This window comes from Castor canadensis, chromosome X, assembly GCF_047511655.1.
Source record: "Castor canadensis chromosome X, mCasCan1.hap1v2, whole genome shotgun sequence".
Classification (NCBI taxonomy): Eukaryota; Metazoa; Chordata; class Mammalia; order Rodentia; family Castoridae; genus Castor; species Castor canadensis.
This window is the reverse complement of record NC_133405.1, coordinates 96292930-96355861: the sequence shown is the minus strand read 5'-3', so window position 1 is coordinate 96355861 and position 62932 is coordinate 96292930. Positions and strand designations below refer to the sequence as shown.

Here is a 62932-nt window from a genome sequence, read left to right as displayed (position 1 = left end):
CTGAAGGTCTCAGGTATTTCATGGTTCTTTACCACCAGTGACCTCCGGAGGTAAAAGCTCTGAGGCAGGTGTCCCCTCTCACTGGGAAACTGCTCTGTCTGTTAGCAGTGCACCCCACTTACTATACAGAACTGGAAGGGCTGGTGCAACTTTGAGGAAGGCATCCACATGTATGTGCTTCTCATGCAGCCATCCCTTGTGGTAGACTTGGTGTGATCACAAGCATACACTATTCCACTTCACAATAAAAAATCCAATACATTCTGCTTTCTTTTTATTCATTCTGACCTTGGGCAAATAACTCAACATTTTATTTTATGGGAGCCAGGATCTCACTGTGTAGTCCATGTAGCCCAGGCTGGCCTTGAACTTGAGATCCTTCTGTTATAGCCTCCTAAGTGCTGGGATTATAAGCATACACCACTACACCTGGCCCCACTCAACCTCTTTGAATCAATTTTCTCATTTGCATGGTGGATTAAAATGTCACTGATCTCACAGTTTATGTCAATTTGTCCCAATATATACACACTTTATTATTAGTTCTTTTTTCAGCAATATCTTTCAAGTTCTAACTGTGAATAAAATGTATTGTTCTATGCACTAGGAATACAGCAGAAAATAAGAAAGACAGGTTTTTGAGCTCATCTAGCACACATTCTAAGAGAGAGAGAGAGTGAGAGAGACAGAGAGAGAGAGAGAGATCTCACAGAAATAAAGTATATATCAGAGGGTGTCACAGAAAGGAAAGTCCCATAATGACATAGAGTGTCAGAAGACATGGAACAGCTGCTTGAGACAGGATATTCCTAAAACACTTATCCAAGGAAATGACACCAAAAGATGAGGATACAGATGTGACATTTGGGAGATCTGTGTTTCATTCAGCAAGTGCAATGGTCTGAAGTGATTTGATTGGTGTGTTTTGGGGACTAAAATAATTTCAGGTGCTTGGATAACATTTTGTGAGACAAAGAGTTATTAGGGGTAGCGATGGAAAGGAAGCATTGTAAGAGAAGTTAGGAGATAGTGAGTGGCCAGTTCACTAAGAATTGTGTAGTCATTTGAATTTTGTTTATTTTTAGTGTTTTTGGGAATCATTGCAGGCTTTTAAATAACAGAAGGACATGAGTTTATTATCATTCTAAGGTTATAAGTGGATGAAAATGAAAGAATTTATCTGGCCTAAACTAGTTTCAGAAAATGCTAAAACATTTGGTCATTTCCACTGTGTTTTATTTATCTATCTATTTATTTGTTTGTTTATTTATCTATTTTTTCATGCCGTGGTTGAATTTATGGTCATGCACTTGATAGGCAAGTGCTATACCACTTGAGCCACTCAGCCAGCTCTCTGTTTAAAAGCTTTTATTAGCATAAATTAATTGTACAAAGGGTTTTCATTATGGCATTTGCATGCATGCATATAACATACTTTGATCAAATTTACCCTCTCTGTTACTCATTCCTAATCCCCTCCCTCCCTTTTTAAAAGCTTTTAGTGGATTTCATTATGCTAGATGCCCTGTTTGCATTATTGGTGCAAAGGAAAGGTGGGTAAAACCATTTTGTTTTTAATTTCATTCATTCCTCCATGGACATTAGGATTGCTTCCACATCTGGCTATTATAAGAACTGATGATATGAACACTGGTGCAGAGTTATCTGTGCAAGCCTGCACTTTCAGTCCTTTTGGGTATGTACTCAGGTGGAATAGCCAGGTCATATGGTAATTCTAGTTGAATTTTTGAAAAGCTGGTGTAGTATTTTCCATAATGGCCACACCACTTCACATTTCCAACAACAATGAAGCAGTGTCCCAACATCCACACACGTCCTCACCCACAATTCATATTCCCCGCCTTACCGCACTGCTTTTCATTGTGACATTAGCCATCTGAAGGGGTTTGAAGCAGACTCACTGAGATTTTGATCTGCAATTCCATAACTGCTACTGCGATTGGTTTATCTTCTTTGCAGAAATGCCTATTAAAGTCCTTTGGTCAATTTTAAATGGGATGTTTGATTTTATAAATTAACTTGTAGGAGTTCTTTATGTTATATGGGGATTGTAAATAACACATGTTATTTACAAATATTGCCACATTCTATGGATTTTATTTTCATTTTCTTCATAGTACTTTTGAGGACACCTGCTCATAACCTTGTGAGTCACTTGGGAGGCTGAGAAAAGTGCCTGGTGCCATGGGACTACTGGAGTAGCACTTCTCTCCTTCCCCTTTAGCTCTGCTCCTCAATCTTTGCCTCCGTCACCCTTGGGCATGTGGATGGCCAGTCCAGGAGAGGAGACAGTGACAGCAGGAGAGGTAAAAGCAACCTCCACCATGGCTACCTAAGGGGCATATTTAGAGAGAAAAGTTCCAGAGGGAAGGAGGCAGAGGCCAGAGGAGGGTAGGTTGTGCCCAGGGTTGTAACTGTGAAGCTCCATTGTTCTGCCTGTGTCTGTGAGTGAAGGAGCTGTGCAGGAGGCTGCATTGGCAGTTCTCAGTATAGGGAAGTAGCAGTGGCCACCTGTCAAGGTGCAATCTAAAACACTTGAATGTGCAGGCCTCCATCCTATAATAAGCCTGTGTTTAAAAACAGTAACAATAAAAAGATAAATCTGCTACCTGTCAGCTTCACCTTCATTCCTCCCAACTTACTGAAAAGAAGGGAGGAAGGAAGGAGGGGACAACGAGACTTGGCTGCTGGCACTGACTTCCATGTCTCTGCCTCTCCTCCCGCGCGCTAGCCCTCCCCTGTGTTCCTCTTAACCCTGGTCATGTGCCCACGTGGGACTCCATTCTGAGGTGCTGGTGTGGGTGCTTTCTGCTCCTGTGCGCGGCTGCTTCTCCCATCCCCATCACTAAGAATAAAAGAAGAACCGGGAGGCGTGGTCAGAAGACAGAGAACACCCCCCACCCCAAGATCCCCGCTTCCTCGTCCCCCCCAGACAGGAGTGCAGTTGGAGCAAGTTGGCGGGCTGGGCACAGCGGTGGTGGAGGATGCATGGAGAAGGCAGGAACTGTAAAGCCAGCTTGGAGCCCGGGCTCCAGACTCCAGCCCAGGGGTTTGCAGCCCCGAGGCTGCGTGGACTGTCTGCCCCGCGGGTCCTGTCTATCAAGGTGTGCAGTCGGAAGGACAGATGGACAAAGGAGGAGCTGTGCGTTGCTGTCGCCTGGAGGCTGGAGATGTCCCAGTCCAAGGCAAGTGGTCCCAAGTTGTCCATGACCTACAGGGGGTGAAAGTGTTAAAGCAGAAAGGACTTTGAAGATGAGGACGCCTCTGCATTTTAAAGATCATCAAACTGAGGTGACTGCCTTGTCCATGACCACACAGATGCTGAGTGACCAAGATGGGGCTTCATTTCAGCAACATGCCAGGCAGTGTTTCTGTCATAACCAAATTAATTAATTCAAATATTTACTCTAAATCTCGGCCTTTTTATAGAGAATGTATTCATTCTACTTATTTCTCTATTGTCATGTGTAACAAATATTTATAAATCTAAGTAGTCTCTCCAGTGAAATTGCTATCTAAACAACAACAAAAAAGAGTACCCTTACAGAAGCTGGGTGACTTTGCTCCTAGTTTTCTTTTATAACCTTAACTGAAATTTCTTCATTATTTGGGAGTTTTCTTTAATTTCATGTATGATTTATTTAAAAAATACTGCTTTTAGAGAGAAACGTTCCGAAGCTTTTCATACCTTGTGAGATTCATCTCCTGGCTGGCTTGACAAACTTCAGTTACCAGATGAGGGAGTTCCCTCAGATTCCCAGTTTCTATGCAAAATTACAGGTACTTGAACTCCACAAATGTGAAAAGAATTTCACAAGGAGTCTCACAAGACGCAAATTTTAGCAAGGATTTATTCTACTGTAGCAGGATAAAGAAGGGAAAAGTGAGGAAAAGCAGGAGAAACATTTCCTGCTCCCCGAGCAGGAAATGGGAGTAAAGACTCCAAATAGTGGGTTTTTATCTGTTGCCTTTATACTTTCTGAGCTGGGGAAATACACGTGGCCATGTCATCTAGAAACCCCCAATCATTAAACAACAGCTCTCAGTGCCCAGCATGGGTGCTAAGTCATAAAAACGGGATCTTGGTCTACCCAAAACACCAGAACAATAGGCACACCTTACAAGTTGTGACCACAAAGGGGCTATAGAATCCTCTCTCCTAAAAAAGCAGATGAAATATTCATTCAATGAACTCTCAGGTGATCCTGAATTTCCTTTATCATAGTCAGCACTTTTGTCACAATTTATTCTAGTTTCATGAGTTATTTTATGCCACTCCAGGAGACAAAGAGTTCCAAGACTAGGTGTCCACTTATGTTACTCATTCCTATATATCAGTCTAGTACCTGATACAACAGATATTGGGAAAGAAATGATCATTGCTAGATTTTTCAGTTGGTAGGACGGAAAATAATCTGTCAGTATCATCCAGTATTTGAGTAGATGGCAAAGCAAATGATTTTGAGTTTTTACTTTATGAAACATTACTTTTAAACAATTTCATTAAGCACAGTTGACATACAGTAAATTACATTTGTTTAAATAGTCAATTTGGTAAGTTTTGAAATTTGGATGCATCTGTGAAAACATCACCAACATAAAGGTAGTAAAGATAGCAGCCATCACCAGGGTTTACTCATGCCCATTTGTAACCCATTTCCTCAACTCTATCCTACTTGTGCCTGGCTCCAACACTGGCGATCACTTACTAGTTTTCTGTCTGTAGAAATTGGTTTGCATTTTCTAGAATTTTATATAAAATACATTTAGACAAATGGAATGAAACTGTAGAAATTCTTTTGTCTGACATCTTTCCTCATGATAATTAATTATGTTTCTTTTTGTATCAGAAGACCATCCATTTTATTTTGAAAAGAATTCAATTGTATGGATAGACTACATCTCTGTCATTCATTGCTAATGGACACCTAGGCTGTTTCCACTTTGGGGAACTCAAAATAAAGCTGGTTTGAATACTAATGTGAACATTCTTCTAGGAACTCTTAGATAAACACACAAGATTAGAAATATTAAACCATATGGCAGGTATATGTATAATTTTTAAAAATATGAAACAGTTTATCTATGTATTTGTACCATTTTCCAAATTTCAAAAGTAATGTATGAGAATTCCAGGTTCCTTACATTTTCAGAAACATTTCATGTGGTGAGGATATGAGATAATCTAATAAATGTGTAGTTGTAGCTAGTTCTGTTATAATTTGCATTTCCCTAACAATTAATAGTGCTAAGTAATTTTCAAGTGCTCACTTGCCATATATACACCATCTCAAGTAAGCATCTACTCATTTCCCCACTAAAATTGGACTTCTTGTCCTCTTATTATTGAGTTTTGAAAATTCTTGATTTATTCTGGATACAAATCCTTTATTAGGTGTATGATTTTCTAATATTTTCTCCCATTCTGTGGTTTGCACATTCTTTCATTCTTTTGAACAACAGAACTTTTTAGTTTTGATGGATTGTAACTTATCCCTTTTTCAGCATAAGTTAATTATACAAGGGGATTACATTGTAATATTTCCATACATGCACAGTATATTTTGATCAAGTTCACCCGTTTTTATTACTCTTTCTTATCCCCTCACTTTCCCCTGCTTTTTAATAGTGTTTAGTGGGTTTCATTATGCTACATTCATACATATGAGAAAACTGTCTCATATGAGAAAGTGTTGCCTACAATAACATCACACAGATTTTCCTGTATGGTTCTGCAAGTTTTACAGTTTTGCATTTTTTAATTTACATCTGTGGTCCACTTTTTTGCTTTGGATATTTAATTTCTTTTAAAGTTTATTTTAGAAGCATATCATTGATGTACTCGGGTACACTGTGACATGTACAAAAGTGTTTCTGATATATCATAACTAAATTCACTCCCTCCATCATTCTTCTTTATCTCCCTCCCTTCTTCTTAAAATGGTTTCCTCGGGTCTCATTTTTCCATTTTCACAGATGAGCAATAATGGTTCCACCAATGTTCATTCTCCTTCACCCTTTCCTTATTTCCTCCACCCTGCTCCTGGTATCAAACCTCAGACAAAACCTGTTTTGCCTTCTTTCATTTTTGAAGGAAGACATTTTGTTTTTTATTATAAGCTATACAGGGAGCTTTACTGTGACATTTGCAAGCATATGGGTATTATGACTAGAATTGGTTCATCCCCTCCATTTTTCTCCTTTCTACCTTAGTCCCCTTTCTGTGATCACTTCAATAGGTTTAAATATTCTATATTAATTCTTGTATAAAAAGTACATCCATTTTCACCTTCACTTCCCTTTTTTTACCTTCCCTCTACCATTTGTGTCTTCCTCTTAGCGTGACATGTTTTTGTAGTATTGTTATTTCAATATCTAACTGTTCTTTGTTATTCAATAGAAAGACCATTTGACTTTTGCAGATACAACATATTTTGCAGCTTCCAAAGTATTTTTTAACAACGTGATCATTTCTTAATAAAAAGTAAGTTTTCTTATAGTTTGCTGTGCTCTGTGTGTGTGTGTGTGTGTGAAAGAGAGAGAGAGAGAGGAGAGAGAGAGAGAGAGATTATTTTCATTCTTTCCTTGTACTGTTGCTTTATTAACATTCTTTCCTTGTATCGTTGCTCTTTTTAAGTCATCTACTACACGGTACCCATCTACTTGTTCCTCATTGTAAGGGGAAAGTATTCAGTCATCATGACTAGATATCAAGTTACCTGAATTTTAAATATATACTTTAAGAAGATCAATTCTGTTTCTAGTTATGCAAGAGAGTTATCAATAATGAATGCTGAGCTAGGCATAGTGGCATACACCTGTAATCCCAACATTCAGCAGGCCGTGGCAGGAGGATAATGAGTCCAAGACAAGCCTGGGTTACATATTGTATTCCAATCCAATCTGGATTAAGTAGCATAGCCCTGTTTCAAAGATTCTAGACAAATACCAAAAAATAATGAATGCTAAGTTTCATAATCTACTGAAATGACTAAAATTGCCTTCATTGATCATGATAAGGCACAGATAGATGATAGGAAACTATACATGTAGTTAGATTAAATTTACTAAAACATTAATACAAATTCTTGCATATGGTTCATGAGCATATTGTTATTCATTTCTTATAAAATGTTATTTTAATTTTAGGGTCAAGGTAATGCTGGCCCCATACATCGAGTTGAGAAATATTTCTACTTTTATTTTGTGGGAAAAAATTGTGTAGTTGGCATTATTTCCTCTTGTCTTGATTAACAAAATTCAAAGCAAATCCAACTGGGTGTGGAAATTCCTTTGTGGGACATTTGATACTATGCATTCAATTTATTGAATAGTGTTTTAATAGCTTCCCATTCACTGCATCTGAGAAAGAAGCATATTCACCTAGAGACCGTTTAAAGACAGATAGTTACACTATGTGAACACTAATCAAAAGAAAGCTGGAGGAACTCTATTCAATTTAGACAAAGTGAACTTCAGAGCACAAAAAAATTTGAATGATAAGAATGGGCATAGCATAATGATAAAAAGCTAATTTTTCTAAAACCTAATCCATTACTATGCACATAACAACACAACACCCAAATAATAAGACAAAAATTAGTAGATCTGGAAAGAGAAATAGATGAACCCACTACTATAACTGAACACTCGAATACTCCATTATCACTACTGGGCAGATCTAGCAGGCAGAAAATCACTAAGGACATAGTCGAACTGAACAGTACCAGTGATCAAATGCATATTATTGACAGGTTTAAAATACCTCACCCACCAACAGAAGAATACATGTTTCTACCAAGTTCACATGGAATATTCACCACCAAGATAGATTGCATTCTGATTCATAACACATATCTTATAGGATTCAAATCAACAGAAATAATACAGGCTATCTTCTCAAATCACAATAGAATTAAATCGTGAACATAAAGATAGATGGAAAACCAAAACTACTTTGATACTATCTCACAGTTCTAAGGGCACAAGGGTCAAAGAAGTTTAAAAAAATCAAATATGTTGAATTAGTAGTTAGGCATGGAGATGCACAGATATAATCCCAGTACTCAGGAGTTGAGATGGGAAGGATGCAAGTTTAGGACCAGCTTTGGCTACATAGTGAGTTCAAGGCCACTCTGGGCGATGTAGAAAGACCCTGTCTCAGAAAAACAAACAAAATGTTTGAGCTAAGTACAAATGAGAATACAATGAAGAAAATCTTCTGGGATGCAATGAAAGCCGTGCACACAGGAAATAAATACCATTGAGTGCATGTATTAGAAAAGAAGACAGACCTAAAGGCAGTAACTTCATATTCCACCTTAGGAAGCTTTTGACAAAAAAGAAAATGAAAACACTCTCAAGTATCAATTGAATTCTGTAAGGATTGACCAAAAAATAACTCTTTTGTTCTGTGGAGAACTAGATACGGTTTCAATAAAAGGGAGTTTCTAAAGAATGTCTGCCCTTCAAAAGAGTTTCTGCCGGGTTTCGAGGGGGTGGGGGGGGGAGATGGAGCGGGCAGAGGGTGTGGTAAGGGAGGGGGTGGGGGCAGGGGGGAGAAATTACCCAAGCATTGTATGCACATATGAATAATAAAAAAATAAAAATTAAAACAAAAAGAATGTCTGCCCTTCTGTGAGTGTGAAGATTTATAAAGCACATTATTGGTTTTTATGTAAGAAAAACAACAAAATTTTACCAACTTCTTTGGTTTATTAAACCCCTTCCATTACGCTTCCTTACCCCTTTACCTCCCACCCCCCATTTTCAACAACTATCAATACACATTCTTATATCCTCCACCTTCACAGATGTTATGCTTTACGATATTGTTGATGCTCTATCACTCTCTTCTCCTTTCCCTCCTTCCCTGAGTTACATGTTTGTAACTGAGAACAGTTACAAACATGTTCTACATTTGAGTTTGTATATGATCATGCTTATTTTTATGTATATATTTATCTTTTGGATCTATGTTCCATGTATGAGAGACAACGTGTAGCCTTTGTTTTTTTGAGCCTGGTTTACTTCACTTGACATGATGTCCTCCAGTTGCATCCATTTACATTCAAACCACTTTTCATTATTCCTTACGGCTGAGTAAAACTTCATTTTCAGGTAAGGGTATATGGTTGATGGATTTGGTATGCCTATATGAAATAGAACAATGAAATCTTTCATAATTTTTTTAAATGGGGCAGGGAGGAGGGAGGTGGGACACATCGTGGGGACAATCAAACTAATGCACAGTATAAGCCTAACCATAATTGTTATTATGAATCCCCTCCTGTATACTGAATATATCATAATAAAAAATTCTAAATAATTTACCAACTTCTGTAGAAGTGAAAAACAAAATTATACAGCTAATATCTCATGGCAAGAAACTCCAGGCTTTCCTCAAAGATAAGGAAAAAAGCAAGGCTGTCTTTTATTATTACTGTTATTCAACTTTGCACTACAAGATTCAGCTAATGCAGTAAGATAATGATTAAATAAAAGCTATACAGAGTGCAAAGGAAGAAATGAAACTTTGTTCACATATGATATGGTTTCCAATGTGGAAACTTCCAAAGAATCAGCCACAAAACTCCTGGTACCAATAACCAATTACAACAAGCTTGCAGGATACAAAGTTAATATACAAAACTCTATTCCTTATGTATACAAAATTAAAAATTAAAAAAACAATAAAATGTCATTTACATTAGTACTAAAAGTGAAAAAGTACAAATATCATGAGCAACTTCCAAGATACATATGAAGCAATCTCAAACATTCCAAGAAAGAAAAAAAAAGCTGTAATATGTGAAGAGATATCCATGCATATAGATAGGCTGTCTCAAAATTATCAATATTTCAGTCATTCCCAAATTTATCTATTGAATAAGGTTGAATGTCTCTAAAGTTTATGTAGAAAAGCAAAAGACTCAGAAGAGAAAACACAATATTGACAAAGAACAAAGTTGGAGGACTAGTTCATGATTAGATCTAGGGCAAATGCAGCTATGTCATTGGACTTGGGTCGCATGATAAGGGGAGAGCACATATGGGAGGAATGGGGATAGGTAGAGAACCCAAAACATGAAAGTGTTTTATGCCCCACTGCAGAGGAACTATACAGAAATTTTAAAGCAACAGAGGTCAATATGGGAAGGGGATCAGGAAGTTGTGAAAAGGTCAGGTAGAGATGAATAAGCTTGGGTTGTAACACACTTGTGCATGGAAGCAATGCTAGGAATCTCTCTGTATAGCTATCCTTATCTCAACTAGCAAAAATGCGTTGTCTTTCTTATTATGCTTATGTCTTCTCTTCAACAAAATTAGAGATAAGAGCAGAAAAAGTTCTGCCTGGAAGCAAGGGGGTGGGAGGGGACAGCAGGGGAGCAGGGGGCAGGGGGGAGGAATGGCTCAAATAATGTGTGCACATGTGAATAAGTGAAAACAAAAATTAAAAAAAATACAGTAATGGAAAATGGCATGGTGACACATGTCTCCAATCACAGCACTCAGGATATAGAGGAAGGAGAACCACAAGTTCAAGGCCATCCTGGGATACACAAAAAAAGACCTTTCTCAAAAAACAACAAGCAAACAAAAAAGTACACTACTCAGAACAGAGAGGTTTTCCAAGATGGCGACTAGAGGGAGGAAGCAGATAGCATGTGTTCCTTAAAGTAAAGATTTTCCTGAGATGCTGGAGACACACCAGACAGGAAAATCCACCAAGAAGAGGCAAAACTTTGACACCTCTGCACCCCCAGCCCACACATAGCACCCCATAAAACAGTATATGGAGAAACAAGGAGGGCTCCTGTGCTGCCAGGCACCAGCTCCTAACCTGCTTGGCAGACCCACAGGTGAGCAATAAGTGGCACGTGTTTCTCCCACAGCCACCTCCAAGAAAAAACAGCATAGCCCCCTGGACAGACTGACCACCACCCAGTTAAAAAAAAACACATAAGAAACAATCAACTCAAAAAAAGGACACCTAGCAAAGAGGGTAGGGCGCCCTGAACTCAGGAGTAAGGGGGAGGGGCGTTTCCCCGTGTGGCACACTCTGCCTGAGAGTGGGGGAGGGGCACTTCCCCACACAAACTATAAATAAACAGCCAGTCCGAGAAGGCAGATGTGGCATAATCCCCCCAGCATGCTTAGGGAGGGGAAGGCTCCAACAGCGACTGAGGTGAGGCACACTATGCGGGAGAGTGAGGGAGGGGCACTTCCCCATGTCAACTGTATATAAACAAGGAGTGCAATTGCAACAGGCTGGTAGGGCCATACACTGGAGTAAAGAAAAGGGGCAGGCATCCAGAAGAACAAAGCCAGCTGTACTAGGTGAGTGTGATGACTCATCCCTGAGAACTTTAATCAATAAAGCCTGCAGCAGCAGTCAGCTGACAGTAGGTGCCAGGTGAGCCGCACCCTAAAACAGAGCAGATAAAGGTTCACCAAGCAGTCTCCAGATCCAGTCACCTGGCGAGATAACCACAGGCTTACCGATTAAATACCAACATCAACACTGCATGCTGAAGGACCAACACCACAACTACTAAGACCGAGACAGCATGGTTTCTGGACCTGAAACTTTTATTCTTTTATAGTTTAAGATACCTTTTCTATTTTTTTCCTTTGATGCAACAATGACAGAACTACTACTCAAAACCAACTAGATGCTGAAGAAGTACGCCAGAAACAGAACTATTAAGGCTGAAACACTATTGCATTTGAACCCAGGTTTTTTTTTCCTCTTTCTCTTTGTCTCTAATGCCTGTTTAGCTCACTGCTGATTATTACACTATCTCTCCCTGTTTATTTCTTTGGCTCTGTATCTTTTTTTCTTCTCCTTTCTTTTTTCCTTACCTTTTTTGCTTTCTTTCTCCTCTTACTCTTCCACCCTAGAAACCATCATTTTTGCTATCACTAGCTAGACAATACTAAATTGCACACAGTACAAGGACAGTAACAGCAACAAGTGGAATGATGGGAAGATGGAAAAAGATGGAAACAATTTTCCCCCCAATAATAAATTAGTACAGGAACCAGAGGGAAATGAAAAAAACAGAAGCCCAGATCCAAACTCCAATGAAACAAAGATAAACTATGACAGAAAATCCAACAAAGCCCACAAGAACACTGTGAAGGAAGAAATCCTTCAACTAATCAATGAGAATTTTGTAGAGATGATACTGGATATGGTTAACCAAAATGTACAGGAGACACTGAAGAATTTCCAAGACAAAAAAATAGAGAATTTGAGAAAGCACAAGAACAAATAAAACAAACTATAGAATAAGTATACCAAAGTGAAACAGAGAACATGATAAATAAAGAGATAAATGAACTCAGGCTGAAAATTGAAAATATTAAAGAGGAAATGACTCGTGATATGGAAAACCTCGGAAAAAAACAACAAAACAGAAATGCAAAACAAAATGGAAGGCCAATCCAGCAGACTAGAACAAGCAGAAGACAGAATCTCAGAACTCAAAGATGAAATGGTAATTAAAGGAAAAACTGAAGAACTACTAGTTAGACAACTCAAGACCTGTGAAAGGAACATGCAAGAATTCAATGAATCCATCAAAAGACCAAACCTGAGAATCATGGGCATTGAAGAAGGAGAAGAGGTGCAAACAAAAGGAATTCATAATATATTTAACAAAATAATAACAGAAAATTTCCCAAATCTAGAGAAAACTATGTCCATTCAGGTAGAGGAAGCCTCCAGGACACCACACAGACTTGACCAAAATAGAACTACACCACGACATATTATCATTAAAACAACAAGCACAGAGGCTAGAGAAAGAATATTGAAGGCTGTAAGAGAGAAAAAACAAATAACACACAAAGGTAAACCCATCAAAATCACAGCAGATTTCTCAACAGAAACATTAAAAGCAAGAAGAGCATGGGGTGAGGTCTTCTGGGCACTGAATGAAAATAACTTCAACCCTAGGATACTCTACCCAGCAAAACTATCATTCAGAATAGATGGAGCAATAAAGTCTTCCAAGATAAGCAGAAACTAAGACAATATATGACCACAAAGCCACCACTACAAAAGATTCTTCAAGAGATTCAACACACAGAAAGTGAAAGCCAACATAACCATGAAAGGACAGGCAGTACCAATCCAAAGGAGGAGAAAAGGCAAGAGAGCAGAGAGTAACATCGATTTAGCTACACACACTCAAACCCTTACACAACTGAGACAACTAAATGATAGGAATCACCACATGCCTATCAATACTAATATCAATTGTAAGGGACTTTATTCCCCCATCAAAAGGCACCATTTGACAAACTGGATTAAAAAGTAAGATCCAACAATTTGTGGCTTCAAGGAGACCTACCTCATTGATAAAAATAAGGATAGGTTTAGGGTAAAAGGCTGTAAGAAGATTTATCAATCAGTGGTCCCCAAAAACAAGCAGGAGTAGCAATACTTGTCTCTGACAAACTAGACTTCCAAAATACATTGCTCAAACAAGATAAAGAAGGACATTCCATACTGATAAAAGGGAAATACATCAAAAGGAAATAATAATTTTCAACTTATATGCACACAATGTCAGTGCACCCAGTTTCATCAAAAATAACCCGAAAGACTTAAAAACATACATAAACTCCAACACAGTGGTAGTGGGAGACTTTCAAACTCACCTATCACCAATAGATAGGTCATCCAAACAAAAAGTCAATAAAGAAATCGGGGACCTAAAACATACTATAAAGCAAATGGTCCTAGTTGATGTATTAAGAACATTTCATCCAACTTCTACACAATACACATTTTTCTCAGCAGCCCATGGAACCTTCTCCAAAATTGATTATATCCTAGGGCACTAAGCTAGTCTCAGCAAATATAAAAAAATGGAAATAATAGCATGCATTCTATCTGATAATAATGCATTAAAACTACAACTCAACAACAAAAATAGTAACAAAAATCGTTCAAGCAGCTGGAAACTGAACAACACACTGCTCAATGACCAATTGGTCATTGATGAACTAAAAGAGGAAATTAAAAGGTTCCTGGAAGTTAATGAAAATGAAAACACAACCTACCAGAACCTATGGGACTCAGCAAAGGCAGTACTGAGAGGAAAGTTTATAGCCATGAGTGCATATATTAAAAAGACTGAAAGATCTCAAATCAATGACCTAATGTTACATCTCAAACTCCTAGAAAAACAAGAACAAGCAAATCCCAAAAAAGGAGAAAAATAATAAAAACAAGAGCTGAAATCAATGAAATAGAAACAAAAAAAACATACAAAGAATTAATGAAACAAAAACTTGGTTCTTTGAAAAAATAAACAAGATCGATAGACCCCTGGCAAACTTGACTAAAATGAGGAGAGAAAAAACTCAAATCAGTAAAATCAGGAATGCCAAAGGGGAGATAATAACAAACACCATGGAAGTTTAAGAAATCATTAGAGACTACTTTGACAATCTATATTGAAATAAATTTGAAAATCTTGAAGAAATGGACAGATTTCTAGATACATATGATCATCCAAAACTGAACCAAGAGGACATTAATCACCTGAATAGATCTATAACACAAAATGAAATTGAAGCACCAATCAAGAGTCTCCCTAAAAAGAATAGTCCAGGACCTGATGGATTCTCTGCTGAATTCTATCATACTTTTAAAGAAGAACTAATACCAACCCTCCTTAAACTGGTCCATGAAATAGAAATAGAAGGAAAACTGCCTAATACATTTTATGAAGCCAGTATTACACTCATCCCAAAACCAGGCAAACACACCTCCAAAAAGGAGAACTATAGGCCAATCTCCTTAATGAACATTGATGCAAAAATACTCAATAAAATAATGGCAAGCCGAATCCAACCACACATCAGAAAAATCATTCACCACGACCAAGTTGGCTTCATTCCAGGAATGCATGGCTGGTTCAACATATGGAAATCAATAAATGTAATACAGCACATTAATAGAAGCAAAGACAAAAACCACTTGATCATCTCAATAGATGTAGAAAAAGCCTTTGATAAAATCCAACACCATTTTATGATAAAAGCTCTAAGAAAACTAGGAATAGAAAGAATGTACCTCAACATTATAAAAGCTATATATGACAAACCTACAGCCAACTTTATACTCTATGGGGAAATACTGAAACCATTCCCTCTAAAATCAGGAATAAGACAAGGGTGCCCACTATCCCCACTCCTATTCAACAAGTACTGGAAATGCTAGCCAGAGCAATTAGGCAAAAAGAAGGAATAAAAGGAATACAAATAGGTAAAGAAACTGTCAAAATATTCCTATTTGCAGAGGATATGATCTTATTTCTTAAAGACCCAAAAACTCAACCCCAAAACTCCTAGACACCATCAAGAGCTATAGCAAAGTGGCAGGATACAAAATCAACTTACAAAAATCATTAGCTTTTCTATACACTAACAGTGAACAAAATGAGAAAGAATATATGAAACAATTCCATTTACAATAGCTTCAAAAAAATCAAATATCTATCAATAAACTTAACAAAAAATGTGAATGACCTCTAGAAGGAAAACTATAAACCACTGAAGAAAGAGACTAAGGTAGACTATAGAATGTGGAGAGATCTCCCATATTCATGGTAGGTAGAATCAGCATAGTAAAAATGGATATACTACCAAAAGCAATTTACATATTTAATGCGATTCCCATCAAAATCCCAATGACATTCATCAAAGAGATTGAAAAATCTACCATAAAATTCATTTGGAAACATAAGAGACCACGATTAGCCAAGGCAATACTCAGCTAAAAGAACAATGCTGGAGGTATCACAATACCCGACTTCAAACTATATTACAAAGCAATAGCAACAAAAAAACAGCATGGTACTGGCACAAAAACAGACATGAAGACCAGTGGAACAGAATAGAGGACCTGGATATGAATCCACACAACTATACTCACCTCATTTTTGATAAAGGTGCCAAAAATATACGATGAAGAAAAGACAGCCTCTTCAACAAACACTGTTGGGAAAACTGAATAGCAGTCTGTCAAAAACTGAAAATAGATCTATGTTTATCACCCTGTACTAGTATTAACTCAAAATGGATCAAGGACATTAATATCAGACCCCAAACTCTAAAATTGATACAGGAAAGAGTAGGAAACACCTTGGAAATAATAGGTATAGGCAAGGACTTCCTCAATGGAACCCCAGCAGCTCAGCAACTAAGAGAAAGCATAGAAATATGGGACCTTATAAAAGTAAAAAGCTTCTGTTCAACAAAAGAAATGGTCTCTTAACTGAAGAGATAACCCACTGAGTGGGAGAAAATATTTGCCAGTTGCACATCAGACAAAGGACTGATAACCAGAATATATCAGGAGCTCAAAAAACTAAACTCTCCCAAAATCAGTGAACAAATAAAGAAATGGGCAAGTGAACTGAACAGAACTTTCTCAAAAGAAGAAATTCAAGTGGCCAAAAAACATATGAAAAAATGCTCCCCATCTCTAGCCATAAAGGAAATGCAAATCAAAACTACAGTAAGATTCAACCTCACCCCTGTTAGTATAGCCATCATTAGAAACACCACCAACAAAAGATGCTGGCAAGGATGTGGAGAAAAAGGAACCCTCATACACTGCTGGTGGGAATTTAAACTAGTACAATCACTCTAGAAAAAAATTTGGAGGTTTCTTAAAAATCTAAACATAGACCTGCCATTTGATCCAGCAATACCACTCTTGGGGATATACCCAAAGGAATGGGACACAGATCACTCCAGAGGTACTTGCACACCCATGTTTACTGCTGCACTATTCACAATAGCTAAGTTATGGAAACAGCCAAGATGCCCCACTACTGACAAATGGATTAAGAAAATGTGGTATTTATACACAATAGAATTTTACACAGCCACGAAGAAGAATGAAATCTTATCATTCACAAGCAAATGGATGGAACTGGAGACCATCATCCTGAGCTAGGTTAGCTAGGCCCAGAAGACCAAAAATCATATGTTCCCCCTCATATGCAGACTTTAGATCAAGGGCAGACACAATAAGGGGATAGGACTTTGATTACATGATAAGGTGAGTGCACACAAGGGCGGTATGAGGATAGGTAGGTAACTCCCCCCTTAAAAAAAGAAAGCATTTGATGTCTTCAATGCAAAGGAACTAATGCAGAAACTCTTAGCAACAGAGGCTAATAGGAGAAGGGGACTAGGAACTAGAGAAAAGGTTAGTTCGAGAAGAATTAATTTAGAAAGTAACACATATGTACATGGAAGCAAAACTAGGAATCTCCCTATATAGTTATCCTTATCTCAACTAGCAAAAACCCCTGGTCCTCCTTATTAATGTTTATACTCTCTCTTCAACAAAGTTAGACATAAGGGCAAAACAATATATGCTTCGAAGCAAGGGAGTAGGGGCGAGAGGGAGGGGTTGGGGGAAGGGGGGAGTAATGACACAATCATTATATGTACATATGAATAAAGGAAATTTGAAAAAAGAGATGAACAGACAAAAATAGCAAAAAAAAAAAAGTACACTACTCAAGCCAGTGTGGCATTGGAAAAGAATAGACAGGCCAACAAAAGAAAACGCAGCATCCACAGACAGACCTCCACTGATATAATTAGCTCACCTGTCACAAAGGAAAAAGGAAAATTCAATGAGAAAGTTCAGTCTTTTCAACAAATGGTGCTGAAATAAAATTAGATTCCTTCCTGCAAATAAAACTAATCTAGACACTGACCTTCCACCCTTTAAAAAATTAACCTTGAAAGGATAACATAGTTGAATATAATGTGCAAAGCTACAAAACTCCTAGAAAATACAAGAGAAGTAAACATAGATGGCATTGTATTTGGTGAAGACTTTTTGGATGCAACACCACAAGCACAACCCATTAAAGAAGAAAATCATGAGCTGGGCTTCATGAAATCAGCACTATATTATGTAAAAGATCGTGTCAATAACATGAAAAGGCCAATCATACTTGGTGAAATTATTTTGCAAAATACATATAAAATAATGAATGGTATACAGAATATACACAAAATTCTTAAAACTTAACATTAAGAAAATCAACACAAGTTCTGAACAGGTTTCTCATGAAACATATACAGATAGCAAGGAAGCATGTTAAGCTATACTTAAAATCATTGTCATTAGAGACAGTAGAGAGATAGACTCTACACCTATCAAAATAGGAAAAATCCAAGGTACTACCTTTAAACTGCTGATTGAAGATGTGAAAAAAAAGACCTGTTACTCATTGCTGACTGAAATAGAAACTAGTACAACCACTTTGGAAAGCAATAAGATCCAGCAGTTGTCTTCTTTGTTGTTCACCTAAATGAGTTGAAAAAACTGCACTCAAATGTTAATAACAACATTCCAAAGCTCAGAGGCAACCAAGACATCCTTCAAAAGGACAATGGAAAAAGAAACTATGGAACTTTCATGCAATGCAATATTTTCTTAGTTGTAGGCCTGCAACCCAAGGCTCTGTGCAAAACAGTTGAGCACTGAACCACTGAGCTACACCACCAGGCAAATACAACAGAATAGTATTCAGCACTGAAAAATTAATGAGCTGTCAAACCAACAATGGACATGGAACCTTAAATGCATAGAGCATTCTAAAGGATGATGTGAAAATGCTACATACTGTGCAACTCCAACTACATGACATTCTGGATAATGCAAAACTCTGGAGATAGTTAAGGGATAACTCAGAGGAACATGTGTGAATTTAGGGTAGTGAAATTATTACTTGGTATGATACTGTAAGATTGGGTAATGGTCATCACACATATGTGAAAAGTCATAGAATACAGCCAAAAGAAAGAATTAGAATATGAACTACAGAGTGTAGTGAATAATAAAGCATCAATATTGAGTCATCACATGCACCACACTAATGCAAAGATCTAAAGAATAGGGTAATTTGGTGCAAGTGGAGGGATCTATGGGCATATAAGAAGTTATCACTAAGCCCAATCCCACCTATGTTTTCTTCTCTTGTATATCCTAGAAGTTTTGAAGCTTTATTTCATTTTACATTTAAATCTTTTATATGTTATGGGTTAATTTATTTTCAGTAGGACTGGGGTTTAAACTAAGGGCTTCTTGCTTGCAAAGCAGGCACTCTGCAGGTTGAGCCACACACCTCCAGTTTATTTTGCTCTGGTTATTTTGGAGGTAGGTGGTCTCTCAAACTATGCCAGGGCTGGCTTGGAATTGCTTCCCTCCCAGTCTTAGCCCTCTACTAGCTAGAATTATGTGTGTAAGACACCAGTACCTGGCTAGGGTTAATTATTTGAAGGGTATATGGTATATGCAGAGTTGAGCTGTCAGTCTTTGGTGTAAGGTTTTTCAGAACAAGCCACTTGATAATACAGAGTCTAGCACTAGGTTATATCTGGCATCAGTGTTTCCCTATCCTCCACCTACATGAAAGGAAGAGTTACCTCCCATAAGAAAGGGTAGCTTCTGATCAGTCAGTTGCAGGCATGGATGGGATGGAGCAGGATGTTTTTAGGTAGCAAAGGAACCTTTCATAGACCATGATCCAGAGAGGTGTTTATAACTGAGGCAGGAGACCATGTCAATCGGAAATCACTGTTTCTGCTGAAGTGCTTTATGCTGTAGCTGCAGGAATGAACAGATAACCAGGCACAAGTTGAAGGCAGCATGCTAAAGGCCTATGAGTAGATTCAGCCTACCATTGATGGGTGCACACTTTATCCATGAAACTGAGACCTGAGGTAAGAGAAATGTAGGTAGTACCTGAGCGTGGAGATTAGTCTGAGATGAACCGAAAATCTGTACTGGAGGCTGTGCCCTGTGGTTGTGCTGCTGTGTTTCCAACATCAAACTTCCTGTGTTTTTCATTGTTATCAAAATAAGAATGGTGCTGCTTGGAAGACTCTGGAAATCCAAGGCCAAAAATCAGGGCTTTTCTTGACATTTTGATTGTGATCACTAATATGTGGGCTACGTATTTATCCATTTGTTAATCTCATAACATTCCTTCTGAAAGTTTAACCTTGTGGCTCTGTACATTTTCTTCTAGTGAATAGATTTAACTGTTTAGTAAAAGAATTGGTCCATACTTCTTGCTTGTTTCCTTCTTTCATCATTCCCCTTTCCCTTCTCCTGTTTTTGCCACTCAGACCCTTCAATGACATTTTCTTGGTATGTTTAGCCAATTGAAGATAATGTGAGCTCTTGAAGTGAGTTACTATTCCACATTCCTATTTCCCATCCAGCAGTGTGCTTCCCTTGCAGTGGGAGATCATCACCAGAAATGAGCTGTATTGTGTAGATTTGGGCCCAGATTTTGCTTAAAGTTTGTGTGCCAACAGAGCTGGAGTCCCAGATGGATTTTTTGAATGCCACAGCAATGAGTTCCCCCCAGCTGGTATGACTGTCTATGAGTTTGTCACATGCTGATATACCATTACTCACACTTATGCCTGTAATACAGGGTTTCCCAGGGGTCAACCCAGCCAGAGCCACTGCTTGCCTTTTAGTTTTTATGGCATTTGTGGATGATAGCAGCTGATGCACCTGTGCTTGCTATTCTGAATTGCTGCTGCCATCTGGGACGTTTGGGTTCCACATGTTCATTCTTTGTAGTTGAAGTTCCATTTTTGATCTCCGTTGTGGTCATATATATCATAGAGATGATTTATCTCAGCCTGTAGGGTTTCATCTTTTATTGGGACTGTTAAAGGTCTGTCCACCATTCCCTTATCAGTAGGTATTCCTGTGGCTGGTGGGATTCCCCAGTATTCAACAATGTTTTGTTGTTTGTTCCAGTCTGGAGAACTGACTTTGATGAACCTCCCCTATGCACAGACTGATTAGATTTTGGAGTGTCTCCCTATCCCTGGGTAGGGTTAGGTTTAGAAGATGTATCCCATCCTGATGTAGCTGATGAATTCTTTAGATTTATATTAAATAGCCAAGAGAAAGAACAATTTTTAAAAGGTTTGTCCAGCCAGAACTAACCCTGCCACTGTCAATACCTCCTGAACTGGATTTATTATTAGCCCCCTCCCCAGTGATTAGTCCTTTGACATTTCTCCCCAGTTATTCCTGGCAAAAACAGACCAACCTTTGTTTGATTTTTATGCATCATTTTACCCTGTTTGTTCTTTGGTGAATCATTCCATGCTCAGGTCTCTTCCGTTATATCTCCCCACAGATTGCTCTTGTTCATTCCTGTAGAATCAGAATTCCCCCTGCCCTATATCTCAAGCAATTTTTGCTTTGTAATCTACCCACCTCAGAATAGGTTTGGGATTGCTCTACCCTGGTATGCATGAGGTATCATCATTGTCATGGCTAGTTTTCTCTACATATCCCCCTGAGTGAAAAGTTTGTGTCAAAGAGCTTCCCCAGGCTTTTGCCCATTGCCAGCCTTTCCTTCACCTAAAGATAGTACTTCCATAAGCCAGTCAGTATTCTGCTTAATAGCAGACCATCCCCAGCCAGAGTTAGACAGGACATGTGGATCCAAGTCAGTTCTATGTACAATGTTTTGGAGTAATGAGTGATGATAAATTTTTCTACTATCTTTATTCTGACTTTCCCTGGTTACTTTTCCCCCAAGGCATCCAGTGGTTTCTGTACTAGAATCATTCTCCACTGTGCCTCCTGTTTTGACCCACAGATTCTTTTGCTCATTTGTCTGAGATGAGGCAGAACCCTGACCTCCTTTCCTGGTAGTTTTCCATTCATTTGTAAACTTCTTACCATTGCTATTTCACTGTTATTGGAATGTGGACTACTAGGCAGTTAGTTCCTGGGGATCTTGGGTATGTTAGTGCCAGTGTTTTGTGCAGGTGTTCTCCCACCATCTGTGACTCCCTCCAGATTTCACACAATTTCTACTTCCCATGATGTACACTGGGAATCCACTTCCCAGACTCCCATACACCTCCCTCTTTATTTGAGTTAACTTGAACGTTATTGCCCAAAGGCGAATTTATGTCAGGCTGCATTAGAGTTACATTCACAAAGTCACCATTTGCTTGACCAGAGTAATTAAACTCATAAGTACCCCATGAAGTGCCATAAGAACCTCTGTTTTTTAGTCTCCATTGCAAAGATGAGAAAGGGACATCCCATTCATAACTGAGGGAGTCTGTACCTGGGAATGACTCTTTGTACTCATACACCAGGCTCTGTATTATCACTAGGCAATCTGTTGTTATTGTACTGAACCAGTTTGTAAACTAGAGGCCCTAAAGTTAGTAGTGTTATTTGTTTCAGTCATTTCAGTGCAATACTTTGAGGCGGACCCTGAATGAAATCTATGTACTACAAACTTCAGATTCACAAGTTTTGCAAAATCTTCCCCAGTACCATGGGGAGAAGTACTCAGGTTAGAGTTAATACCCAGATTTTTATTCATCTGATCTATAGTAACATGCTGGATATTGATGCCAGAGGTACAAAATCCTATACAACCTTTTTTTAGAAAAGTCCATTGTTCTCTACTACTGGCCCGGCACCATGGCTGCTACCTGAATTCAAAATGCTTGGATTTAAACCTCCATGTGATAAAGAACATACATTGCCACTTTGTTGCTACTTTCTGACTTGCTTTCAGGAGCAACCACACAGATCTGACGTGTGCTTGTGATGACTTCATGGGGGAAACCCCATGACCCTGTATTGCTTCCATGGCCCACATTATTGCTGCTGCTACCAACCAGATACTTTCCTGGGAACCAAGCCCAGTGCTTTTCCGAAGGCTTTCTTTTAACCACCTGTGCTCCTGAAAGACATGATGGTGAGGTTTCTCTTTAATTCAGAACTGGAGGCAGAATCAGCATCTGCACATTGTAAAGCCAACTCTGGATCACTGCCAGGGACTGGGGGCCATGATCCCTTCTCCAGGAAGTTGGCTCCAGCAATATTCTGACAGTTTGTCCTACAATCACTTGTAGAAGAAATAGTCCTCGCTGAGAACTTTCATAATGGGATCCTGAACTTTGTAATTTATATGTGACTGGATTTTGCTGTTCTGCACCTATCTGTTATTGTGCGGCTCTGAATTCATTTCAGTACTGTGTCTCAGTGGTTGTTTAACATCTAATCAGCAGATCTCAAGTTTTCTGGTATGATAGGAGATCACTGACCCATCTTTGGAAGCTGTTTCTGTTCCTGGTGCAGAAATTATGGAGTATTTCAGGAGGATACCCGCTTAAGGCCTGTGGCTGCTGCTGCTGCTGCTGATTGTTGGTTGTAACTCATTTACCATTAGTATTAGTGCTGTTTGCTGTGGGGTGCTGGATTATTGCAGTTGGCAGGTTGAGGTTTGCTTATACCAGGCTTTGTCTGTTATGGCATTCCTTTTGAGCAGCTTGCTTGTTTTCCTTTCTTTTTTCCCCTTTTCTCCCATCAGCTACTGTGCTTCTTGCACTAAATCCCTGTTAAGATTGCTTTCTATGTTTTTTGGTAGATTTAGTTTCCAGTTCTCTCATGGATGCAAACTGCAGAGCAAGTAAGGTCTAGTGAGTGAGGATCCAGAGCTTCAAGACCTCTACAGAGCCCTCTACATTCCTTAGGGAGAGGATTCAGCCACTACAACAGTGCCATTTTCTGTACAGAATTGCCACTGCCTTGCAGCTGCCTTAGCTGCCACCACTGCAGTCCTCAGTATTTACAGAGTTTTTTTGAGGCTATGTTTCACTGTGTTGTCCAAGCTGCTGTAGAACTCTTGACCTTATCACCTCCCTATCTTTTTAAAAAAGTTTTTTATTCATTTATTCACATGTGCATACATTGTTTGGGCCATTCCTCCACCCCCCAGCCTCCATCCCCTCCTTCTCCCCCCCACCCCCCTTGCTTCCAGGCAGAATCTGTTCTGCCCTTACCTCTAATTTTGTTGAAGAGAAGACATAAGCATAATAAGAAAGACAAAGCCTTTTTGCTAGTTGAGATAAGGATAGCTATACAGAGAGTCCTAGCATTGCTTCCATGTACAAATGTGTTACAACCCAAGTTGATTCATCTCTACCTGACCTTTTCACTAGTTCCTGATCCCTTTCCCATATTGACCTCTGTCACTTTAAGGTTTCTGTATTAGCTCCTCTGCAGTGGGGACATCAAACACTTTCCTGTTTTGGGTTTCCTACCTATCCCCATACCTCCTGTATGTGTTCTCCCCTTAGCATGTGACCCAAGTCCTACAGCATTGCTGTATTTGCCCTAGATCTAAAGTCCGCATATGAGGGAGAACATATGACTTTTGGTCTTCTGAGCCTAGCTAACCTTGCTCAAAGTGATGTTCTCCAGTTCCATCCATTTACTTGCGAATGATAAGATTTCACTCTTCTTCATGGCTGAGTAAAATTCCATTGTGTATAAATACCACATTTTCAAATCCATTCATCAGTAGTAACCCCCCTATCTTGACATTAGCTTAAACTCTAGGGACCCGCCAACATGCCTAGCTCCTATTTCATATGTAGGTCAACAAACACAATTTCTCTTTATAGATTTGCTAGTTTTGAAATATACACCTATATACCAGGCAGGTATTTCAAAAAGTTGAAGAGGGCACAGAGTGTGCAGACACCTTTCTTTGTCCTTTCTCCACAACCCAGGTCCTAGCAAAATACTAACATCATTGGCCAAGTAAAAGTAATGAGGTTGTAGTATAATGTATCTTAAAATACATTGTTGTTAAACACAGTGAATGAACAGTTTGGCTCAAAATAAGACACTTGAAGGGAGAGGAGGTTGGTAGTATTGGGGGTTGGATTCCAGGACTCAAGCTTATTAAGCAGGTACTCTCCCACTTGAACCCCTCTGGCAACCCAACATATGATTTTAAGTAGTGATGATCTGTCCAACAAAATACACAATAATAAGTAGTAAACATCTCAATAGATGCTCATAAAATTGAATGTACTGGTCCTAGATAGCTAATGTAGTTGTTCAAACAATCCTGTTCATGATCGAACTCAAACATAGAGTGTATACAAATAACCTACAAGTAATTTGTGAGAACTGTGTAAGGAGAAGCAAAAGCAAGTCATATTAAGAGATGATGTCAAAAAAAAAGGAGACACTCTGAGTTTATTTGATTGCAAGGTTCCCATTGTATATGGACATACCTGTTTTCAAATTTTTGATTCTCAGCAAGTCCGTTGAAAAGAACGGGAAGGGAAGCATAAATAGAGAAGAGAAGCTTGTTGGAACACAGACGGTTTACCAGCCCAGGACCCAAGTGCTTTCACATAGTAACATTTCTTTTTACAAATTCTATGGGGGCTGCCCACACTTCAGTGTGTTTTCTGCCCCAGTCTATGCTCCCATAGGAAACATTCTGTTTGATCTTGGTATTCCTTGATGTTCTCCTTCCCAGAGAGCCTCTATGGTCCTCCTGTATGGCCATGCTGGCATGCTGACCACATCCACGCAGTGCAGGACCATCCCATACATATGGAGGTCAAACATAGTCCTGTGGAATCTGTACACACTGCATCTGCTGTAGAAGCTCTGCAGAATCAGGTGCATGTTAGACAGGTTGATGCTCTCTGCACTCTTTGGCAATGTGAAGCCTGAGACCAGGACCAGGAAGTGTCTGGACTAGTTCTGGCACCCTCTGGTTGCTCAGTGGCCTGGGAACCAGCAGATCTTTGGGGTCTGCCTCCTAGAGCAGCTCCCACCATACTTCCCTTCTGCCCTTCCTGGCTACCAGCAGGCTTCTTCCTGTTCACTTCCCACCATGTGGCTCCAGATGCTGACTTGAACAGGTGGTCACCATACACTGCTAGAGCAGATGGTGGTAGGATCCTGGACCTGTGGAGTCATTGCTTGGCTCTTCAATGTGCCCATGCTCCTGGAGCCTGCCAAGCCAGTGTCCACCATCCCTCCTTTCCTATGCAGTCACTATCAAATTCCTGGCCTGCACCAGCAGGACTTGCCACCTGTGGAAGTTGATGTAAAAGACCCTTCCCTTTACTGCATCAAAGTAGCCCATGCTCCTTGAAACACAGTCACAAAGCAATAATTCACCAAGCAAGTGCTGGAGCTCCAGGGCTTGCTACTGGGCTCTGGGATGTGGAGATGTGATTGTTTTTCAAACCACTCACTCACGCTTCTTTAGGGTCACTTATGCACAATGGCAATGACTACAGTAGTGTGCAGGGGCAAGAACAGTGGTCTCTGGGAACCCAGAGAGGCCCCATGCTTACTAGTTGGAGGGCTGGATAGGAGGAGCCAGGAAAGACTCCTCCTATGTCTTTTGGCAGGATGGTTTCATTATTAAGTCACAATTTCTAGTTGTTTTCCAACCATAAGATTAATATACTAACGTCTCCTTTTAAAATTAAAGTTCATATGATGTCACTTTTCCCATTTTATTTTCTAATCTCATTTCATTAAAATGGAGGTGAGTTTCTTAGAAACATTGTATAAAGTTAGGGCATGTTTTGGCTGACTTGCTGATATCTGCCTTTTAAGTGAACATTTACCTAATTTACATTACTGCAATTTTTCCTAGGCCAGTGTTTAAGTCCACAAATTTATGTTTGTCTTCTGCGGTTACCCCTGTGTCTCCACCATCTTTTCCTTTTTACAGGCCTTTATGTGGTTTACTTGGATTATTTGGAGAATTCATTTCATTTTGAAAGCCTGTCTGAGTGTTTAGCTCTATGGAATTTCTCAGTTATTGCTCTGGGATACAATGTATACATATGACTTATCATAGTCATCTGGTACCTACACTTTTCATCACTTCCCTTGAACTGCAGAAATCTCAGTCACATCAGGTACCTCTGCCTTCCTCACTTATAAACAAAATTATCTAAGGTATCCCAAGCTATTATCATTTGTGTTTTAATGTTTAACTATGATGTCTACCATTCATTAGGAAACATACTGCCTATGGCATGTCCCATCCAGCTGATGCCTTCCTGTAGATTCCTTCCCTCATTATTTCCTCTCCACTTAAGCATTTATATTTAGCCAGCTCTTTCAGCACAGTTGTGCTAGTGACAGAATCCCTTTGTTTTCCTTTACCTAAGAAAATCTTGATTTCCCCTTCAGTTGTGAAGGATAATGTTGCTGTATTCAAAATTCATAGTTGACAGTACGTTTTTCCACACTGGAAAATGTCTTGACACTTTTAATGGGCCTCGCCTACTGGTCAGATGGGGAATCTGCAGTCATTCAATTTGATGTTCTCCCATAAGTAACGTACAGTTTGGGTCTTGCTGTTTTCAATGCTTGTAATGCATTTCAAAAGTTTAACTATGACGTGTCTTAGCATGGATTTATCTGTGTTTGTCCTATCTCCCATTCACACACTGACTAGAATCTCTACCTTTATGTTTTGCACCAAATTTTGGACATTTGCAGGCTGTATTTGCCACAATATACTTTCAGCTCTACTTTCTTTTCTGGGATTCTGATCGTGAAGATGTCTAACTTCATTGTCGTAGATTCTCTGAGGACCTGTTCACTTAGTCTCTCTCTAACTCCTGCTCAGGTTGGGGAAATACTATTGACCATCCTCATGAACATCAGTACTGTCTGTGTCATCTCAGTTTCACTGGTGTGCCCATCCAGCAATGTTTCAAATTTTCTGTTACTGGTTTTTTCTATTCCTTAATTATTTGTATAACTTCTGAGGTTTTATATTTTAAATTGTTGAGAGATTTTACATTTCTTTCTTCTCTTCCTAGACTCTTTGTAATTCCTATATGAAGCATTTTTTACAATGGTTGCCTTTAAATATTTTGTCAGGCAATTGCCCCATCTGATTTTTCTCTTTGTTGGGACATGATTGTGTTTTGTCATTGGAACTGACATATCTTCTTGCTATGCTGATTTATTGTTTATCGTATGCAAGTATATTGGCCATTATGTTAGGAGAATCTGCATCCTAGTTAATTTTTTCATTTAGGAGTCCACAATCAAGTTTATTGACATGCACAGCACCTCACACAGTTATCTTGGCTTTCTGGTGGTGAGAATACTTGATATCTCCTGCGTAGGAAAATCTTAAGGATGTAATACATCCTTATTGAAATGGTAGTCACCACTCTGGACATTAGGTCTCCTGTGTATGTGCATCTTCTAACTGAAGGATTGTATCCTTTGCCCAGTGTTCCTCCTTATCCTCAACCTCTCGTGCCTGATAGCCATCATTCTCCCTTTTACTTTGACTTTCACTTGTTTTTAGATTCAACCTGAGTGACATCCTGCAGTATTTTTCTCTCTGTACCTGGCTTAGTACACACCATAAATATCCTCAAAGTTCATCCAAATAATTGCAAATGGCAAGGTTTCCTCTCTTTTAAAGTACAGTGTGTAAAAGCTAAGACTATATAAAGATAAATGTCTATATAAACAAGTCTAAGAATACATATTTTTAAATCTTCTTAACATAGCCATTTCCAGTAGAATTAAAAGTTCTTCAGAAATAGTTGATAAAATCTGCATAAATGTATGAAATGAAAATACAGTATACTGATGGAAATTCAGCAGTTGCAAGCTTTAAAATAAATGATGCCAGGCACTGGTGGCTCATGCCTGAAATCCTAGCTACTCAGGAGGCAGAGATCAGGAGGACTGCAGTTCAAAGCCAGCCTGGGCAAATAGTTCATAGACCCTATTTCAAAAACACAAAAAGAGATGGTGGAGTGGCTCAGGGTATAAGACCTGAATTCAAGCCCACGTACCACACACACAAAAAATAAAATAAATGATGCTAGTCTGGTATGGCACCGCATGCTATAATCCCAAGCATATGGAAGGAGGCATATTATGAGTTCAAGGTCAGCCTGGTCTACATACTAAATTTCATGGGATCATAGGTTGCATAGTGAGACCCTGTCCCCAAAAACAAGAAATATAAAATGAAATCAAATGTAAAAATAAATGTTTTGGTTAGAGTCAACTTTGAGTATATAGCATTGTGGTTACATTCAAGTATTTTTTTAGATATAATGTCTAGAAGAATTGTAGAGTCAAACAGATTTTAGGATTGTGATTTTCATATGTATCATCAAATACCCATCTATCCAAGTATTATACTTGTATGGCACTCTGCTATTGTACAAGAGAGCAAACCTGATTTCTTACAAGAGCTTAAATTTTCAGTATATAATGAAAGGTGTGTTGTTTATCTGTAATCTCAGCAATCTAAAGTCTGAGGTAGAAGTGTCAGGACTTCTAGTCCACCCTGGACTACCTACGAAGTTTCAGGGCAACATGGGATTTATATGGAGACTCTGTTTCAAAAAAGCAAACAAAGAAACAAAGGAAAACATTAAAATGTAATACTTTTTTAAATAGAAAATAGTTGTATCTTTATGAATTAATGAATAATTCCTGTTCATTGAAGATGTTCAAAAAAAGAATATGAGGAGCACAAAATGCTCTCCTGTAGAATTTTCTATCTATCCATTCATATACACTGCTTCTATAGAGTCAAAGTGGGAAATAGAAAGAAGAGGTGCCAAAGATATATGAGGTGATTTGAAGAAAGGAGTTGCCTTAAGTAGAAAGCTTGAAATGTTGCAGGATAGCAACACAATAGGGAAAAGAATAAATATATCCAATACACACGCACACATATCACATACACACATACTCATGCAGAGAGGAGAGAGGAGAGAGAGAGAGAGAGAGAGAGAGAGAGAGAGAGAGAGAGAGAGAGAGAGATCCCCTTAAGAATGAAGAGTGTAAGGGGTAACCTGGAGACATATGGACCAAGAATTTCCTCTCCCAAGAATGTATCCATAACAAGGATGGGAATGAGGATATGAACAACTTTTAGGAAGAAAGATGTGCCTCACAGTGCTGTGTGATACAGTGACAACTGGAAAAACTGTAATTGTTGCTCAATATAGGAATATTTGAAAATATAAGCAGTTTTTATAAAAGAAGAATTTTTTAGTTAAAAAAGCTTGCAGAATGTGAACAGTGGTTTCTGTATCCTGAAAGCAGGTCACAAATAAATAATACCTAGTGAAAATGAAAGCATCTCATAAAATATACAGAAAACATGGAGAACTATGAATTATGGATCAATGGCCTTTCTAACAACATATAAAGACACATGTCCGGTAAACCCCTATGGGTGTGTGAGAATTTAGGTCCTACTTCTCTTGTGTTTGCTTTTCTACTATGAGTTCCCGAAAAGGCAGTCTTTTATAATGTAAAAATGTGTTTATTCACAATCCTTGTGAAGTTACTATTCCTTCAGAAAATATTTCATGAACAAAGAGTCAAAAAACATTGCAAAGCAAAAAACAATTGCTCATGTAAACCAAAAATACACATCTGATGTGCATAAACTTTACAAAGCAGTAACACAGGAAATGTGAATATAGAGTAACTTTAAAGTATTTCCAATTTCATAGCTACAACTTAAATTATGTTCCAACAGATATGAATAATAGCATTACTTAATATATTTACCTATTAAAGAGTCATTTTTCTATGAAATTTAAAAAGGATGAAAAGTTACAGATGTCATTGTCTAGCAGTTCAAATATTGAAAAGGCCTCAAGATTGTTTTAAAGTAAAGAAAGAATTTGATCCATTCATTAGTTGTAAGGCACCTAGAAAAATGTGGTCTATTACACAACGGAGTATTACTCAGCCATAAGGAATAATGACATGTGGCTTGAAGGTAAATGGATTCAATTGGAGGACATCATGTTAAGTGAAGTAAGGCAGGCTCAGAGACACAAAGGCCACATATTTTCTCTCATACATGGAAGATAGATTCAAAGATAAACATATACACAAAAGCAAGCATGATCATATACAAACTCAGACATAGGACATGTTTGTAACAGTGGGATGACTCTATAGAACTCAGGGAAAGAAGGAAAGGAAAAGAGAACGATAGAGCATCAGTAATATCGCACACCATAAGATGTGAAGGTAGAAGATATACGGATGTGTATTGAAAGCTGTTGAAAAATGAGGGGTGGGAAGTAAAGGGGTAAGGGAAAGTAATGGAAGGGGTTGAATGGACCAAAGTAAAGTACTCCCACAGTGGGCATACATTGACACACGTCTTCGAAAATCAATTTAAATATGAATAATGAAAAACAGAACTGTAAAATTGGTACAGTGTGTGGAGGGGGAGTACTAGTGGGAGGGGAGAGGGTGAATGAAGAAGATGAAGGTGATGGTATGTGGTAGTTGGACTTCAAATACCTATATGAAACAACTAAGAAACCTCTTGCAATTGCTTTAAGTGGGGCAGGGAGAGGGATGAGGGGAAGAGATGATGGGGACAATGTGACTAATGTATAATAGAAGTCTAATTGGAATTGTCACTATGAATCACGCCCTATATAATGAATATATGCTAACAAAAATTTATAAAATATAAAAAAACTTGAGGGTGTTATTTATATATGAACCCTCCAATATTTTTGAGAACATGCACTGTCACTCCTTCAAAAGAAGGAAAGAAAAACTTACTAAGAAAAAAAAAAGACAGTTTGCTTAACTAACATCATATTCAATTGATCAGACAAATCAAGGAAAGCTATTAGGGAGTGTTTTATATCCCTGGCTTTTTATATTGATATAAAAACTTTAGGGAAAAGAAAAAAGTTGTCTGTCACAAAATGCAGCTATATATATTGATATACTTAATTTCATCCCAATAAAGTACCTTGTACTACAAGGCAAAGAAAAGCATTATAAAAATCAATGGAATTTTTCGTACCAAGAAGAACTCTATTTAATTTGAAATACTCATATCATACCTTTGCATTTTCCTTTCTTAAGCCAATCAGATAATATCTTTCTAAAATCATTCATTGGAAACACCGAATTTTAAAAAATGATGACAGCTAACAACTAAATAAAACAATTTGAAGTCAATACCATGGTATGTAAAATAAGTGAATTACATTATATATATGACTTTCGTTATTATGAACATGAAATGGTCAAATGCTGAAAGCTTATTTTTATATTATCTTTTGTTAAGATTTCATCAACATCATCATACTAGGATGTAATAGGTGTAGAAAGAAAGCAATACTTCAGCATTTCTTAGGGTCATCTAGTCAACATAATTGTACTATTGGATATCAAAATTCAAAGAAGTCATAAAAGCAAATACTGCCAGGAAAGAAATACTGTTTGAAACCTGACCATCCCTCCTCATGCCTCCTTCACATCTGCTGAGAAGTAACAAAAGTACTTTAACATTTATAGTTAGGGAATAATGAAACAGGCTTAGTAGAGGATTCAAAGTAAATAGTAATTTACTATAGAGTTAAAATAAACTGAATAAATTTACTATAGAGTTAAAATAAACTGAATAAAACCACGACAGACCCATTAAATTGGCCTTGAAAAGCAGAAGGCAGATGACAAAAGTATACTTAATTAAGAAGCAATTCAGATCTATCCTACCTACTCCTTTGTAAGAAAATAAGCACTTACAACGTGGTATCTTATCTCCCTCTTACAAAATGACTCAGGACACCCTTTATACATTCTACTTGGTTGTTAACATTTGCTGATAACTGACAACAAGATCACACAACTTTATCCTATGGAATCTGTTGATCTGCACCAGACTGCTGTATGCCAGAACCAGACAGTTCTAGTAGAGGATTCACAAATCCAGAATACTCACCGTTGCCATTATCATCCATTTCGGTACTAACAGAATCGTTCTCCTGCTCCAGCCCATAGTAATCATCAGAGGTTGACATGGGATTACTTCCTCTCTTCTGGCTGCTGTACTTGAGTGCTGCCCTGAGCATGTCTTCCTCTGTTTTGGAATCTTCTCTCATTGGAAGCATTTTATTCATTCTCTCTAATCTTCCCACTCTAGACCTAAGGGTGTGCTATCATCATTTCCACTGGTTGATGTTGTTTTGGTTATTAAGAGAAGCTCTTTGTGTATCTGCCATCAGTAATCTAGCATCAGATGACAGTCTACTACTGTGAAAAGCTTCATACTGTGACTTTGTATTTCTCAAACAAGATTCAAAGTTGTCTTCTGCTCCTGAACTTTGCAGTCTCCATTGCCAGAAGAATGATATTGCTGCACAATTGTCTGCCTTTCTTACTCCAACAGATTCCACTGCTTTGCTGCCCTGGCTGCAAAGTGTATAAAGTTTATTCTTCTAGTCTTAAGTTCTCATCTTGTAAATCTAATTCTTTCTGGATTTTCTTATCATGATAATTCTTCTTTACAACAATAGAATCATGAAGCCTCTCATTTGCGTCAACAATTTCTTCCTTAGTAAGAGACCTATGACTTCTGCCTGGGCTCTCCCATGCATCACTTTCTACTAAATTCTCAAACTATATAGTTAAGTGCGCACATCATGAGCATGTTCTAAAATGCATGAATTCTCCGCCTCTTCCCACACCCTGCAGCCCCTGGCTACCTTGTAAAGCAGCTGAAGCACTGAGTCCAGCCCAGTACTCAATCCCATGCAGTCCAGGTGCCTCTGATGCCCCTCCTCTCCTCCTCTTTGTGCTCAAAGCCCAAAGCCCAGGCCTGTTTCCATGCTGCGGGAGCCTAAGAAGGGTTTGGGGACAGAAGACTTTCAAGCAACCAGCTGTTTGAGGCTGAGCCATGTGAGTGGTGCTGTCAAAGGTGGTTTGAGGTGTCTCAACTATTCACACAGACGTGTCCATCCCAATACTCCCCCTCCTAACACTCTCAGGGGTAGGGATAAAGGCTAGGGACCTTTCCACTATTGACACAGAAGGAAAAACCTAGATAGATGGAGTGACCAGATGACAGACTCTGCTCCTCCAGAGCACAGAGGAAAGGAGGGGTATGGGAAGAATCAGGAAGGATGGGAGAGCACACCAGCTGGGTCTGGGAAGATGCAAGGCATCATGAGAAGTCCAACTAGCTAATCAGAAGCAGGGAAGTGGCCATCTCCATTCCTTCTAATACGTCTGCATCTATCCATGCTATACTGCAGGCCCTGCTAGAAGCCAGCTGGTTTGCATCAGAGTAAGAATTCACCATTATGGCCACATATTCAAAGCAGGAGAAGAAGAAGCACCACTATGGTGAGGTGCCTGAAGGGATGAAGAATAAGACTGCCTTAGACCCTGGCAACTCTTGTGGGACCCAAAGGCTACCTCTGATATGCAACGCATGTGGAAGCAACAATGCAGGTACTCTGTCTTCTGCTACCATTTCTATGGCAGCTCTCTGCTACCCTCCAACCCATGCAGGCCCTGTTCTCCGAAGCCATTCGTCTGCACCAGGTCCTGCTCTGCGAAGCTTCACCAACCCCATAGGCCCTGTCCTCCACAGCAGAGGACCCATGCCTTGCCATGCTCTTCAAGGACACCATTCATCTGCACCAACCTGTGTTCTCTGAAGCCATTCATCTGCATCAGGTCCTGCTCTGTGAACCTGTACCAATCCAAAAGGCCATGTCCTATGCAGCAGTGATTCCATACTTTGCCTTGAAGTCACTGGTAAACAGAAATTCCAGATTCTTATATGCTATGTGGGTGCATCCAGGCAGGATATACAGCTGTAGCCAGGGTAATAAAAGGCTATTAAAGGTTAGGTAAACAAGTTGCAAAAGGCCATAGCGAGGTAGGTGGAAACCAGAAGAAGAAAGGGAGCTTTTCCCATTTTAAGGCATTTTTTTAAATCTGCTCTAATCAATGGGAGGAGACAAACCTGGAGGGTGTTTGATCACCAACAATCAGCAAGTGGGGAGAGGTTTGGGCTGTCCCTGAGTTAGGGCGGTGATCCTGGCAAGAGTGTAATCAACATTCATATTTTGTTCTGAGGGATAATGGAGGGTGGAATCACCCCAAGGCTTTGTCTTACAATTAAAAACAGTAAAGGATAGCATTAGGTTGATATAAGGACTTTAACATGGAATGTGCCAATAAGTTTCATAAGGTCTGAGAAGTTCCATGATATCGTTTCTATTTCCTGGCCTGACTCAACTTCCCCATGAGACACAATATCCAGAAAAAAAATCTTTTTTGGAGTGTTACTGAGGGAAGAAGTTTCGAGGTATCTGCTTCAGAGCTGACAAGGGCTGTAGACCCTGTCTAACATGGAGACTGCCCCTCCTAGCATTATTCCTCGGGACTCATTTAGCCATCAGATGGCATCTATTGTCTAAAGATTTGTCAGTCTGATTAAGGTTGCTCATAGAGATCTCATCCATCTATAGACATCTCGTCCATCTGCAGAGATCCTTAGCTCTGTGGCATCACTATTTGGACCCTAAAGGCTTTCATCCTGGTTAAGAAGTTTAGCAGGCATGGCCCAAACATGAGCACTGATAGAAGCATCAGAAGGGTCCCTGAGATGTGCGGTGGCCTGGATTAACAATTTTAAATCTTAAACCAGGTAAACAACACCTCTTTCCTAGGCAAAAGACAAAGTCCATATTTTTTACCTGTCAGAGGATCTAATTTTTTCATTTTTCATTTTGAAAAGTGACAACTGTCAGAGAGCCAATTGGTTACTCCTCCTTCAGGTGTCTATACCTGTAAGTATCCCCAAACCAATTAGGAGGGGGATGGATTGAACAGTTCTTTTTTGTCCAGGCTGCCTCTGCAAATGGGGCAAGTCAGGACTACTTGTTTGGGGAAATAGCTATTTTAGTACCAGGTGACAGGTGCCAGCCCAGTTAGAGGGTAAACATTAATTGGAGTCAGTCCCAAACAGTGAGAAGACTCCCAGTGTCCTTAAGCAAAAGATAAATACCATTACAAAGCACAATACAAGAGGGAGTAAATAACCTCATGAACATGAACTATTAAAAGGACATTGGAGCCAGTACAGATAGTTGTATTCACTGTGCTTAAGCAGAAGGAAAAAAATTTGGAGGCTACTTAAAAAGCTAAACATTGATCTACCATTTGATCCAGCAATACCACTCCTGGGGATATACCCAAAAGATTGTGACACAGGTTACTCCAGAGGCACCTGCACACCCATGTTTATTGCAGCACTATTCACAATAGCCAAGTTATGGAAACAGCCAAGATGCCCCACCACTGACGAATGGATTAAGAAAATGTGGTATTTATACACAATGGAATTTTATGCAGCCATGAAGAAGAACGAAATGTTATCATTCGCTGGTCAATGGATGGAGTTGGAGAACATCATTCTGAGTGAGGTTAGCCTGGCCCAAAAGAACAAAAATCGTATGTTCTCCCTCATATGTGGACATTAGATCAAGGGCAAACACAACAAGGGGATTGGACTTTGATCACATGATAAAGCGAGAGCACACAAGGGAGGTATGAGGATAGGTAAGACACCTAAAAAACTAGATGGCATTTGTTGCCCTTAACGCAGAGAAACTAAAGCAGATACTTTGAAGCAACTGAGGCCAATAAGAGAAGGGGACCAGGAACTAGAGAAAAGGTTAGATCAAGAAGAATTAACCCAGAAGGTAACACACATGCACAGGAAATTAATGTGAGTCAACTCCCTGTATAGCTATCCTTATCTCAACTAGCAAAAACCCTTGTTCCTTCCTATTATTGCTTACACTCTGTCTTCAACAAAATTAGAGATAAGGTCAAAATAGTTTCTGCCGGGTTTTGAGGGGTGGGAGGGAGAGGGAGGGGGTGGTGTGGGTGGTAAGGGAGGGGGTGGGGGCAGGGGGGAGAAATGACCCAAGCATTGTATGCACATATGAATAATAAAACAATAAAAATTTTAAAAAAAGAAGGCCTTGGCCAAAGACAGAAGTTTGCCTTTTACCAGAAGGCCGGAAGGCTTTAAAACCAGACAGCACATGCATATGAATCACTTCCTTAAATCTCTTGGCCTGGGATCATGGTGAGCTCAGAGACAACTGGCTTATTTAGGCAGATCATAACCAAGTCTTTTATTAGCAATTTTTACCACCCTGCCTAAGAAAACCTTTTTAACAATATTTAATGAAAATGTATGAGTAGCCAAGAAGCACATAAAAAGAAGCTTACCATGGGCTGGACTCAATTGGTAGAAGGTCTGCCTAGCAAGCATGAAGTTCTGTTCTTAAATGTCAGTACTACCAATTAAAAAATGCTCACCTTTATTCAGTAGGGAGTTGCAAATCTAGACCACTTCAAGTTCACTATAATGACTGCAATGAAAATGATAAACAATATGAAGTGTTTTAGAGGGTGTGGAGAAACTGGAAACCTTCTACATTACACATTGCAATATAACATGATGCAGCAGCTTATCAGCTTGTTAAAGGATTAAACATAAATTTTAAACATGCTTGCACTCTTAGGAATTTATTCAAGATAAATGAAAACACATGCACGTTACCCATATGATGAATATATCAAAGTATTACTCTTAATAGTCCCAAATGCCAAAGAACCTAAATATTTATCAGTCTGTGAATGTATAAAGGACACACAAAATGCTGATAAGCAACAAAGAGAACTAAGGAGTGACACATACTACAACATGGATTCATTTCTTAAGGATTGTTTTTAAAAAAGAAAGTAAACAGGAAAGACTATATGGTGGATTATGCAATTTATATGAAAGTGCCTAAATAGGTAAATCTAGAGAAACTGAGACTAGACTCATGATTACTTAAGGATGGGGATAGAAATGGAAGTTTAAAAATTTTAATTTCATGCTGGGATTTGGAATCCAGGATCTTGTGTATGATAGACAAGCACTCCACCACTGAGCTACACCTCCAGCCCCCAGACTGCATATTTGTGGTGAGGGAGTTGAAAATCTAAAATTTGGTTTGGGTGATAATTAAACAACTTTGTATATTTACTATAAGTCATGTACTGGACACTTATAATTGGTACAATTTGTTGTATATAATTTATACTTCAGAAGTCTTAACACAAAAACAGAAAGTAAATTAAACCAAGGAAGGCATAAAAAGGGAAATAATTAAGAGTAGGAATCATTATAATTCATAGCAACATAAACAATAGGGAAAATCAATCAGACTAAAAGCTAGTTCTGAAATTTAAAATATTGATTAATATCTGGCCTGAATGACCAAGAACAGAAGAGAGAAAACACTAAATACCAGTATCGAGTATGAAAGGGAATATCAAGACAGCCCCTACAGGGATTAAGAGGATAAATAAACAAATGGTCAAGATCAAGGATACAATCCAGGGTTACTATAATTCTAAGCGTGCACAGAGCTAGCAGGGTCAGCCTCCACCCTGAGTGTTTTCCCTACAGTTACCCTTTATTCCCTTCTCTCTTCCCATGAATGGTGTCCAGAATCAAGTTCATTAACATGTACATCAGCTCACACAGTTACCTTTTTGTTTTGGTGGTGAGAACACTTGATATCTCCTCTCTTAGAAAATTTCAAGGATACAATACATCCCTATTAAAAGGGTACATTAGGTAAAAAGTGGACATTAGGTCTCCAGTACATGTGTATCTTGTAACTGAAGGTGTGTAACCTTTGCCCAACATCCCTCTTTGTCCTTGACCTTCCACCCCTGGTAACCACTATTCTATTTTTTATTGCGTTTGACTACTTTTTACATTCCACCTATGAGTGACATCATGCAGCATTCACCTCTCTGTGCCTCGCTTAGTTCACATATCATACTATCCTCAAGGTCATCCATACAGTTGCGAACCACAAGGTTTCCTTCTTTTAAAGTACAGTGTGTAAAAGGTATGACTATACAAAGATAGATGTAAATACTCATGAGTACAATCAATGCATATTTTTAATGTGCATAACAGCCATTTCCAGTGGCATTAAAATTATTCAAAATATTTTATAAAATCTACATAAATTTATGCTATGATATAAATTTATGTGTTTCAAAATTTAAAGTGATGCTAGCTGAGCATGGTGCTATATGCTAGTAATCACAGCACTCTGGAGGAAGTGGGAGCTTGGATGGTGATTTCAAAGCCAACCTCATCTACATACTGATTTTCAGTGAGGTCTGGGATGCATAGAAAGATCTGTCTCAAAACAAAGAAATACCAAATATAATAAAATATGAAAGTAAATGATGCTGTTAGAGTCAGCTTTAAGTATATAGCATGTGCATACATTTGACTGCTTCTTAGGAATTAATGTCTAGAAGAGGATTCATAGAGTCAAACAGATTTAAGGACCATGATTTTCCCATGTATTGTCAAATACGCATCTAGTGAAGTGCTATAAATGTATGAAACCATCCCATAGTTCAAGAGTAACAGACTGAATCCTTACAAGTGATTGAATTCTAACTACAAGAGATTAAATTCTAAAAGGGGTGGTGCTCATCTGTAAACCCAGCACTTTGGAGATTGAGGTAGAAGGATCAGGATTTCCATTCCAGTGCAGGCTACCTAACAAGTGCCAGGTCAAGTGAGATATATATACGCAGATCTTGTCTCAAAAACAGCACAGAGACTAATGAAAAACATTAAAATGTACTTGCTAGCCAAATGGCAAAGATCTGTGCTCTTCTGAATATAAGAGTAATCCCTGCCCATTACAAACAGGCAGAGAACAAAATTTGAGGAGAACAAACCTCTTGCAGAATTTTCTTTTTCATCTATACATATTCACAGTTTTTAAATCGCAGTGGGAAGGAGAACTTGGAGGGTACTGAAGGCATATGAATGGAGCTAGAGAGAACTTGCCCTGAAGAAAGTTTGAGATGTTACAGGATAGCAAGCCAATAATAAAAAGAATGAATGCACACAGCACTCACCAACAAAGGAATATTCTTTGCAGAGGGTCAGAAAATATCTGTAGACCCTTCTGCCAAGAATTTCCTCTCCGGGAATTTATCCATAACAGGAACTGGATTGAGGATATGAACGACTATTAGGAAGAAGGACAGGACTCACAGTGCTGTGCCATACAGTGACAATTGGAAACACAAATTGGTCAATACTGGAATGTTTGAAGATACACGCTGCTTCTATAAAAGGAGTATGCTGTACTTGAAAAGGCCTTGTGCAACGTTCTTTATTGATGTGGACAGTGTTTGTGGATCCTGAACGCAGGCCACAAAATGCAGTCTAATGAAAATTAAAGCATTTCACAAAACTAAACAGACAAACAACATGGAGAGCTGTGAGTTGCAGGTGAAGGGCCTTTCCACCAACATATAAAAAAAGATTTCCAGTACATGCCTGTGGGTGTGTGAGAATTTAGGTGCTAGTTCGATTGTGTTTGCTTTTCTGCTTTGATTCCACCCAAAGGTCGCTCATTTGTAAAAATGATTGTAAAGGTACGCAAATATTAAATGGAAAGTCTATGTCTCACACCATATTTCTATCAGCAGTAACGGGAGACTAATCCAAATCAGTTAATATACATGCATGGGGGACTTCCTGTGCAGCCTGTATTAGAGTTGATGGGTTTAAGCACAGTGGCACCCTTAATCCTAGGCAAACCTGACCTGTGCCTCAGGGGAGAAGCATGGTCCTGGAAGATTCCACATCCCTGTCTGGTGTGTGGCACCTGAGGGAGGCAGCACACCCCATGCTGAACATCCCAAGACCGGACAGTTTGCATCTCAGCCCTTTTGTCACTTTGAGGCCTGAAGCCAAACTTAAAAAACTACCAGACCTTGAGAAGGGTTATGCAGATGACTAGAGGAGTTCTCAGACTGTTCCCTATGGAGCTATCCTGATGGTCAGTGTAGTATGTTTTTCAAGCAACCGGCCGCTAGAGGCTGAGCCACCAGCGTGGTGCTGCCAAAGCTTTTGTTGGGTGCCTCAAGATGTCTCACCCCAAAACCCTCCCACTAAACACTCTCACGGGGACAGGTAAAGGCTAGGGAAATTTCCACTATTGACTCTGGAAGGCAGAACCTAGATGGTGGAACAGGTCAGTAGCCAGATGCAGCTACTGGCACCAATACACTGAGCCAGACGCAGGCGCTAGGGAAGGGCAGGGGTTTGGGGTGGAGGTGGGGTTAGACGCCAGAGAGCAGGAGCACACCACCAGCTTCCGGTAGATGGGGGCATCTAGCGAAGCACAGCTATCCAATCAGAAGCGGTGATTCAGCGGTTCCACCTTCTCACAAGACAGACCATGCTAGTAGCCAGGCGGTTTGTTTCAGACTGAGAATCCATAATGGCCGCGTAGTTACCACGGGAGAAGAACTGCCATCGGGACGAAGGACAGGGAGGTCTTAAGAGTGACGACCACCCAAACCCCTGGCGACACGTGTGGGACTGGCAGTCAGTCTCCCTTGGGCAACGCATTTGGAAGCAGCAAAGCAGGTACCGTGTCCTCTGCTGCCATTTCCATGGCCAGTGAAGATCCAGGGCCACCCTCCGCGGCCTGTGTGCAGAAGGTGGGGGGATCTGACGGTGGTCTGGGCAGCCATGGTCCCCACATTGAACGTCTAGGTGTGGGGCTCAGGACGGGCATCCAGGGCGTGGTGTGGCAACCCCAGAAGGGCAATGGTTCACCCAGCGGGTACTCGGCGCCCATCAACTGTGCTGAGAACAACCTTCTTAGGAAGCAGCCCCGCAGGGACCATGCTGCAAAGTCCCCGGGACTCCCTCTCCTTCCTGGGGCTCCCGCGCCTCACTCATCCTCACATCTGCGTACATCTTGTCTGAACTCCAGCAGTAGTAGCCATCCTCAGGCTTCTAAGGAGAAGCACATATCCCTTCCAGGGCCTGCCTTCAGCAGTGCCACCACGCTGCCTGTCCGTGCTCTCCTACCTTTTGCATCGGTGCCAGGTCTTGATCTACACAACCGAGATTCCCTGGCTCATGCAGAAATGCACAACCAGGCCGTTCTTGCAGGCTTGGCTCCCAAAAGAACTGTATCTGAGACCGGATTTGATCTCCACAGGCCGGCAATCAGGACAGGCGCTGATCTCCTAGGCCAAGCCACCCTTGCAGACCCTGATCTCTGCAGCACAGCCATGCTGCCAGGCCTTGATCTTGGGCACACCACCACCCGAGAAGTTCCAGAACTCTGCACCTGTGCCACCTGGGAAGGCATGAATCTCCCCAGCCAGGCCATTCTCTGTAACAGTGCATCCCAGTCCATCCCTGATCTCCACCTGATCTCCAGCCGCTCCACCAGGGCAGGCCCCGATCTCCATAGCCATGCCACCGGAACAAGCCCTCATTTTCACAGCCCAGAAGGATCATCAGGCTGTGTTCTTCCTAGCAGTGCATCTGACTCCCATGCTTGTCACCCTGGCAGTGTTACCCAAGCAGATCTGGATCTCCACAGCCTAGCTGCTCTGCCAGTTTGCTTACTCTGCAGCAATGCATCTGGGTTCTGCTCTGTTATCTGTAGCCATAACACCAGTGCAGGCTCTGACATCCATAGACGCACCACCTGGGCAGACCTGAATCTCCACATCCAGGCCTCTCTGCCAGTTTGCCTTCTCTGCAGCAATGCATCTGGCTTCCGCCCTCTCGTCTGTACACATGGATCCAGGACAGGCTCTGACCTCCGCAGTCATGCCACCCCAGCAGGAGAGAATCACCACAGCCAGGCTGCTCTGCCAGTTTGCCTTCTCTGCAACAACGTGTCTGGGTTCCGCCCTCTCATCTGTACACATGGATCCAGGACAGGCTCTGACCTCCTCAGTCATGCCACCCCAGCAGGAGAGAATCACCACAGCCAGGCTGCTCTGCCAGTTTGCCTTCTCTGCAGCAATGCATCTGGGTTCTGCCCTGTTGTCTGTAGCCATAACACCAGATCAGGCTCTGATCTCTGCAGACACACCACACGGGCAGACCGAAATCTCCACATCCGGTCCGCTCTGCCAGTTTGCCTTCTCTGCAGCAACGTGTCTGGGTTCCGCCCTCTCATCTGTACACATGGATCCAGGACAGGCTCTGACCTCCGCAGTCATGCCACCCCAGCAGGAGAGAATCACCACAGCCAGGCTGCTCTGCCAGTTTGCCTTCTCTGCAGCAATGCATCTGAGTTCTGCCCTGTTGTCTGTAGCCATAACACCAGATCAGGCTCTGATCTCTGCAGACACACCACACGGGCAGACCGAAATCTCCACATCGGGTCCGCTCTGCCAGTTTGCCTTCTCTGCAGCAACGTGTCTGGGTTCCGCCCTCTTATCTGTACACATGGATCCAGGACAGGCTCTGACCTCCGCAGTCATGCCACCCCAGCAGGAGAGAATCACCACAGCCAGGCTGCTCTGCCAGTTTGCCTTCTCTGCAACAACGTGTCTGGGTTCCGCCCTCTCATCTGTACACATGGATCCAGGACAGGCTCTGACCTCCTCAGTCATGCCACCCCAGCAGGAGAGAATCACCACAGCCAGGCTGCTCTGCCAGTTTGCCTTTTCTGCAGCAATGCATCTGGGTTCTGCCCTGTTGTCTGTAGCCATAACACCAGATCAGGCTCTGATCTCTGCAGACACACCACACGGGCAGACCGAAATCTCCACATCCGGTCCGCTCTGCCAGTTTGCCTTCTCTGCAGCAACGTGTCTGGGTTCCGCCCTCTCATCTGTACACATGGATCCAGGACAGGCTCTGACCTCCTCAGTCATGCCACCCCAGCAGGAGAGAATCACCACAGCCAGGCTGCTCTGCCAGTTTGCCTTCTCTGCAGCAATGCATCTGAGTTCTGCCCTGTTGTCTGTAGCCATAAGACCAGATCAGGCTCTGATCTCTGCAGACACACCACACGGGCAGACCGAAATCTCCACATCCGGTCCGCTCTGCCAGTTTGCCTTCTCTGCAGCAACGTGTCTGGGTTCCGCCCTCTCATCTGTACACATGGATCCAGGACAGGCTCTGACCTCCGCAGTCATGCCACCCCAGCAGGAGAGAATTTCCACAGCCAGGCCGCTCTGCCAGTTTGCCTTCTCTGCAGCAATGTGTCTGGGTTCCGCCCTCTTTCCTGTACACATGGATCCAGGACAGGCTCTGACCTCCACAGTCATGCCACCCCAGTAGGAGAGAATCTCCACAGCCAGGCTGCTCTGCCAGTTTGCCTTCTGTGCAGCCATGCCTTTGGCTTCCGCCCTCTTGTCTGTACACATGCATCCAGGACAGGCTCTGACCTCCGCAGTCATGCCACCCCAGCAGTCATGCCACCCCAGCAGGACAAAATCTCCACAGCGAGGGAGGCTGCTCTGCCAGGTCACCTCCTCTGTAGCAGCACATCTGGGTTCTGCCATGTGTCCTCTGGCCATGTCACCAGGGCAGGCTCTGATCGCTCCAGCCTCAGTCTTGGAGCAGGCTGGTCTCTATGACACCATTCATCTCTACCAGGTCTTGCTAGCCATAGCGTCACCATCATGCCAGGTCCTCCTCTTCAACACCACGAATCTAGGCCAGATCCTGCTCTCTACAGTAGTGTCACTGTGCCAGGAGCTCATCTTCAATCCCATGAATCTGCAACAGGTCCTGATCTGTGTTGACATACCACCCTGAAAGGCGTGTTCTCACCTGGCGTCTTGTCCTCACTAAGGTCTTCAAGGACACCATGGCTCTGCACCAGGCACTGCTCTCCAAAGTGCCACCACCCTGACAGACCATGCTGTCCAATGAAGCGAATCTGTACCCGGTCCTGCTCTCCACAATGCGTTTGCCCTCCCAGGACATGCTCTCTGATAGGAGTCTGCGCCAGCTGCTGATCTCTGCAGCTGTATACCAGGAAAGCTCTGTTTACAGCAGTGTGGGCAGGCCTCCTCTTACTAATTGATGAGGACGTAGTTCTATGCCAGTTCTGCTCTCTGCATTGCCACCACCCTGCCTCATCATGCTCTCCAAGGTCAGGAATTTGTACCAGGTCCTGACCTCTGGAGCCACAAGACCCCCACAAGCCCTGTTCTCCACAGAAGATGATCCATACCTCTCCCTGCTCTTCAAAGAGGCCATTCATCTGCACCAGGTCCTGTTCTGTGAACCCACCCCACGCTGTCAGTCCTTCTTCTCTGCAGCTAGGGCAAAACAACAGCCCCTGCCCTATGCTGTCGAGGTCAGGAAAGGTGCTGTCCTTCTCAGTAGGGGAAAACCTTCCCCTTGCAGTCAAGTAGTGAGGGCAGGCCCTCCCTTCTGCAGCCAGGGCAAACCACCAGGTTCTGGTGTCCCCAGCGAGACTAAACCACCAGGTCCTACCCTTCCTAGCCAGGCCAAACTACTAGGCTGCCCTTTGTAGCCATGCCAAACAACCAAGAACTTCCCAAAGCAGTCAAGCAGTCATGTTAATCTCTACCCTGTATAGCAAGAGTGAGCTACCAAACTCTGCCTTGTACAGCCAGAGTGAAACACCAGGCCCTGTCCTCCACTGCCAGGCCACACCACTAGGCCCTGCCCTCAACAGTCAGGCCAAACATCCAGGATCAGCACTTTGCAGCCAAGGAAAACCTCCAAGTCATGCACTTCTTAGCCACAGTTAAACCAGGCCCAGTTTTCAACAGCTAGGCAAAAACTCTAGGACTTGTCCCTTGCAGGTGGGCCAAACTGCCAGACCCTGCCCCCCAGAGCCAAGCCAAACCATGAGGCTACATCCTCAGAGGTGTGCAAAAACACCAGGCCATGCAGCCCATAGATAGACCCAACCCTATGCCTTGTCCTCCATGGAAGGCCAAATCTCCAGGCCCTGCCTCCCATAGATTTCCCCAACCAGCAGGACCTTCTCTCCAATGCCATGCCCAGCAACCAGGCCCTGTCCATCCAAGCCACTCCAAACCACTGGGCTCTGCCCTCCATACCAGGCCTAAACAACCAGGCCATGACTCCATAGCCAGGCAATACTATAGGGCACCTCCCTCTCTAGCTGGCCCCAATCAAAAGGCCTTGCCCTCTGAAGCCATGCTAAACAACCAGGACTTTCCCAAGCAGTCAGGATAAGCCCTACCCCCTGTAGTAAGAGCTAGCTACAAGTCCCAGCCAGTATGAAATACCAAGCCCAGTTCTCCACAGCCCAGTCAACACACTAGTCCTTGTCTTCTGCAGTAAGTCCAAAACTGCAGGACCTGCCTCTGCAGGAAGGCTAAACTTCCAGACATTGCCATCTTGCAAGGCCCTATCCATAGAGAAGTCCAACCAGGGCCTCTCTGTGGCTCAGCTAAAACAAAAGTCCCTACCATCAAGAGCCTCAAAGAGGGTTATGATTCTGCCTTCTGAAGCAGTGCGATTTTGGCAGACCTTACTACCCACTGTGCTGAATGGGTGTCCTGCTTCATGGCTAACTATGAAAATTCTATGAACAGCAATTTCTCATCCTGAGAAATTTTCAAGCTGCCTCACAGGCTATATGACCCCATCACCAAGCACTCAATTGCTGTTCGATCTTGATTCCTGGTACCCTTCTCTCTCAGAAAGGCCTCCTTTTACTCCTTTGTTGAGATTTTTTCCCCCAGGTTGCCTATTATACAATGAATATTTAACAAAATTAAAATGTTGGTTTTGTTTGTTTTAATGTAGAATGGCATTTTTCTTGGTGCTAGGGATTAAGTCCAAAGCCTGGTACATGCTAATAAGCACACACTCTATCACTGAGGTATACCCACAACCCCTATATGAGTTTTTGATTGTGAGAAACATTGCTGATACCTTGTCATATTTGTAGGATAGAAAGTAACAGTGGCCTGGTGCAGTGACACATACCTGTAATTCCAACAATTGGAGGCTAAGGCAGAAGGATTATGACTGGGAGACCAGTCTGGGCAATTTAGTGACACTGTGTCTCAAAAAAAAAAAAAAACAAGAAAAAGATATAGAAAGTCATATGGCCTGAGTATTTGGAAATAACTTAAAGTAAAATAATGTCCTATCAATCATTTAATGCCTCTGAAATGGAGTTCTAGCCATAAAGTTCACAGTGAGGTACCAAATACCCTCGTAACTTGGAAGAGAAAAGAGTTTAAGCCAAGCTGGTGAAAGAGAATGAGCAGTGATGGAGATAGCTGGGTCAAATAAGAGGCAGGGCATGATCATGTATGTTGAGGGGAGAGTTGGGAGGAAGACTCAGAAACAGAAAAGGAGTATAGACTGGGGTCAGAAGTCTGAGAGCCAAAGAGCTAAGTTTCTAGAAGAAGTGTGTGCTGGCAATAATGGCTAGAGTTTCAGTGGGGGAAAGAGACAAGGGGGTGATTCAAAGTTAATGATTGACATGGGGAACGGTCTCATGTTAACTGGAAAGATGTTAATGGGGAATCCCATTATAAAAATAATTATGACCTCCTCTTTGAGGAGGAGTATGAAGCTGAGTGTTTGTGTATATGTGGATTAGTAGTTGCTTGTGTGTAAATGACTGACAAGAACTGCATGGGCATAAACCATCCTATGAACAGGGTTGATACTCTGCTCTTAGGTCAACTGGTGACATTCATGGTCCTACACCTTATTGCATGTTGTGCTCTTGCTTTCCCTTCAAGACCAAGCTGACAGGATCCATGATTTTTGAAGTTTCCCAAGAACCTTGTTTGAGTGTAGATTTCTTCAGCATTCACTCTGTTCCACAAAAGCCCCATTCATAACATTTGGTAAAGGGAATTCCTTCTTTATTTGTGGTCCCACTGGGATTGCTGAGGGACAGAGACCTTAAGTTTCTCAGAGGCTGCAGTCATAGCTAAGAAAATCTGTACTTTTGAAAGCAGGGTTTGTGGGATTGAATGTTTTGAACTTTTGGTCTTTCTGAGATTTCAAGAATTTTTGAACAGCCACCTTCTCAGTTTTTCCCTATGCCACTCTTTCAAAAGCAATCTCTTGGTTTTAGCTTTTTTCCCATCTAGACAGACTGAGAATTGCTGAAATCATCAAGTCCTGGTTCCTCTATTGTCACAGTTTTTCGCACAGTTTGTCTTTCCTTTCTCTCATTCCACCATAGTAGCAAGAAGGAGCCAGACCACTCATGGGATGCCTCGCTTGGAAGTCTCCTCAGCTGTATAGCCAAGTCCATCATTTTCAAGTTCAGATTTCTACATATGTGTGGGATGCAGTTCTGCGAAGTATTCTGCACTTACACAATGAAGATGGTCCTTCCACAAGTCACCCACTTCTCTTGCAGCCCTCTCACCTGCCAATCTCCAAGTCCAGTCATGTACTAAGTCTGTTAACAGTTATTTGGGGCTTTTCCTAAGTTGATTTAGGGTTTCTTCCAACTTCTCCTTATTGCTGAAAACCCACAGCAGCAAAGATTTTTTAAACCATTTTCGTTAGTACATGATAGCTATACAGGGGGTTTCATTTCCATATAAACATATATTTTACCCAGGTTTGGTTGATTTCCTGCATTATTCTCCCTCCTCCCCCATTCACCTTCTTGAAACAACTTCAAGAGGTTTCAGTGTTCCACCATTTCACACCTGTATAGAAAGTACCTTAACAGTATCCACCCCCCTTTTTCCTCATCATTTACCACCCCACACACACTGGTGCCCTCCTCTTAACATGACTTGTTTTACATTCATGTTCTTTATTGTTTAAGTGTCTGTTAATTTTCAGTGATGATTTGATGTTGGTATTTTACCTGTAAATATATGTACTTACATCAGTCTAAATCCTCCACTACACTTCCTCTCCCTTTCCCCCACCCTGTGTCATTCAACACTTTCCAGTGGGTTTTCTTGTGTCTTGTTCCTGTACAGATGTGATTGAATTCATTATTAGTCACCATCTATCATTCTTTTCTTCTTTTTCTCCTCCCTTAATCTCTATTAGTCCCACTTTTGTAAACATGTTCTGTATGTATTTATATGTATATGTGATGATGCTTGTACTTGTATTGGATCTATCTTCCACATATGATGAAAAAACATGTGACCTTTGTCTTTCTGAATCTGGCTAACTTCAGTTATGATGTTCTCTGATTCCATCTATTTTCCTGTGAATGACAATTTCATTTTTATGGCTGAATAACATTACATCACATATATATTTCGTATTTTCTTAATCTAGTCATCCGTTGTAGGACATCTGGGTGGTTTCCATAGCATTGGCTGTTGTGATTAGTGCTGCAATAAACATGGGTATGCAAGTGCCCTTATTGTATCCTGACTTACATTCCTTCAGATGTATGCCCAGGAGTGGTATTGCTAGATCATGTGGTAATTCTATTTTTAGTTATTTTTGAAAAGCCTTCATACTATTTTTATATAGTAGTTGTACTAATTTACATTTCTTGCAATGGTTTATAAGAGTTTTTCCCTGCATCCTAACCAACATTTGCTGTTTGTGTTCTTAATGATAGCTCTTCTAACAGGAGTGAGGTAGAATCTTAACATGGTTTTGATTTGCATTTCCTTTATGACAGGGATGTTGCACATTTCTTCTTGTGTATTTTGGCCATTTGGATTTCTTCCTTTGTAAAAGCTCTGTTCTGTTCATTTGCCTATTTCTTCATTGGGTCATTAATTCTTTGGGAGTTTAGTTTTTTCAGCTCACTCTAAATTCTGATTATTAATTCTTTGACAGATGTATAGCTGGCAAAACTTTTATCCCGTTCTGTGAGCTGCCTCTTCAGTATGGTGACCATTTCCTTTGATGTGCAGAAGCTTTTTAGTCCCATTTGTCAATCCTTTCTCTTAGTTGCTAAGCCATTGAAGTTCTATTTAAGAAGTTATTGCCTATGCCAATAGGCATTTGATCTACTTTGAAATGATATTTGAAGAAGCCATTCACTATTTTGAAGAAGTTTGGGTGTCCTCGCCACCTTGCTGTAGTGGTGTCTGGAAGGTGGCGCAAGCCTGGGCTACGCAGCAGAGGCAGGCTGCCCCCGGCCCCAGCCTGGCAACTTGGTGGTGTCGGTGGCAGTGCCCCCCACCCTACCTGTGGGCAGGACAGCAGGAACACTTCTCCCAGGCAGTATATGGCAGTGAGCAGAGGGAAGAGGCGTGTGAGGTGCACTCTGAGGCCTAGGACCAAGGGAGGAAGGGCTTGACATGGGTTGCCCTGTTGAGATGCAGCTTTCTGTCTGCATGGCTGTCCCCTCCCCTTGGCCCCTTGTCACCTAATGGGGAGGATGGACTTTGCAGGTCACACACCACCCTGGGCACCTGGTCTCCGCCTCCGCTAGGGCCGACATTTATGATTGAAATGGAAAATGATACAACCATATTGGAAGGCACTTTGGCAGTCTTTTTAAAATAACACTATACGTTATAAGATCCAGTTGTTGTACTCCTTACAGTTTACCGAAATGAGTTGAAAAAGCTGCACACGAATGCTTATGATAACATTACTCATAATTGCCAAAGCTCAGAGACAACCAAAATGGCCTTCAAAAGGACAATGGAAAAAGAAACAGAGGTACTTTCACACAGTACCTTATTCTTTTTGTGTTGTGCACGGAACTCAGGGCTTTGTGCATACTAGGCAACTACTCCACACTAAGCTACAACCCAGCCTAAATACAACGGTATACTATTCAAAATTGAAAATTAATGGGCTGTTAAACCACCAATAGACATGGAACCTTAAATGCATATAGCTCTCTGAAAGGCAATGTGAAAAGGCTACTTACTGTGCAACTCCAACTACATAGCATTTTGGAAAAGGCAAAACTCTGGAGTTAGTTAATAGAACAGTGGTTTCCAGGGCTTTGGGAGTAGGAGGGAAGTATGAATAAGTGGAACATGTGTGAATTTAAGGCAAAGAAACTATTACTTTGAATGATATCATAAGTTTACATAATGGTCATCGTGCATATGTCAAAAGCCATACAATTTACAGTACAAAGAAAGAGCTACAAGATGAACTGTAGACTTTAGTTAATTATAATGTGCCAATATTGGCTCACCACATGCACCACACTAATGCAAATCCAAAAAGTAGGAGAATTTAGTGCAAGTGGTGGAGCATATGAATATAGAAGACATTATCAACAAACCCAATGACACCTATGTTTTCTTCTCTTCCATATTCTAGGAGTTTTGTAGCTTTTCATTTTACATGTAGGTCTTTATCCAGCCAGGGTTCATTTTTTGAAGCATATTTGTATATGCAGAGTTGACCAGACATCAATTGAAGGTAGCCTGTTGAGGGCCAAAGAGTGGATTCGGGACACCCTTGTTTGGTGCACACTTCAACTACACGACTGGGACCCAAGGAGAGAAAAAATAGAAGTAGCACTTTAGCATGGAGATTGGGCTGAGATAAACTAAGAGGTGGTACTGGAGAATCATGCATGCCCTGGGGTTGTGCTGGTGTGTTTCCAACACCAAACATTCTAAGATTGCCAATCTTATCAAAATAAGGCTTGTGCAACATGGCTGACTCTGCAAATTCAGAGCTCAGACAAAAAGACAATGTGTTTTTACAGACCTTTCAATTTTAATCAATAATGTTTAAGCTATTTATCTCTATTCATTTGTCTTGTAGCAGTCCTTCCCCAAAGTCTATTTTATTGCTCTATACAACTCCTTCTGGTGAATGGATATGTGAAAACTGTTTAACAAAATGATTTACCCATGCTTCTTGCTTTTTTCCACCTTTCATCATTCCCATATCTTTTCTCCTTTTTCTTGTCATTCAGACCATTCAATGACATTTTCTTGGTATATGATGGCCAATTTTAAGATAAATTGAACTCTCAAAATGACTCCTATTCCTCTTCTTAACCATCAGGGTAATTCCCAGGCAGCAACAAAGAGCCGTCTGTGGACAAACACAGCTGGAGGCCTCCTTGAATATGTTGGATGCCACAGTAATGGGTTCCTCCATCTGGGACCACTGTCTATGGGTTTGCCCCATGGTGAAGTACATTAACCACAGTTTTGGTTGGTATACAAGGCTTCCCTGGGGCTGACCCTAGCCTTAGCCAATGCTTGACTCTTTGTTTTAATGGTATTTGCAGACGGTAGCCGCAGATGTACCTGCTCTTGCTGTTCTGGACAGCTGCTACCATTTGGGACATTTTGGTTCTACATGTTCACACTTGTGTTATTTCATTTGCTTTGATCTCCCCAAGCCAGAGTTCCATCCTCAATCTCCATTTTGGGTCATAGACATTCTAGAAATGGTTAAATCGAGTTTTTTTTTTTCTCCAAAGGCTGTATTTTCACCACCTGTGCTCCCTGAAGCCATGATATCAAGGTTTCTGTCTGATTCAGAACTGGAGGCAGAATCAGCATCTGCATATAGTAAAGCCAACTCTGGATCACTGCCAGAGACGGAGGCCCATGATTCTTTTTCCAGTTAAGTCGACTCCATGGCAGCATTCTGACAGTTTGTCCTACAGTCACCCTTAGAAGAACTAGTCCTCACTGGGATTTTCACAATGGGATCCTGAAACTTCGTGGTTTATATGTGACTAGATTTTGCTGTTTTGTACCTCTCTGTTGTTGTGCAGCTGTGAATTCATTTCAGTACTGTGTCTCAGTAGTTGCTTAACACCTAATCAGCAGATCTCGGGTTTTCTCGTATGATAGGAGATCACTGACCCATCTTTGGAAGCTGTTTCTGTTCCTGGTGCAGAAATTATGGAGTATTTCAGGAGGATACCTGCCTAAGGCCTGTGGCTGCTGCTGCTGCTGCTACTGATTGTTGGCTGTAGCTCACTTGCCATTAATATTAGTGCTGGTTGCTGTGGGGTGCTGGATTATTGCAGTTGGCAGGTTGAGGCTGGCTTGCACCAAGCTGTGTCTGTTCTGGCACTCTTTTGAGCAGCTTGCTTCGTTTCCTTGTTTTCTTTTTTCCTTTTCTTCCATCAGTTATTGTGCTTCTTGCACAAAATTCCTTCTACGATTTCTTTCTGTATCTTTAGTAGATTTAGTTTCCAATTCTGTGATGGGTACAAAGTGCAAGAGCAAGTGGGGCATGGTGGGTGAGGCTCCATCTCCTCAAGTCCTCTGCAGAGCCCTCTGCACACCTCAGGGAAAGGCTCCAGTCACTACACCAGTGCCATTTTCTACACAGACCCGCCACCGCCTCAGCTGCTGCCTCAGCTGCCACTGCTGTAGGCCCTAGTATATATAGACTTTTTTTGAGACTGTGTTTCACTATGTTGTCCAGGCTGCTCTAGAACTCTTGAGTTTGAGTCATCATATTCCCTCAGTCTTAGAAGTAGCTGAGACAACAGGAACATGCCATCATCTCTGGTTCCTACAGTATATATAGTTCAACAAACATGATTTCCCTTCTAGAGATTTACTAGCTTCTAAATATTTAACAATGTACCAGACAGGTATGTCAAAAGATTGAAGAAGGCAGAGTGTGTGGATACCTTTCTCTGTCTTGCCTTACAACCCAGGTCCTTGACTCATAACAGAGTAAAATGCTGACATTACTGGTCAAGTAAGAGCAGTGAGGCTGTAATGTTAATGAATCTTAGAACACATCGCTGTTAAACACACCGAGTGAACAATGTCACTGAAAATAAAATAATCTATTTTTTGACATTGAGGTTTGAACTCAAGGCCTCATGTTTTCTCAGCAGAAGCTTTACTATTTTTTTGTCAAGTCTTCTTTTTTTTCTTGTTTATTCATATTTGCATACATTGTTTGGGCCATTTCATCTCCTTACTCCCCCACCCCCGTCCTCTCCCCCCCACCCCCCCCTCACTTTCAGGCAGAATCTATTCTGTCCTTATCTCTGATTTTGTTGAAGAGAGAGTATAAACAATAATAAGAAAGACAAAGCATATTTGCTAGTTGAGATAAGGATAGTTACACAGGGGGATTCCATCATTGCTTTCATGTATACATTCTAAGTTGATTCATCTCTATCTGACCTTTTCTCTAGTTCCTGATCCCCTTCTCATATTGTCCTCTGTCGCTTTAAAGTTTCTGCATTAGTTCCTTTGCATTGAGGACATCAAATACTACCATGTTGTTTGGGTTTCTTACCTATCCCGATATCTCCTGTGTGTGTTCTCACCTTATCATGTGATCCAAGTCCAATCACATTGCTGTATTTGCCCTAGATCTAAAGTCTGCATGTGAGGGAAAACATACGATTTTTGGTCTTGGAATTCTACTCAGCCATGAAGAAGAACGAAGTCTTATCAGTCTCAAGTAAATGGATGGAACTGGAGAATATCATTTTGAGCGAGGTTAGCCGGGCTCAGAAGCTTTACTACTTGAACCAATCAACCAGCCCAATATATTATTTACGCAGTTCTATTTTATTTTAGACAGGATATGTCTAACTAATCAGAAAATAAAAAGTGGAAAAGGTCCTAATAGATACTCACAAAACTGCTTGGATGTAGCGGTCCTAGACATCAAACTCAACTCTTGGAAACAACCCTGTTTACAGTCACACCAAAGTGTAGAGTACATAGGAATAACCTCCAAGAGATCTGTGAGAAATGTGTGAAAAGAAGTAAAAGAGTAATATTAAGACTTGCGTTGAAAAAACAGAGGCACTGTTTGTTTATTGGATTGCAAGTTTCCCATTGTATATGGACACACGAGTGTTCAAATTATTTTTTTGTTTTTGGTGTTTGTTTTTAATAGACATTCAAATTCAGCCTGTGTGACAAGGATTGAAGTAATGCCAATATTTAATATTTTTTCTGACTTCATGTGGTCATGTGAATCATATTCTAGTTAGGGATAAATATTTCCAAAATGTGTATCAAGAGATGCTTCTCACTAAAGATAATCTGTCTATATGAAATCACAGATTAAGGAGATCATATATGGTCAAGACAGGACGTTCTAAAATGAAATTTACAATCAAAATAATAGTATCCAGTTTAAGGGACTAACCCAGCACTATTCCCCAAATGACCTTTTTCAAATTTTTGATTCTCCATAAGTCCATTGAAAAGAACTGGAAGGGAAGCAGAAATAGAGAAGGGAAGCTTGTTGGAACACAGGAGCTTTACCAGTCCTGAACCCGAGAGCTTTCACACAGTAACTTTTTTTTTTTTAGCAAATTCTTTGGAGTATCCCACATGGATTTTGCTATGTTTGCCACCACAGTCACTGTTCTCTTGCACAAAGATAAATAGTACCTAGGCTGAGGAGGTATTTTGGCTGGTCTCATGCTTCTCAGTGTCCTTCATGGACCTCCTTTGTGCATGCTGCCCATGACCAAGCAGTGCAGGACCACACTGTATACCTGGGGGTTGGACACAACACCATGGAAACTGTATAGGCCACACCTGCTGCAGAAGTTGTTGCAGTGCTGGGTGCGTGATGGACAGATTGGTGACCATGGTATCCACACCCTGGAGCAGGGTGAAGCACGAGGGCTGTACAGGACAGTGTTTGGAGTGTTGCTTCTGGTACTCCTAGCAACTGCACTCCACCACACACAGATCTGCAGAGGCCCAAGCCACAAAGGGGACCACACTGCAGTGGCAGCACTGGGTGAGGTACACCAGACTCGGGTATTCAAAGTTGTCCACCAGGAACTTGGCAGTACCTTTGCAGCAGAGGCCCTGCTGCTTCCTGAATGTCTCCCAGCATGGAGCTGCACACCCAGGTCCAGCTTAGTGCAGGGTGCAGAGAGCACCTGCAGGTCCAGCATTGGTGACCAAGAGTTCACAGTGGCTCTGGGACCAGGAGATTATTGGGATCTGCTTCCTGAAGGCATCGCCACCAGGGCATACATGGCACCCTTCTCCTCCATGGCCTGCCCACCACCTACTGGCTCCCTGCTTCATGGCTCCTGACACCACTGACTTGGAAAGGTGGTTACCATGCGGCTGGCACCCATGACCACTGCACAGGAGACAGAAGTAGATCCCAGGGTGCATTTGCCTCTGCTGTGGAGCCATTTCTGGGTTCCTCACCCTGACTATGGCACCTGCAACTTGCCAAGAGAGTGCCCACCTCCCCTCATTTCTTACTCATTTGCTGAGCAGAGTCCTGGTCTGCACAAGAATTGGCCACTTGTGGAAGGTGATGTAAGAGACAGTTCCCTTGACTACATCAAAGCAGCCAGTGCTCCCAGAAACATAGTCATTCACCAAGCAAGTGCTGGATCTCAGGGATCTTGCAGCTGAGCTCTGAAAGCATGCAGATGTATTATGCTTTCCGAGGCACTCATGCTTCTTTAAGGTTGGTATGTACAACTGTCATGGGCACAATAGTGTGCATGGCAAGAACACCAGGCTTACTAGTTGGAGGGCTGGATAGGAGGAGTCAGGGAAGACTCCTCCTATGTCTTTTTGAAGGATGGCTTCGTAATTAAGTAATAATCTCTAGTTGTTTTCCTTATAATGAAGTCCACTATAAGATTGCTGTACTGATTTCTCCTTTTAAAATTAATGTTTGCATGATGTCACTTTTCCCATTTTAATTCCCAATTCATTTACCTATGACCACTCAAATGGAAGTGAGCTTCGTATAATCATTGTATAAAGCTGGTGAAGGAAGGCAAGGTTTGTTCCCAACTTTAGCTCTTCTGGAAAGATATAGCTCAGGGCCTCAAAGTCAGGGAGCAAGGTGAAACCAAGGAAGGCAAGGCTATGAGTGGAAGAATGATCCCAGGAGATAAAGCTCATGGGAGGAGGAAGAGGAACTCAGGACAGAGCACCAGAAAGGGGGGTAGGGGTGGGGGCAGAAAAAAGAGTTCAAGCTATTGTACCTTGGGGAAGATGGGAAGAAATTCTCACTAGACAGAAGAAATTTTCCAAAGGAGAAGGATGAGGAAGAGCTCCTGAGAATGTCAGGATCAGGCTGGGAGGCAAGACGTAGGACCTCAGGTTTAGGTGAGCTGCTATGGAAGACACACAAACCCCAGGGGAGTGGGAGAAGGAATCCTATAGGTAGGTATCCCAGATGAAAAAGGGAGGCAATAGAGGACTAACCTTGCTGAGAGGCTTTGTAGGATGGAGCCTGGTGTGGAGACAGGGTAGGGCTTGAGTTGACTTGGGAACTCTGAAAAGTTTGGCCTGGCTTTAGAAAACAGGGCCTGGTGGTTTGGCCTGGCTATGAATGGCATGATTTGGTGGTTTGGCACAGTTATTGTGGGTAGGGCCTGTTTGGCCTGGCTATGAGGGACATGGTGTGATGATCTGGCCTGGTTACTGTGGATAGGGTCTGGTGACTTGGACTGACTATGAAGGTCACAGTCCGATGGTTTGACCTGGTTCTTGTGGACAGGTCCTGGTTATTTGGTTTAGCTGAGGAAAAAGGAGCCTGGTGTTTCACTCTGACTGGGAGCGCAGGGCTTGGTGGTTTGGAGAGAAGCATCTGGTGGTTTCCTGTGGCTGTGGAGTATAAGGTTTGCACTGACTGCTTGATCCACATAGGGTACAGCCTGATGGTTTGCCTTGGCTGCAGATGTCAGGGCCTGCCCTGCTTTCTTGACTGCATAGGGAATTTCCTGGTGGTTTTATCTGCTAGGGCAGGACAGTTCCTGACCTGACTGATTAAGTAGGTAGGTCAGGGAGTATTGGTTTGGCTTGGCTTTGGAGAACGATGCCTGCAGTGCTTTGCTGAGTTGGACCTGGTGCAAATCCATGGCATCCTCAAAGATGGTTAGGCATGGATTTACTACTGTGCAGTAAAGGGCCTTTCGAGGTGTTTCGGGTGCAGAAATCAGGACCTGGTGCAGATTCCTGGTGTTGGAAAGCATGTCTTGACAAAGGGTGGCTCTGTGGAGAGAAGATCTGGTGCAGACGAATAGTGTCATTGTTGTTGTGCACAGTGATGCCTGGATGCACTGCTGTGAGCAAGGCCTTTTTGCATGGCATGGCTGCAGATATCAGGACCTGGTGCAGATTCCTGGCTTTGAAGAGCATGGTATGGCAAGATGGTGCCACTGTGGAGAGCACCCTGTGTGCCACAGAAAACAGGGCAAAACAAGATGCATGGCTGCTGAGAAGGCCAACTGGCAGAGTGGTCTGGGTGTGGAGTTCCAGGTGTGAATAGGTAGCACTGCCATGGTAATGCCAACCGGAGAACACAACTTGACAAAGTTGCCCAGCTGAAGGAATGAGGGCCTGCTAGCGTGATGCAGCTGCAAAGAGAATGGAAGCAGAGATCAAAGGTTCATTGGGATACACTGCTGGGGAGAATGGGGTCTGGCAAAATGCCCTGGTTGCAGATATCAGAGCTTGAATGGGTTGTGTGCCTGTGGAGATCAGGTCCTGCCAAGGTGGCCCACCTGCAGGGATCAGGACCAGCCAGGATAGTAGGGCCACAGCAGAGATCAGGGACTGCCCTCATTGCCCACCTGCAGAGTTTAGGGCAGGTCTCAGATGCACTTCTGTGGACAGCCAGGCCCGCAAGAGGGGCCTGATTGCAGATTTCCCTGTGGATGAGTGGCCTGGAGGGGCAGATCAGGACTTGGTACTAACGCATGGCTTATGAGAGCATGGGCATTCTAGGTGATGATGCTGCAGAGTGAAGGCCCTGGACAGGATGCAGGACTGCCCTTAGAAGCCTTCATATGGCAGCTGTGACTGTGCCTAGAGCATGGAGAAAAAGGGGGTGTAGATAACTGAGGCTCAGAAGCTCCAGTAAGGAGATGGAGACAAGGAGGCTTGGCAGCATGGTCGCTGCAGGGCTGCTTCCTAAGAAGGTTGTTCTTGGCACACTTGATGGGACCCGAGTACCCTGTGGGTGAGTCATTGCAGTTTTGGAGTTGCCTCACCATGTCCTGGCTGCCATTTTGTGCTCCATACCTGTAAGTTCTGAGTGGGGACCATGGCTTCCCTGACCATGGTCAGATTCCCTCACCTCCTATACACAGGCCACGGAGGGCAGCCCTGGGTCTTCACCTTCCATGCTGTGAGGTACAAGTTTGCAGTTTAACATTTGGACACTTTATCTTTGTTGTTGTTGTTTTGTTTTGGTGGGACTGGGCTTTGAACTCAGGATGTTGCACTTGCAAATCAGGCACTCTACAACTTGTGGGAAGCCTCCAGTTCATTTTCCTCTGGTTATTTTTGAGATGAGGTTCTCGGGAGCTATTTGACCAGGCTGAACTCCAGTTTTCAACCTTCTAAGTAGTTAGGATTGTAAGTGTGAGCCACCAGCACTGGGCTCATGTATACACTTTTTAAAGACCATTATTACATAAGGGCCATCCCAGAGTCTCTTACCTTGTGCAGTGGCCACATGGAGGCTGCTGGTGTAACTGCTGCCTTTGTTCCAAGTGTCTTGACCCTCCAGTTTCCCCAGTCCCTCATGCTGCCTCACTCAGGCCTGCCATCCCTTGGTCCTGAAAACCTCCTTAGGCCCCTGCAGTGTGGGTGCAGCTGCCTGGCCTGAGCTAGTTATTGAGCAGCAGGAGGAGGAGGAGTCACACCAGTGGCTCATGGGCAGCATGCATTGGAGAACTGCACTGGTCTCAGTGCCCTGGCTGCTCCACAAGGAAGCCAGGGATGCGGGGTGTGCAAGAAGTGGAGAATCCAAGCAGTTTAGAGCATGCTCAAGAGGTGAGCACTTAACTATAGAGTTTGAAAATCTACTAGAAAGTGATGCAGGAAAGAGCGCAGGAAGAAGTCATAGGCTCTTATTAAGGAAGAAATTGTTGATTTAAGACAGAGGCATCATGATTCCATTACTGTAGAATAGGAAGATATTGGTAAGAAAGTCCAAAATATTTAGACTTACAAGAAGAGTAGTTAAGACTATGAGAAGCTGCTGCACAGCCTGAAAGACCAAATGCTCTTGGAGCAAGAAAGGTAGAGTCATGCGGAGATATGGAGACTTCAAAGTTCAGGAGCAGAAGACGACTTTGAATCTTGTTTGAGAAATACAAAGTCACAGTATGAAGCTTTTCACGGTAGTAGACTGTCATCTGGTGCTAGATTACTGATGCCAGATACAGAAAGAGCTGCTCTTAATAACCAGAATGACATCAACCAGTGGAAATGATGATAGCACACACTTAGATCTAGAGTGGGAAGATGAGAGAGAATGAATAAAATGCTTCCAATGAGAGAAGATTCCAAAACAGAGGAAGACATTCTCAGGGCAGCACTCAAGTACAGCAGCCAGAAGAGAGGAAGTAATCCCATGTCAGCCTCTGATGATTACTATGGGCTGGAGCAGGAGAACGATTCTGTTAGTACCAAAATGGATGATAATGGCAACGGTGAGTATTCTGGATTTGTGAATCGTCTACTAAAACTATCTGGTTCTGGCATACAGCAGTCTGGTGCAGATCAACAGATTCCGTAGGATAAAGTTATGTGATCTCATTTATCAATTATGAGCAAATGTTAACAACCAAGTAGAATGTATAAAGGGTGTCCTGAGTCATTTTGTAAGAGGGAGGTGGGAAAACATGCCATAAATCTTTGTTTCTTAGAAAGGAGTAGAAATGATAAGATAAATCTGAATTGCTTCAGAATTCAGTGCTGTTTTGTCTTCTGCTTTCTGCTTTTTAAAACCAAGTTTATGCATCTGTCATGTTATCCATATATTATTCTTACTCTTTATGGCATTACTGCTTATTCTTATATATTTTCACATTTTAAAACTCTTTATTTTACTTTGAAAGCTTTATGAAGCCTATTTTGTTATTTCGAACTGACATGTTTAATTATTTTTGTTACTCAGCATATGTGAAAAAGGCATGAGGAGGATCATCAGGTTATATTCAGAATAGTATTGTGTTTAGCAGCATTTGTTTTTTGGGCAGGACTGGGGGTGAACTCAGGGCATTTGACTTGCAATGCAGGTACTCTACTGCTTGAGGCATGCTCCAGGCCAGCAGCATTTTTTACTTTTATGACTTCTTTCAGTTTTGATATCTAATAGCATAATTAAATTTAGTAGAATGCTGAAATATCACTTTCTTTCTACACCTATCATATATCCTAGTATGATGATGTTGATCCCATCAGAAGAAAAAAACATGATAAAAATATGGTTTCACAAATTCAGTAATATTGTACATGGGTCACATACTAAGGGGAGAATGCGCACAGGAGGAATAGGGAAAGGGAAGGAAACCTAAAACTTGAATATGGTTGATGTGCTCACTGTAGAGTAGTCTTAAACAGGCAGAAGCCACTATGGGAAGGTCACCAGGAAGTAGTGAAGAGGTCTGGCAGAAATGAACCAATGTGACTTGCAATAAACATGTGAATGGATTTACAAAAGAAAAACATAAAAAGGTAATGTGAGTATTTCTAAGTAAAAGTCCTTTCTTGCATGAAAGGTTCCATTGGTTTTTCTCTGCTTCCCTTTGACTTATAGCTCAAGGTCCTTTGATGGGATTTAATCAAGGATATCAAAATATGTACCTGCATTTTGTGATAGACAATTAACTTACTTTTTCTTTAAGTTTATGCAGAGAAGCATTTAGGAGATTCCAAGATGGTGACTAGAGGGAGGAAGCAGAAAGCGTGCTTCCTAAAGTAAACTCTTGGAGAGATGCTGGAGATACACCTGGAAGGAAAAACCACCAAGAAGAGGTCAAACTCTGACACCTCCACACTCCCAGCCTGCACACAGCATCCCCTGCCATGTAAATGGAGAAACCAGGAGGTCTCCCACGCTGCTAGACGCCACCTCCTACACTGCTTGGGAGACCACCAGAACTACTACTCAGACACCAACATCAGGACTGGATGCTGAAGGACTAGCACCAAATCAATTAAGACTGAAACTTTATTGCATTTGAACTTGGGAAATTTTATTTATTTATTTATTTATTATTTTTATTTATTATTATTATTTTTATCCTCTGTTTTTCCAATGCTTGTTTAGCTCACTGTTGATTAATACACTATCTCTCCTTGTTTATTTCTATGGCACTGTTTTTTGTTTTGTTTTGTTATGTTTTTTTCCCTTTTTTGTTACCTTCTTTGCTTTCCCTCTCCTCTCACCCTTCATTCTAGATATCATCAATGTTACTATTATAAGCTAGACAATAATAAATTAAACACAGTACAAGGACAGTAACAGTAGCAAGGGAAATTATGGGAAGATGGAAAAAAGAGCGAAAACAATTACACCCAACAATAAATTACTACAGGAACCAGAGGGAATTGAAAAAAGATGCCCAGATCAAGACTCCAACAAAACGAAGATAAACTATGCCAAAGAACCCAATGAAGCCCACAAAAACATCATGAAAGAAGAAATCCTGCAAGAAATCAATGAGAGTTTTATAGAGATGATACTGGATACGGTCAACCAAAATGTACAGGAGACACCCAAGAAATTCCAAAACAACAAAAATAGAGAATCAGAAAAAGCACAAGAACAAATAAAAGAAACTATAGAAGCACTGTATAAACACCAAAGTGAAACAAAGAACATGATAAATAAAGAGATAAATGAACTCAGGTTAAAAAATTGAATATATTAAAAAGAAAATGACTCAGGTTATGGAAAACATCAGAAAAAAGAACAAAACAGAAATGCAAGACAAAATGGAAGGCCAATCCAGCAGAATAGAACAAGCAGAAGACAGAATCTTAGAACTCTAAGATGAAATGGTAATGAAAGGAAAAACCAAAGAACTATTAGTTAAACAACTCAAGACCTGTGAAAAGAAAATGCAAGAACTCACCGACTCCATCAAAAGACCAAACCTGAGAATCATGGGCATTGAAGAAGAAGAGGTGCAAGCAAAAGGAATGCATAATATACTCAACAAAATAATAACAGAAATTCCCCAAATCTTGAGAAAACTATGTCCATACAGGTACTGGAATCCTCCAGAACACCAAGCAGACCTGACCAAAATAGAACTACCCCATAACATATTATCATAAAAACAACAAGTACAGAGACTCGAGAAAGAATATTGAAGGCTGTAAGAGAGAAAAAACAAATAACATACAATGGTAAACCCATCAAAATCACAGCAGACTTTTCAAAAAAACATTAAAAGCAAGAAGAGCTTGGGTTGAGGCAAACCTGATTAAAATGAGGAGAGAAAAAACGCACATCAGTAAAATCAGGAATGCAAAAGGGGAGATAACAACAAACACCATGGAAGTTCAGGAAATCATCAGAGACTACTTTGACAACTAATTCAAATAAATTTAAAAATCTTGAAGAAATGAAAAGATTTCTAGATACTTATGATCACTCAAAACTGAAACAAGAGGACATTAATCACCTGAATAGATTTATAACACAAAATGAAATTGAAACAGCAA

At 41.2% G+C, this 62932-nt stretch overlaps 3 pseudogenes; 1 reads left to right on the top strand and 2 right to left on the bottom strand.

Annotated features, from left to right (window-relative positions):
• Window positions 1-2254: 2254 nt before the first annotated feature.
• Window positions 2255-27490, bottom strand: LOC109675661 (trinucleotide repeat-containing gene 6A protein-like; annotated as a pseudogene).
• Window positions 27491-32592: 5102 nt separating this feature from the next.
• LOC109675660 (AP-1 complex-associated regulatory protein-like) lies at window positions 32593-33400 on the bottom strand (annotated as a pseudogene).
• A 22155-nt stretch (window positions 33401-55555) lies between these two features.
• Window positions 55556-59993, top strand: LOC109675662 (AP-1 complex-associated regulatory protein-like; annotated as a pseudogene).
• The last annotated feature ends 2939 nt before the right edge of the window (window positions 59994-62932 follow it).